The sequence below is a fragment of the Rissa tridactyla genome, chromosome 6, assembly GCF_028500815.1.
Source record: "Rissa tridactyla isolate bRisTri1 chromosome 6, bRisTri1.patW.cur.20221130, whole genome shotgun sequence".
Lineage (NCBI taxonomy): Eukaryota > Metazoa > Chordata > Aves > Charadriiformes > Laridae > Rissa > Rissa tridactyla.
Genome location: NC_071471.1, coordinates 51841434 through 51910846, shown reverse-complemented (window position 1 = coordinate 51910846; position 69413 = coordinate 51841434). Strand labels below are relative to the sequence as shown.

General features: G+C 47.1%; 4 protein-coding genes across 10 annotated transcripts in view; 2 read left to right on the top strand and 2 right to left on the bottom strand.

Moving 5' to 3' along the window:
- WNT8B (Wnt family member 8B) overlaps positions 1 to 7082 on the top strand; it is a 13011-nt gene extending 5929 nt beyond the window's left edge. The window contains exons 2-6 of the mRNA XM_054205467.1: positions 955 to 988; positions 2275 to 2413; positions 3803 to 3928; positions 5959 to 6101; positions 6525 to 7082. Of these exons, the coding sequence (XP_054061442.1) occupies positions 955 to 988; positions 2275 to 2413; positions 3803 to 3928; positions 5959 to 6101; positions 6525 to 7082 (1000 nt within the window). The remainder of the gene's footprint in view (positions 1 to 954; positions 989 to 2274; positions 2414 to 3802; positions 3929 to 5958; positions 6102 to 6524) is intronic.
- A 5062-nt stretch (positions 7083 to 12144) lies between these two features.
- On the bottom strand, positions 12145 to 48026 carry SEC31B (SEC31 homolog B, COPII coat complex component). 7 transcript variants are annotated; one of them, XM_054205704.1, is made up of 28 exons: positions 47911 to 47988; positions 46157 to 46218; positions 43226 to 43314; positions 41540 to 41663; positions 40556 to 40751; positions 39704 to 39799; positions 38481 to 38621; positions 37832 to 37974; positions 37503 to 37602; positions 35369 to 35530; positions 33268 to 33420; positions 32281 to 32511; positions 30761 to 30835; positions 30092 to 30175; positions 29034 to 29142; positions 28445 to 28623; positions 27658 to 27784; positions 26108 to 26253; positions 24659 to 24832; positions 23843 to 24031; positions 22962 to 23175; positions 22240 to 22566; positions 21045 to 21149; positions 18185 to 18237; positions 16796 to 16942; positions 16263 to 16379; positions 14777 to 14848; positions 12145 to 14038 (listed from the first exon to the last, which is right to left on the bottom strand). In XM_054205704.1, the coding sequence occupies exons 3-28, from the start codon at positions 43302 to 43304 to the stop codon at positions 13859 to 13861; spliced, it is 3723 nt and encodes a 1240-aa protein (XP_054061679.1). In that variant the 5' UTR covers positions 43305 to 43314; positions 46157 to 46218; positions 47911 to 47988; the 3' UTR covers positions 12145 to 13858. The 7 variants fall into 7 exon arrangements, with proteins under 7 accessions (XP_054061679.1, XP_054061677.1, XP_054061683.1 ...); XM_054205702.1 differs by lacking the exon at positions 46157 to 46218 and having other exon boundaries at positions 47911 to 48026; XM_054205708.1 differs by lacking the exon at positions 46157 to 46218 and having other exon boundaries at positions 21111 to 21149; positions 47911 to 48026.
- A 2278-nt stretch (positions 48027 to 50304) lies between these two features.
- On the bottom strand, positions 50305 to 54056 carry NDUFB8 (NADH:ubiquinone oxidoreductase subunit B8). The gene is made up of 5 exons (XM_054207023.1): positions 53900 to 54056; positions 53601 to 53727; positions 52890 to 52989; positions 51198 to 51353; positions 50305 to 50536 (listed from the first exon to the last, which is right to left on the bottom strand). Exons 1-5 carry the CDS (start codon positions 53997 to 53999, stop codon positions 50444 to 50446), a joined length of 576 nt encoding a protein of 191 aa, XP_054062998.1. The 5' UTR covers positions 54000 to 54056; the 3' UTR covers positions 50305 to 50443.
- A 3033-nt stretch (positions 54057 to 57089) lies between these two features.
- On the top strand, positions 57090 to 67584 carry HIF1AN (hypoxia inducible factor 1 subunit alpha inhibitor). The gene is made up of 8 exons (XM_054206374.1): positions 57090 to 57303; positions 58465 to 58715; positions 60510 to 60658; positions 62412 to 62557; positions 63053 to 63159; positions 63527 to 63590; positions 63829 to 63939; positions 65138 to 67584. The coding sequence occupies exons 1-8, from the start codon at positions 57127 to 57129 to the stop codon at positions 65180 to 65182; spliced, it is 1050 nt and encodes a 349-aa protein (XP_054062349.1). The 5' UTR covers positions 57090 to 57126; the 3' UTR covers positions 65183 to 67584.
- The last annotated feature ends 1829 nt before the right edge of the window (positions 67585 to 69413 follow it).

Here is a 69413-nt window from a genome sequence, read left to right as displayed (position 1 = left end):
AAACAAATGCTAGAGGTCCTTTCATTTTCCTTGCAATAGCCTTAGGAAGAAGACCCACATTTTGAGTTTTTCCCCTTCCATACAAGAAGTAGGAATTACTGACCTAGAGAACAAAGAGGGGGATCATGAGACTCCCAGAGCAGAAGGTTTCAGGATCCTGCTATTTAAGATTACTAAAGCAGACTCTGGCATTTTCAGTAGAACAATTCTCCATTAATAGCAGCACAATTAAGTGTTTCACAGGAATACTTACAAACGGGCACCTTTGGAAACAGTTCATCTCAATTTTTCATATTTCACTTGGGAAACACCGGAAAGTTTAATTTTGGCTAGGACAATTCACACATGCCCCCACTCCTCCCCACACAGCGCCCATCAGGATAGGGAGGATGAGCGTGTTTGAGTTCAGCCGTCACCCTAATGTGACCAAGGCAGGAGTGTGGGCAGCCAGAGCTGGCACCACAGGAAAACAAGGGACTGTGATCCAGGCTGATGCTGTCAGGACACACACTGTGAGGGAACAGGATGTGACCTCCTTCCCTCAGCACGGTCCAGTGGGGAGGGCGATGCTGGGACATGGCCCAGCTCCTGGGGCTGGGGGCAACACTACCCTAAACTAAGCTGAGCAGCAGCTGGGTAAGGCAAAAAGCAGGAAAGCACTACAAAAATGAGGGATTGGTATGAAGGGCAGCTGTGCGGGGAAAAGCAAAAGGAGGGGGCGTGATGGGGTTGCAGCCTAGTACAGCCTGGTTGGGGGAGTGGGGCTGGGGGAAGGAGAAGGCACCGTCCTGGCTCGCAGGGAGCAGCGAGGAGAGACGGGGGAGAGACCAAAGGTGCCTGCAGCCAGGAGACAGGCAGGCTGCGGGGGGTGAGAGGGGAGCCCGGGGATGCCTGGCATTCCCCAGGCCCCTCCGCCGTCACCCCCTCCCTGCTGACACTGTCTCTGTCTTCCAGGTCAGTGAATAATTTCCTGATGACGGGCCCCAAGGTAAGAGAAATCCCTTTGATCTCTGTCCCTTATTCCACTAAACCCGGGGAGGAGAGGGAGGGGCTCCTCCTTCCCACTACTCTCCATCCAGCCTTGGCCAGAGCTCCCCCCACCCCCAGGTTTCGTACAACAAGGTGGAGGAGGGCCAGGAACAACCTGCTATGCGCTGCAGCTCCTTGGGCTGTGTCAGCCCTAAGCAAAGCTGGCCTGGGGTCTTTTGAAGCTGGTTGGGGCCAGATTTTGGAGATTGTCTGCTGGCACCAGCTACGGCTCTCACCTGTCATCTGTTGCTTGCTGATGATCAGGTTAGCATCAGGACCCACTTTCATTGAGCTGGAAAGGTACTTTCTGTAAGCCCTGCAAAACATACTTCCCCGAGGAGCACAACTGGAATTGCCAGGACCTTGTTCAGTATTTTTGACCCCCTCTCCTCCTTGCAGCCCTTTTTTATTTCCTAGCCAGAACCAACTGTAAAATTCACCCGATTTTTGTTCCTGGCTATTCCCCAGGAACACCTCCAAGCCGATCTAGCTCTTGCTACAGCCCTCAGTGCTATGGTGGAGCGACCTTGCCCCAGATCACTGGCGGTCCCCCTGGGACTGCAGTGAGGGAGGCAGCAGGCTGAGGCACCTGCTGGCCTGGAGTTCCCTGTTCTCTGAGAAGGCGGCTCTGCCTCCTCTCATGCTGGAGAGATAAGGGGCGGGCTGGCACATCTCCTAACGTGGCTAACAGCCAACAGCTTAGCTTTCTTCCCCTGGGAGGCTCAGGCTCTGACCCAGCACAGCAGAAAATGCATTTGCTGCTGCTGGTGGCGAGCTCCACTCCCCAGGGGAGCCAAGCCTAAGAGACCTCCAGCTCTCTACAACTTGTCTCTGTAAAATGGCATGCAAGTCGTTTTCAGTTGAACGCCAGCCCCCTCGGGAGCCTGAGGCCATGTTCTTCCTGGTGTTTTGCACTGTGCTTCTCCATCCTTCTAGGGCCCAAAGCAGCAGGGCCCACAATATGCAGCTCAGGGCAGGAAAGCTACGCCTGCATCAGCCCCACCTCTGCATGGGGAGCGGCTGGGGCTACACCAGCTTTGCAAAACTGCTTGCGATGGAAACTAGAGCTGCTGAGTGACTCTCCTGAACCCTGGGAGTAGCCTGGGACATTCTCAGCCTGTTGCCCACGGGGCTGTCCCCGCATGCTGGCCAAAGCATCCTGACTTGGTTTTGCAAGTTAATGCTGGGGGGGGCTGAAATGGGGCACACATTGTCCCCCCTCCTGACCCGCTGCTCTGCTCCTAGGCCTATCTCATCTACTCCAGCAGCGTGGCGGCCGGGGCACAGAGCGGCATCGAGGAGTGCAAGTTCCAGTTCGCCTGGGACCGCTGGAACTGCCCTGAGAGGGCACTGCAGCTCTCCAGCCACGGCGGGCTGCGCAGTGGTAAGGAAAGCATTGGATACCACTACTGGGACCCCCTCACTACAGGTTAGAGCCCATGGGCTCCTCCTCTCTTCCCAGGTTCCTCCTTTTCCTCCCCATACCCACCTGGGATGTGCCTCTCCCAGGAATACCCCAGAGGGATCTTTCCAGGAAGCCCCCTTCACCCATCACGCTGGGATCTAGCTTCAAGACAAGGCAGCCTCGCAGTGCCAGCATGGTCTCCGGACCCATCGGGCCCCAGCTTGGGCAGGACAAGAATGTCCCACCGACCCTCACACCACTGCCTCCCCACAGAGATGCACCACCACGACCTGCAGCATGGGCTGCTGGACAATTCATGCCCAGGTGGTGTCTCTCTCCAGGGTGTCCCAGGGAGGCTGAGAACCAGCACAGAATGGTGGGGTGGCAAGCAGAGGGATATGGCTAAAGGGAGCAGGAAAGAGTTCATCAGTGGCTGTGCTGTGGCCAAGAGGCAGGAGAAAAGTCTTCCCACAGCTTCCAGATGTCACAGTCACCTTGGGCAGAAATCCAGCACCCATGACCTGTGCCACTGTAGGGCATGGGGCTGTGGTCATTGTCACCGTATCCCATTCCTTACCCATTTGCAGGTGCCAGGAAATGTTTCAGTGCATGCCTGGTCCTCTAGACCCGTATATGATGCTGGCCTGAGCTCATACCTGCCCTGTGCAGGCAGGACCTGGGTATGGAGGAGAACCTCAGGCCTCTGGTGGGACTGCAGCAGACGAGGGACCAGGGCCCCAGGCAGAGGTGCGCAGAGGTTTCAAACCAAGGCCTTGAGGAGGCAATTGCAGCACAAAGTAACACTCTGGGACCCTGGATCCCTGAACCATTCCCATCAAGGTTATCTGCTCAGATCCAGACCTTGCTAGTATTAAATGAAAGCCAAAAGCTCAGTGAAGTCAGCTGATGATCACCACACTGACCCTGGTCCATAGGTAAGGTCACTGCTCTGAGCTCCGGCAGTGTCCAGCAGAAGATAAGGCTTTGGGGGCTGTGGGAAAGGAGCTCTTTGATCCTTGGAGAAGGCCTCTTCCCCTCTGGGGTGTATTAGTGAGATGTGGGGGACATTTGTCTGTCCGCGCTGTATCCCCACGGCTGAGCTCCCACAAGGACAGCCAAGAGCTAAACTCATCCACATCTTTGGAAATGGCATGAGTCAGTCTGGATAAAATTTGGGAGCTTCTGTCTTCATGCAGTTCAAGCCAAAACTAATCTAATCTGACACGTAGGGCCTCCTCTCCATCCCACAAAGTCCTGCCCGTTGCAAATCTCTTCCTACGCAACCTCCTGCATGGTAGGAGTTGTTTCTCACACTGGTCTCAGTGAAATCTTTAGTACATCTGCTCTCCTTGTATTCCCACTTGACAGCAAACCGAGAAACCGCTTTTGTCCACGCCATCAGCTCTGCGGGCGTCATGTACACCCTGACCCGGAACTGCAGCCTGGGGGATTTTGACAACTGTGGCTGTGACGACTCCCGCAATGGACAGCTGGGTAAGGAGTGACGAGCTGCCGTCCCTCTCTCACATCCCAGGCAGCAGGTGACAGTTCTTCTCTTCTCCTTCACTGAAGCCTGCAGAAATAACTCCTCCTTCCAGTCCCCACACCTGCAAATAATGCCCAGAGCAGAGCTTTGCCTGGCTCAAACCAAAGTAGCTCTGCAGAAACTTATGGGGCCATCTCTAATTTACACCAGCTGAGACCAAGCCCTTGATGTTTTCCATTACTTTCTAAATGAGCAGGAAAGTAGAAGGGAGTTGCAGTTTCCCTGGTTCAAATAAAGAATGACTCTGTTTAAGCTGCTGGAGGGAATCACTATCATGCGTGCAGAGGAGAGGATCTGATGCCATGCATCTAAATGGCAGGTCTGGTTAGAGCAGCGCTCATCAGGGCCTCCTAGGGTCTGCAGGACCAGGGTGGCCCCAGAGCAGAACGACCAGGAGGGAAAGCAGGGTGGCATTCACAGACCCCTCCAGCGTTTGTCAGGGTGGCAGGGAGAGCACAAACAGGAGAACCGCAGTGGCAGCAACAGCCTTCACCCCGTTCCCGTCGCAGCGGTACCCAGCCCCGCAGGCGCTGAGCACCCGGGGGTGGGGAGCCCCAGGCTGCACCGCTCCAGCTCTCCGCTCAGCTCGCACAGAAAACATTGACATTTCCGTCTTTTGTTTTGCATGGGAAGAGGTCAAATTTCAAATTGTCAAAATCTTTTAAAAGCCATTCCCCGCCCAGCTGCACTGGGCAGTTGGTATGTGTTAGTTTATGACAAACTCCTCTGCAGTTTTCAGTATTTGGTAATTTTTTTTATTGGCTAATAGTTTTTAAAACAGCCACTGCTTAGGTGTCCGAGGTGTGGGATAACCCAAGCAAAGACTTTTGGGCAATGACGCACCAAATTTTATCTTCTCTGGAAAACTGAGTTAGTCATGCTACACTTCTTTTCTCCAAAACATATCTGGTTTTCATGAAAATTTTCCATTGTGAACTTAAAACCTTGGAAGGCAAAGGAAATTTTTGGGCTTGTCCAAAACAGCGTGATTCAATTCTAAATGCCGTTGTGCTGGATCCAAGTTGGTGAAAGGTTTCCATTCTCCCTTCACTCCCAGCTCTTGATTTGGACTTCATCATCCGCTGCAATTACCCACCTCCCATGAGACACCCCTGCCTTTCCCTGGGAGAGGGGACTGCAGTGCTCTGGGCGAGGGCTGGGCCTTTCAAGAGAGGCACGAGGCCGTTAAACCACAACTCCCAAGATGTACCGCCAAGGCACGTTGGGGTCAGAATGTTCCAGATTTCAAGTCTTCATATAGAATTTGGCATTGGTCTCTAGGAGGAAAAGAGGCAAACCGCATGACGTCTTTCTAGTCAGCCAAGCTCAGTTATCAAGCTCCCACGCGATTGGGAAGAGTACCCTCCACATCTTGCTGTGCAGTTTCCCAGTTCTGTGCCGAGTCCTTTGTTTCTTTATGATCATTGGAAAACCAGAGCCTTCTGAGATACCAAACTTCGTCCCAGGATTCTGGGCGCAACAAAAAAGAGGGTCTCCTGGATACATGTGTGCCAGGCTTGGGTTGTTTCCCGGCGGAGGGGAATCTGTTCCCCCTGACCAGGATGCTTCCACCAGTTCACTAATCCACATTAACTAGATGCTGGCTCTACAAGTTAGACTGAACCAGTTCAAGTCAGGGTTTGAAGGAAGGTGATTAAAGACCCAAAGCCTTACCTATATGGCTGATAATGCACGATAATTAACAGCTTCTGAATCCAGCTCTATAGAAAGGCTGGAAATCCCTGGGTTTGTCACACAGGACCTACCCTTCCTCTGCCTGCATGAGCCACTTCCTAGCCAGGCCTCAGTAGAAACAGCATGAGCCCAAGGGGAGGGAATTGGGGAGTATCATGAGGCAAAAGGCTGGATTTGCCCCACAGCCTCTGTTCCCTCCCGTCACTTCTGAGACCCTTTCTTGTTGCCAGAGCCACAAGCCAGGCTGGTTCCCTGACAGCACACATCTCATCTCCTTTCCTAGGGGGGCAAGGCTGGCTGTGGGGAGGCTGCAGCGACAATGTGGGCTTTGGGGAAGCCATTTCCAAGCAGTTTGTGGATGCCCTGGAGACCGGACAAGACGCCAGAGCTGCTATGAACCTGCACAACAATGAGGCGGGTAGAAAGGTGAGCCCCTCTCTCCCTCCAGCCCTGACAGAACATACCAGTACTCAGGCCATTCACTGTGGAGTCACAACTTGCTGTGGCTAAAAGCACGTGTCCAGAAGAAACAACTACCCCGCTGAGGAGAAGGGGATGGCAGCAGCACTGACATGATGGGTGGTGGTTGTTCTAAGGTAGCAAACCTTCTGTGATTACACCGTTAATGGCTTCCTGCTGTCCCCCTTCTCCCAGCTCGAGTAGGGGAGTACTGTGGAGAAGCAAATCTGCGAGCTTTAATCCAACAACCCTGGGCAGGACTACTGTGGAGGGGGAGTAGATGGCAAACCCCTCCACAGGCCTGGAGCCACATGTCTCCATGCACCGCAGCACAGAAATGACCCCTCTGGGCCTTTTCCTGAATCCCCCCTCTCTCTCCTCACCCTGTAGGCCGTGAAAGGGACCATGAAGCGGACTTGCAAATGCCACGGCGTGTCAGGGAGCTGCACCACCCAGACCTGCTGGCTGCAGCTGCCTGAGTTTCGGGAGGTGGGCACTTACCTCAAGGAGAGGTACCACAAAGCCCTGAAGGTGGACTTGCTGCAGGGGGCAGGGAACAGCGCTGCCAGCCGGGGCGCCATCGCCGAGACCTTCAGCTCCATCTCCAAGAAGGAGCTGGTGCATTTAGAAGACTCTCCTGACTACTGCCTGGAGAACAAGACGCTGGGGCTGCTGGGCACGGAGGGCAGGGAGTGCCTGAAGAGGGGCAAGGCGCTCAGCAAGTGGGAGAAGCGGAGCTGCCGGCGGCTGTGCGGGGACTGCGGGCTGGCGGTGGAGGAGAGGCGAGCCGAGATGGTGTCCAGCTGCAACTGCAAGTTCCACTGGTGCTGCGCCGTGCGCTGCGAGCAGTGCCGCAAAAGGGTCACCAAGTACTTCTGCGTCCGCAAGGAGAAGCGGGAGCGGAGCGGGGGTGGCGGGGCCAGCCACAAGCTCAAGAGAAAGCCCTAACTTGCCTCTGCTCCTCCACGGCCGTGTCTGCCCTCCCCCTCTCCTGCCCTCCCCATCATCCCCCGGCACCATTTCCCTTTGGCTTAATCTTGTCTCATTCCCAATGCCCCCTCACCGGGGCTTGGGCAAGGCAAAAGAGCTTGCATGAGCCCCTAGGCCTTGCCCATACAGGGCAGTGGGTGATGACTTCTGGGAAGACCCTCAAGTGTTGACAAAACAAGGAGAGATTTGGTCTCTTCAACCCAGAGTCACTCTATCCAGTGACTATGGTTTTTTATTGCTGAAAACACAGGTGGTGTGGGTGGCTCCTGCTCTTTTCAGCTTGTCTGTTCCCCAAACAAGCACCTGCTCTGGGCTTTTGAGTAGGTGAGATTAACACTTAGGAAAGCATGAGGAAGCTGAGATGGCACCACCAGAGTTGGGCAACTCAGAGTGGTAATCCCTAAACTAGAAGAGGCTTCTAGTACCCTAAAAAAAAAATAGAGGCACTAAAATAAAGTTGTTATTGCCTTTTATTAAGCCTACACTATGAGGGAATAAAAAAAGCGTGCAACTCCTTCCTGCAGCAAGCCAGCCTCCAGGAGGCCCACAGTCTCACTTCCCATCCTTTAACAGCTTTGCTAAGCTCTCCAGTGTTTTATTTTGCATTTGAGATGGCAGCAGCAAGACTGAAGCTGCTGCTTGACCTGACCATTAAACAGCTGTCCAAAAGAGGAGTCCCATCACTTGCTTTATACATGCTTTCTCTGTATCTTTTAAACCTCCAGGTCTGGTCTCCCTTGTCATGCCAGCATCCCTGCCAAAGCCCTTGACTGATGCCATAAAGATGTCCTCACACTTCTCCAGTCCCTCTTTCCTCCCAGATCTCTCCCAGAGAGGAGCTGTCAGCTGAGCCCATTCCCCACCTCCTGGTGTACTTGCCAAGCACTCTTACCCTGTCAGCTAACTAACTACTTCCTCCTAGTCTGAGAAAATAATGTCAGTTACTATTTAATGGTGTTGTAAATAGGAAAGTGAAGCACTTTGAAGTTTAATTTATTGCACAGTTACTGTGATGTATACATAACAGTTTTTCCTCTACCGCTTATTGTATATATTCTATAGGCTAAGTAAGCAGCAGGAAGATTTGGTCGATGCATCTGTTCCCTTGCTGCGGTTGGGGTAGGGAGGGAAGAAGCTGTCAGCTGCAGGACCTGGGGAAGCTCACTGCACCATCACGGTGACGTCCCCGGGGGCTGCGAGGTTATTGTCTGCTTTGCTGTTTGAAGTGTCCTTTAGCCAGATGAGAAGCCAGCAGAGCTACGTTGCTGGCCATTGGACCTGTCTTGTAGCCAATATTTGTAAACCAATAGCCAATGCAATAAATCAGTAGCCAAGTGCTTGCAAAATGCTGTTGTGTCTAAGTAGTTGGGTGGGGTTTTTTCATCCAGTTGTGTGTGTGTATGCATGTAGTTACAGTTCTGGAGGCTAAAACTCAGGCACTTACCTGTCTGTTGAGTATAAGAAGAACTGACCAGTTGTCTCCACGCAGCACAACCTTGGCCTCTACCAAGAGGGGAAAGCGCCTGCTTGTTCCTTGAGCTTGCTCGAGGTTGCATCCAACTGCAATGCAGCTGCCAGGAGGAAAGGGGGTGGGAAGGTGGAAGACAGGGGCCCTGTTGCCCTCTTCAGAGATGATACATTAAAGACACTCAGCAGTCTGTATGTGTGTATTTATGAAATACCCCCTCGATTCTAGGACTACTTCGTTGGGGGTGGGAATTTGGACCTAGGGGAAGCCGGGGTCTCACCAGAGCAAGAGTGTTCATGTCAAGCAAGAATCTGGCCCTTCAAAAATGGCAAGAAACATTGTCCCATTCTCAGGGAAAACTTAAACACTTCCACTTCACACACAAACCATCAGCTGTTTGCGCAAAGGTTCTTATTCATACAAGGACCCTGCCCTTGGTCTCCCTTGCATCTCTGTCAGCAGTTCCTCCATCTCCCTGTGGTTGGAATGCATCCTTGGGCAGGAAAGAATTGCAGGAAAGCATCTTGCCCAGCAGGGAAAGCTCCAGCATGGGCTGGCTTGAGGACCACTGCAAAGCAGAGAGGACAGCTTCTACCCCCTTGTCCTTCTGTGCCCCCCATTCCACAGCCAGCTGGAAATGTAAGAAAAGGAAAAGATGTGGAAGCTCTTTCCCATTTCCTCCCTCTCCTCAGCACATGGTAGGCTGTGCTACCCCCCTGCTGACATTATTGCCCCACACGGTCGAAGGCCGTGGCACAGCCCAGGACGTGCCTGCTGGGCACAGTGACGCCTGTGGGTGAAGCAGACACGCAGGGAGCATTACGAGCATGAGCCCCACCGTCGCACGCTTCTTTCTCTGAGAGAAAATGGCGACACCGCAGCTGCAAAATGTGCTGACCTCAGCAGCGGGTCGGGGCCGGAGGGGTCCCCCCTCCCCAGCGCAAGGAGCCCTGAGCTGTAAAGGCACTGCAGCCATTGTGCGGCGGGATTGGATGCTTCCATGTATTCATTTCGGTTTAATGAAGGCGCATTCCTCAGAGGAGAAATATTTACATTCAGCTTCCCAGGTGGTCACCTTCGCCCAGATGACACACAAACAGGCAGCCCCCCACTCCCTTTTCCAATCCAGACCTCTTTAGAGGGCTCGGGGAGGAGGGGAGCAAGGGGAGGGGGGCTGCTGGGGGAGCAGAATAGAGAAGGGAACAAAATGCTAATAAATCAGCCAGCCAGCCCTTTTCCCCTCCCCTCTGTGGAGTCAATGGAAAGTGTCATTTCACATGCTAATCCCCCTCCGCTCTCTTCACAACACCTTTTCCGAAAAGTGTTTGGGAAAAGTCCTTGTGGCCCGTTTACAGCTCCCTGCCGCTTCGGATTCCTTCTTGTCTAAGGCCGCGGCCCCCGTGTGGGTCTCTCCCTCCAGCAGGGCTCCTTACAAAAAACATCTCAACAAAGACTTTGGAGTTCATCAGCCTCCCACTGAAATTCACAGCTGCTGAACAAACTAATCCCCTCTCTTGGCCTTTCTTCCTTTCAATGGGTTCTTGGCTTCAAAGACACTTTGGGAAAGGACTTTGTGGGGACTCACACTGCTCCCTCAATAGAAGTTAGTGCAAGCATTATCTTCAGAGCAAGTGGCTTTACAAACAAATACTGCCTAACAATCTCTGCCCCTCCAGCTCCCCCAAACACACACAAGCCTAGCCTGCAGACATGATGTTATCTGCAACAGGATTAGAGCTCTGTTCTCTGTGCCCAGGGATCCTTTCCTACCGCCCCCCCCCCCCAATTCTTTGTCAACCCAAAGGCCTTCTCACCCAACAGAAAAGGCTTTCTCTGTGAGCAGGGCAGGGATGCAGTGGTAGCATGTGCCCACATGGGAGGGGGCAACGCCAAGAAGCTGCTGCCCATAGACCAGAAACTGTTACTAGCCAGCAGAGATAGTGCTATTAATGAAGGAGTGCTTTCCTGCTGGGCTTGCGAGGACACATACCACCCCAGGGCCACAGAGACTGGGCTTCTACCACAAGCCTCTCAAAGACCCTCGAGTACGTCACCTCACTTCCCCCTGCCCGATTTTCCTAGCAAGAGTTTTAGGGATGGCACTTGCTGGGGTAAACCTGAAGCAAAACTGGGCAACTATGGGACAAAGAGGCAAGCAAGGAAGGACTTGCCGCGAAGACAGGATAAATAGCCAGTCTCTGCATGAGTCCAGGGGTAGAGAGAGCAGCGTGTGCTGGAGGGAACTAAAGTCTAATGCATTGGAGAAATACATGGAAAATCCATACTTATTTTTCAGTGGTACAAGTGGCCTGAGGTAAAGAAAGAGAGTGGCTGGACTCCACAGGGTACTATAACTGGGTCCAGAGAGGCAGAATCTAAGAAATATGAGGTTAAATGATCTCAGAAAGCTAGGACTTTCCTGATATACTTGTTAAGCAAATGTATGCCTCCAGGGCTACCTGCTCACTTGTACAACATCAGAAGGCATCATAACACAAGTGCTGCCTTTGAAAATCAGCTTGCACCTCCCTGATGGGGGACAGCTGGGAGGCCAGACTTGTTGCTAACTGCTCCTAGACTGGGCTGCAAAAGCTGTGCAAGACTCCCTTACGCTTGGCGTTTGTCTCTCCCAGAAGCAGAACTAACAAAGGCTGGTTTTCTCTGAATGCATGTGCTGTGTCCATAACACCCCAAAACTCTAATAAACCCTGGTCCCTTCCCAGCAACAGCCCTTCAAATCTTCCCCATACAACAATCTTTGTCAACCTTAACTTCCTCCCAAGTCCTCCAACCACAAGCCAGGTAATATAGTCCTGCACATTTCAGTTTCAGGTGTGCTGACTGGCTGGCCTGTACATATATGCTAGTTATCCAGCTGACAGGAAAAAGAAAGCAAAAATTTTTGAGATTACATCAGCCTTTTTGCAGGAGCTAATTTGATTCCTGACTTTATCTCAGTACCGATGTTTCACTTCACCCTTCTTACCTCCTTAAAAGCTTAAATTAAATCAGCCAACCCATTCAGAAATTATTAACCAATGGTAAGAACTGACAATTCAATGGTATAAATCTGATTTCCACACAGGTCAGATCCTCATCCTAGTTTAAGTGGCTTGGCATGGCTTCAGCGGTGTAACGTTGATTTCCAATGGCAGAAGATCTCATCAAGGGTGCTCTGTTTACTTACTGGCATACTTCCAACTCCTGAAGTCTGGTGTAAAATCACCAACACTGCTGTGATTCCCCAAGAGAACCTCAGCCATCCTGGTGACCTTCTTGTGTCTGATGCAGATGAACAGTCACAACTGAGGCAGGTGATCCGGAGAAAATCAGTTCTCTCACCCTGCAGCCTTATGGAGTGAGTCTCACCACACCAGGATGGTTGCTGCCCACATCAGCAGAGCTCAGAATCTGGTTTGCCCCACAGAGTTCTCAATTGCCCCCCTCACCAAAGCTGAGAACTCAGCTCTCAGTGGGTCGCCCTGCAGACTGAGGGAAGTCCCATGTAGCCTGAGGTGACAAGCCTATGAAAAAAAAAACCCGCTAGCAGTATCACAAAACACAGCTTTTATTTCACTGTTCTGTAATCTCTCAGTGCATCAAACCGCAGCAATAGAAACAACACAGCAGCAACAAGGAGGCACTTTGACCTGGAAAGGAGAGAATGAGATGTGTCCTCTCCCTCGCTTCTCTGATTTTTCTCTCTCCTAAGTCTCCTGGCAGAGCAGGCTGATTTGCGTAAGTCACTGAACCACAGCCCCACAATGGCATTACCACTCAAGCAGCAAGCAGAGGAAGCACGGGCTGGCTGTAGCCAAATGTCAGGAAGAAGCCTTGCTCCCAGCTAGGGCCCAATGATTACGCTCCCTGGTTAGCATGAAAGAGGGTGAGAGAAAGGAAGGCAAGGAGGGAGGAAGAAAGGGAAAGATACACACATACACAGAGATGTGCCCTAAAATCTTATCTGCCTTCCCAGCCAGACTTCTTCTGCAGGACAGATATGTTTCATTCATCTATTTTACCCCAGAGGAAACGCCACAGTGATGAAAAGACTCAGCACAGCCATATCCTTAACAGCATCACCTCCTGCAGCATATTTCTGCCACCATAGTGTCAAGGGGCCTTTGAGAACCACCTTTGTATCTATCTGCTACTGTAGGCAAAATGAATGCACCACACTTGGAGCAGTGAGCTGTCTCCCCGTGCTCAAGTCTGGGCTGGTCAGAGTAGCTCGAGGGGATTCTTTATGGGACCTGAACAATCCCTGATGCTCTTAAAGCCCCTAGACTGTTTGAAAAGCCTAATGTGGGAAGCCTTTAGATAACACCAGTGGGCAAAAGGCCAGCTGTGCTAACATAAAGGAAGTGAAAAAGGCCAGGAGCCAGAGAGGGCAGCTTTCAGCCCAAACCCAGGATGTGACTAGCTCTGGGGAGGAGTGCATAGAGCAGTCCAACCTGCTAGCATTCCTGAATGGGAGAGTGCCAGGAGAGAGAAGGGAGATCCAGCCCTGGGCCTGAAACATAAAGGGCTCAAGCCTGCAGCTTATGGGGGAAAAGATATAAGAGAGGGGAGATAGAAGGTAAACAGGAGACTCAACTATGAAAAGAGGGGGATGGGTGAAGAAGAGAGAGAACCACAGCTAGCCCAGAGCAAGCTGGCAGTTAGCCCTAATTGTAGCAGGACATGGGTGCAGAGGGGTGAGAGGGTGAGTCAAGGATAAGAATGAAGAAAAAGGAGGAACCAGAGGAGAGATCCTCACTGCAGCCCAACAGAGCAGGGACACCCCAGCTTAAGTCCCAAGGGAGCCCAGCTATCACTCAGGCAGTTTAAACTGCAGCAGGGAATAGAGCCTGAGGCTCTTCTGTCTGGTGGCACTGCAGGTGCCAGCCCTGTTTGTCTCCTAAAAAAAAGGAACAAACAAGCAACGTCACCCTAGGCAGGAAGGAGTTTCCCCTTTGTGCCAGGGAAACAGGGAAGAGGGAGGATCTCTGTGTAACCTGGACAGCCTGAAATTGAGATCCCTGGGCTGGGAAGCAGCCTCAGACTAGTGAAAAAGAAGAGAGAGAAAGAACAGTCTCCAGGAGTCCCAGGCCCCAGTTGGTTTCTGGAGAGTGGATGGGGCCAGCCATGCTGTCCCAGCACAGTTCCAGGCACTGGCACAGACTTACTTCTCCAGAGTAAGGAGGAGAGTCCACAACCTGCAGCACAACAACAGGTGAGGGAGTCTACCAGTTCTCATTGTGCACTGTTCCAGCTGCTCCACACTTTACACATTCAGCTTGCCGGCAATGGTCATGAGGACTTTCAAGATGGGCATGAAACCAGACACCTCACTGAAACTGCTGCTGCTCACCACTTGGGTGTGAACCAGGAGACCCTGTTGGTAGTTTCTAGCCTCAATGCAGCGGGCAATTTCATGGAGCCCCATGAGGATGGTTGGAGAGAGCTGTGGGGAGGGAGCAGAAATGAGTCAGCATGCTCAGCGCTGTAACACAGGCCTCCCTCCCTCCACACCCTTCCTTCCCGTTCTCTACTTCATCCTCACCCAACAGCACCTACACAGTCAAGCACTGGCCGGAAGGACAGCCTGCTTTGTCCTTAGGTTTCCCAGGCCACAACAAACATTAATCTAATACCCAGTCTGGGTTACAGTGAATGCAGATCCTAAGTAATGACGTTTCAGCATTAATTTAATATCTGATGTATTTGAGGAGGTCAAAGGTCCATCTAGCACAGAATCCTGTCTCTGTTCAGGCTAATATGGACACTCAGGACAAGGGTGTATATTAGAAGGATTCTTCCCTTGATAGCTATCCTTCCAGCAATTGGCATCAGCAGTTTCAGAATTTCCTAAGCCAGAGGTTACACTAGGTTCACACTTAACAACTACTCTCTATTGTCCATTCCAGTCTGGAACCTGTCTATATGCCAGTATACTTCCTGGGGGCAAAATGAACCCCCAGATACCTCCCCAGCTTTTCCTTACACTATGTCTGGGCCAAACTCAAGGAAGACGAGATAAGGCTGGCTGGATTCAAGGTGGGTTATAAGGTCTGGCAATCCCCTAGCTTTCTCAAGCGGATATGTGTTAGTAACACTGGGACAGACACCAAGGCCCACAACCCAGTGCAAAGGTGGGATCAGGAACCTGGACAGACCACAGGGAATGGTGGCATCTACTTACCGCCTGCTCACGGAGCTTCTCATACAAACACTCCAGCCGCTGCAATGCATCCTCCAGCTTCCTTCGGGTTTTCTGAAGTGAAACAGGTATCACTAGCTCTGCCAGAGCTTCAAAGCCACCTCTCCCAGAACCATGTTGTTCTCACTTAGTCCCTCCCCTCCACTGTTCTCCCCGCAGCACCTTACAATTCAGTTGCATCTCAGCCTCTGCCAGCCAGGGACTGTGCTACAAGCCAGCCATGCCCTCACTGTGCAATATACATGCACGCCTTCTCTCCCAAGACAGGAAGCTGGATTTGCCCCTTTTCCCATCTCCCAGCCTAAGAGTTCCTCCCTTCTGCCAGTGCTTGCAGACCACAGGACAGAGTGCTGCTTCCAGAGCTTGAGAAACATCCACTAGTTGACCCATGGGGCATTCAGACAGCCCCACCCCACCTGACCTAAGCAACAGCTTCTTCCTGGTCTCCTTGAGGAAAAGAGGGAATATCCTTCCCACCCTAGGTAACCACCAAGGAAAGGGCCTGAGTACCGAAGCTCTGGTGGGACTGACCCCATTAAGCCTACCTCAGTTAATCCACTCACGGGTAAATTATACTGTGGCTAGAAATGCCTGGCTCTGGGCAATGCTGGGACAGGCCTGGCAGCCTTAGGAGCTTGGGTGCATTGCATTGCTGTACCAAACCAGCTAGTCAACCTCCACGTAAGCCGAGCGATTAAGCTCAAACCAACAGGCCCTTCTGTCCCTAGAAGGAACTTTTAGGTTATCTCCCAGAAATTGCTGCGCTGTACTGCACTCTCAGAAAGCACAGAGCGAACAAGCTGAAACTGCTGCTACACACAAATTGTCTGACTCTGGGACAGCAGTTTGGGCTCGGTGCTCATCCCAACACCCCTAAGCAGAGGTATTCCAGAAGGCTTCATGGTGCCCCCAAGCTCCAGGAAGACTTAGCAACGTAACGTGATGCTGAAAACACCGTTTTTCTGCTTCCAGACAGTCTGGCCTGATACATTCATGCAAAGCGGCATGTATGCCAACAGCCTTCCAGGAACCAGGGTGGAGGAGTTACAGTGACTCGGACACAAAGATTGTCTGGCTTTCTTTTCCACACAGGGTATCTCAGCCTTTCCCTCTGAGCTCTGAGGATAGCTGGTAATACCAGCTCAGCACAAACTATCTACAGATCAAGCCGGTGAAAAAGGAAGCTGAATTAGTTGGGTCATTTTTTCTACTTTTCTCAGAGCAAAAAGCCAGGAGGACAGAATCATTGGTCCAGAGAGGGAATGAGAAGCAGTGGATAAATGCTAGAGAATGCATCTCAGTTCCCAAGAGATGGACAAACATACAGCCTAAGGGAAGGAGGAAAGATGAAGATTAACTGGGTTCTTGGGACAAGACTCTTCCTCTCTTTTCCCAACCAAAAGAAGGAAGCACCAGTCAAACATCTATGAGGGCAAAAAAGCCAAAGATCAGAGAAGGGAGGACTTACTGGATCAGTGGCAACAGCAGAGCAGCGTTGCACCAACCCTTCAAATGTGGTCTTCAGAGCCTGGTGCTCAGGTGGCACCTCCTTCCTCTCAACCCTCTCCACAGGTAGCTGGTGATACTGACAGAGAGAGAAAAAGCTGAATGAATGCAACAAGAGCATGAAAGGCTGGAGCAGGTTGATTCCTCTCCTGCAACTATGAACAGAAAGAATTTCACCCCTTCACAAACCCAGAGAATACCTGGAAGCACAGAGTTAGATTATCATCTTCACACTGTGATATAGCTTCAGGCCTCTGTGGATTCCCAACTCTCAGCAGGCTGACAGCCTGCCTGGCCTCCCTCCCTCTCTCCCATCCATACCCAGGTGTCATTTTCCACCCCGGCAATTCCTCTAACACTCAGGCAGAGAGTGTTAAGGGCTAGGGAGCAACATAAGCCCTGCAGCTGCCAATTAATAAGAATCTCAGAAGTTTAGTTGTTTTTCTACTTGACAAAGAGCTGGTGGCTGTGGAATGCCCCGCTTTCTCTGGGTACCTGCAGGCTGCCTTCCTTGGGTGCTCCTGGGGGCGACTGGCCAGATTCTTGCAACCTGGACAGCTGAGAATGGATCCCCTGGGGCTCAGCAGGCAGGCTCATTACTGGAGCTGTGATAGGGGCTGGAGGAGTAAATTTGTCAGGCAGCTGTCAGCAAGAAGAAAGAAAAAAAAAATAATCAAGAAAACCAAGTCCAAGGAAAGAGAGTTGGTTACATTCCACACAGTCAAATTCAACTTCCTTTCTAACTTGCAAAGCGCCCAGTTCTCAAGATGATGTGTAACACACCCCTGTTCTTTCAGCCCCCTTACTCGGAGCACGGGGCCCTTCCTCTTGCATCCTAGATGAACAGTCAAAGAGACAGCAAGAAAACTCCTCTGGAATTGTTCAATCAAACAGATCCGTTGCCCCTGAAAGCACTGGTCCTCAGAAAGCCGCCTTGGCTCTGCGACGGCACGAGTCCTGAATGTAGAGATTAGCAGCAGTAAAGTGTCCAACAGAGCAAGTGCTGGGGAAAATCCCACGACATGGGGGGAGAATCCTCTTGCAAACACTTCATCGTGCCCCTGCTAAGCCAGAGAGTCAGGACAGATTCACTCCGACGGGGCTAGATCAAAAGGAGATGGCTTTAACAAGAGGCTAATCCTGTTGTAGTGAGCACAGCCTGAAGCAGGTTCCCAGCTATGCTGCCAGAAAAAGGGCGAGAAGTCTGTTCCAAGCTAAAGAAGAGGAGTGGGGGGTGGGAATGGTGCCAAACAAGCCTCTTGTCTCACCTGCCAGAAGGCAGCAGTGATAGAAATGGGGTACTGAGAGCATTTGTTGCATAAAAGCTCAGCTCACAGGTCCTCCTATGCAATCACTACAAGGGCGAGAGCAGCAGGGCCAACATGGCAGGCAGCTCACAGCTACACCTGTCCCAACTTCTTTCAGCAGAAGTGCCCTATCAGTTGGTATCAGCATCTGAGGCAAATCGCTGCGGGTCTCACTATGCTGAGGGGAAATGCTGCCCCCAGCTGTCAGGTGTGAAGTGAGCGTGATCCCCCCCAGCCACTGTCAGAAAAAGTGTGTGGGCAAGGGGATAAGATTAAATCCCTATTTCTAGCAACAAGTGACTGTAGTTGGCCTGGGAAGTACTGACAGAGGATGCAGTATCACAGACGATAACCATGTTACAAAACAGTCACCGTGGAGAATGGCATGTGAGTTTGGATGGCAAAGGGCCAAGAGGATTTAGACTCCGGTCCTAGCTACATAGGTAATGCAGAAGTAGACTGACCAACATGGAATGAGACCTGCTGAGTGTGACAGGGAGCGTTTATAAGAATGTATCTGTTGCACAGAGCTCCCTGGCTAAAAGACAACCAACGCATACTGCAACTGAAAGCTTACCTTTTTCTTTTGAGGGCCTCTTACAGCAGAGGGATCAGTCCAAGATTCCTGAGCTGCCACGAAAGAGAACAAGACACAAATGTCAGACTTTCAGAAGGTGGCAACAGCAACAATTCATGGTTGCTTGCGTGGTTTGGAACTTCCCTCAGCAAAAGGGCCCATGTCTCCAATTCCCCCATCATTGCACCTTCAGACCATTTCAACCAAGGAATTTCAGGCCCAGGTCACAGGCCCAAGAACTGCTCTTGCTTCCCTTTTTCTTTCTTAATGACATTCTTAACATCCAAGTATGTGCACAGGCTTCATGAGGTGATGTCTGATCAGATGGAACTGGCACACACCCACTCCCACACAGAAAGCTTTTTCACAACTACCTGAAGCTTTCTGCATTCTGCAGAGGCTGCAGAAGTCAGCCTCAGCGTCAGGCGTGAACCTTGGTCGGGACCTGCATGCGTGTGCACAGCAGGGTTCAGGGAGCTCCTGGGGTTCCCCAAATGGAGAACCTAGTGCTGTGGTACCACAGCAAGGGCTCTGTTACCGGTGAGAGAGGGCTTCTTGCCAACACTCGCAGGAGTGCCTCATGGTAGCAGTCCACAGCAATGCAGGTTGCTGTGACAAAAGGGGGGAAAGTTGGGCGTTCGTTGAAATTTTCCCCTTTCACGATAATCTTCAGAACCAAAGCTTAGTAAAATCTGCTGGCTTCCCACTAGAAGGAAATAGACTTAACCATTAAATGCCTTGGGAGCAGAGGGGTGTCTCAGTAGACACTTCTGTGGTACCTAGCTTCTAACCTCACTCCAGGTAATTAAAAATCCATCAGACAATATGACATCAAAAGACTTGTGACCACACTTCATTCTGTGAAGGTCAAATTCCAACTACCTTTTCTGCTGCTGCCCTGTAAGGGTACCTGCATCTTTAGACTGTGCTTTGTCACCCCAGTACTAATAACCTCAAGCCCGTGAGACAGGAATAATCTGTGAGAAAGTGACATAATTCTAAGGGGCAATATCAAAATTGCTGGAGCTCAGTGACACACTTAATGAGCCACTGATCCTGAACTGAGCTTTAAAAATCACAGGGGAAAGATGCAAAAGGTGCTTCATTACTTTAATTACCTTTATTATTAAAATTCTGGCAGCCTCTTTTTGCCCTCCCTTTTCCCATGATTTCAAGACTCACTCTCTGATGAGTTTGGATCAGTAGTTTAATTAAGTTGGCACTTATTTCTAGCTTGGGGATTCTGTGCCCTAGAACTCTGCTGGCCCCCACCGAGCCTGTGGCCTAGCAGTCCCTGGCACTATTCCAACCCAGTAGCAATTTGAATCCTCACAGGAAACAGCTATTTAAATTATAGTCTGCAAGCCAGGCACTTAATCATCAGACATGAGACAAGAGGACCCTGCTGCATTTTGCTGGGATGAAACTGACTGTCTTGCCTGTGCTATTTGTGAATTTCTCATCAACCCTGAAAGGAGTGCCCCATGGCAGCAGTCTCCGGCAATGCCCGTCCCAGAAAAAACGAGACCATCACAGGCTGGAGTCAGGGATTATCCCAGCCAGAAAGGAGATCAGCCAATAGGTTGCTGTCCTTCACCCTGTCCCTGACACTCCCCAGGAGCGTGGGATTTCTACAAGCAGAGATCTCTCTTCACTGCGCTAGCAAAAATGTGTTCATGGGCTGCTCAGATTATGTTCAGGAATTTCCAAAGCAAGCAAGTTTGGCCAGTCAGACTGAGTGATCTTACAGTCCCCTTCCAGGCTAAAGAAAAGTACCCATCAAAACTAGAACAATAATACCAGGCAAGAAAGCATTCCTAAGGAAGCCAGTTTGCACTGCTGATCTGGGAATGCCATATGCTGCTATTAAAACTGGGGGTAAATGCGGCCAGGAGACGGGAACTTCCCAGCAGTGAATTCCCATAGGGCATCTTCAGCCTGAGGAAGGGCTTGAAATCTTTGCTATGGGATCATCTTTCCTTTAACAGGGAAACATCAGGGTCTTTTGTTTCTCTGCTGAAGGGACGACTCCTTTTCACTCCACACAACAAAGTTTGCTTGGTGGTATAAGTGGATACCGAGTACCCAGATTTCCTAAACAAAGCTGAGACTCCCTAGATAATCTTTTGTGCCTGGCAGATGGTCTCTGGTGCAAGCAGCAGTCACTGTGCAGAGAGCCCACTAAGACATTGAGCCTTACCCCACTGACAACGTAGACTGGAAGATACCTACTCTCCATCATCAGTGAATTCCAAGGAGAGAAATCAGTACGAAGCATCAGTCAGAAAATCTCTACAGTCCAAATCCTCCCCAGCAGATGGACTGAGATTCAAAGCTAAACCTTGCCCTCTAACTGAAGCCAAAAGGGCTTTCCAGCCCCTAGAGTCTGCTTGGGAAGCTCTACTCCACCACTGCTCATGCTGGGACCCACCTCTTCCAAACCACCTGGGGAAAGCAAAAGCACAAGTAAAGCTGTGCAAAAAGCTGGGAGTGTACAAGGGAGAAAACGAGATGAATTACAACCACTGGCCTGTTCCTTGCCTAGAGAATGAAGAAAGGAAAAGGCGCTGCTTCCCTGTCCTGTTGGCCCAGCAACTGCCTGAAGGGACACAGAGACTGAGAATGCTTTAATTCCTCCAGGACTGGAGGAGAGTAGAGAAGGAAGAAGCTGGAACCTCTGCTTTCTGTACCCAAACTCATCAGTAAGAGTGCAATGCTTTCACTTCACTTCCAATATCCCCAGCTGTCAGGACAACTATGTCCACTACCCCAGCTGCATAGCTCCCCAGGCATGCAAGGAACAACAACAAATAGCAATGAGCATGCACGCATGCACACACAGTAAAGCGTGCACACACACCCCACATTTCACTGGAAGCAGCAACGTTGCCTCCCCCACAGGCCTGGAGGCTTCTCTGGGTACTACCTGCATGATCCATGTGGGGATCTAGCCAAGGGAAGAAACCTGAAAAATCAAGGCAGGGTGGGAAAGTCATCGTCACCAACAGCTTTTACTCAGTGAGTAATGTCCCTGGACTACTATCCCTGTTAGCTTTTCAGAAGGAATTTGTCCAGCCTTAGCTTAGAGCCTTTGCGTGTAGTCCCCACAGGCTTCACACAGTGGGATTTGCTATCCTTGGTTAAACACTGCTCAGCAAATGATGCCAGGTGGAGGCAAACCTCAAAGCCTCAGTTCCTTCACTCTCAGAATACATGTGGCTTGGAGAAGCATCTGCTCAAAAAAAATCTAAGGACTGTCAGCCTTGTTGTTAGGGATCTCCACAGCCTGGCTAAACCTGTCCCCTGAAACAGCAAACAAAAAATTAACAAGCACCAGATGTGATGATGTTGTGGGAAATAGAAAGAGGGAATGCCCATCCACTAGGAACTAGGTCCAACAACACTTTCTTCATTGTGCTAGCAAGGACTTCATAATACTTGCAGGCTGGGCTGGATTCAAACTACAGAGTTTCCCTCCCCCAGTGGGGAAAGGCTCCAGGTCTACAGCATTGCACAGGGGAATCCAGAAGTGATTCCCTGGCAAGCACTTTCTGGGAAGAAGAAAAAAGGGGGAGAACTAGAGCACAGCAGACAGAGGAATTTTATCCTGAAGCTAAGCAAGTATCCCATGGACAGAGAAGCAGGACCCTGCTCTCCCAGCATTTCAAATCCACTTCTTGTGTAAGTTACAATAAGCAGGGGCAAGATCAGCAAGCCTTCCACCAGGCATTCTCCCTGGGAACCACTACCCTTTCAGGCAGAGCAGATGCCTCTGGAGTGGTTGACTTCTCAGGGTGCACTGGGGACCTGAAGAGACAGCATCTTGTAACCACACCTGGGGGACAGAGCAGCTGAACAGGCTGAATGAAACTGTCGTCATTGCTGTGTTTCACCACCACAGCAAGACTCAGCACAATGTGCCTGTAAGGTTAGCCTCAGCGCTACATCCAGCCTTTATGGTGACAGACCAGACCTCAGAAGGTCCGTGTCCATCACGGACTGCAAACCCCACCCAGGAGTGTCCTGGACATAAAAGTCACACAAGCATGACTTACCTGTGGGAGGAGGAGGAATGCTCGCTGCTGGCAGGGGCTTAGTAGATGGAGCTCCAGGACCTCCCTGAGGGTAACCCATGTTCATGGGAGAGTTGAAAGGTGCTGATGAGAAACCTAGAGGAGATTGGCTTGCCACAGGGAGAGGACAAGCTGCAGGAAGCTGAGATGATGGGACTGAGGCTGGAGTGAAGAGGGCAGGTCCGGGTGGTGGAACACCAGGAGATGTCATGGGCATGGACTGTCCTGGCAGAGAAGGCTGGCTGGGGAAGGGAGCAGGACCAACAGGTCTGACTCCTGCTGGTCCAAATGGCTGAGACTGTGACACAGCTACAAATGAGAAAGAGGGTGTATCAGCATCACTTGTTTCATGTGCAAACTACTCCCGATGCCCTCCTTCATGCTAGTAAGTCTGCCGTTCTCCAAGTCATACCCTACAATATCCGTGCCAGGTGTATCCTCCATAACCCAGGCTACATCAGTCAAACTCTGCTGCAAAGTTAGCTATGGCTTCTCTACCCCTATATATCCTTAGTATCAGTGGACGTGCAGCAACAGTTGCTAGAACTAGATGTGTCAGAAGCACTGAGAAGGCTCTCAGACAGCTGACTTGTTCTTTGCAAGTACAATAGGCCCATGAGGAAGAAAGTAGAGCAGCCATCCACACTGAAGGCTTTAGTGTAAGAAAACCTGGAGAACAGACACAACTACCAGACAATGCTTACCTGGCCCTGAAACTGTTGCTGGAACCAAGCCCAGGTTGTACTGTGGGTAGGTGGGCCCTCTGGAATAGACACTTGTTTGTGGACCCGTGCTGGCCTGGGGAGGGGTAACATGGTGAGGTGTCACAGACATCGCTGGCACTGGCTGAGGCATGAAGAGGGAAGGCACTGAAGGCTGAGAAGGTGCTGAAGGGGCAAATGATGACTGATAGTTGTGCTGCAATTAAAAAACAAAGAACTTGCAAATGGTGGACAGAGTCATGTGCACACACATATAATCAGATCCTCTTTCTATCCCTGTCACTTCTCAGGCAAGAGAAGATGCTGCTGCTGTCAGTGCCCTGGATGGATTGGATCTAAGGTCTTTCCCACCACATAACTTGTTCAACAAGCTGGGAACCACACTTTTCAGAGTATTCTCCAGCTCTCACAAGGATTAGTCCTCAGGAGCCAGTGACTTCCTGGAACCACAACCAGAGGAATTAATGAAGGAACAATAATGAAGTAGTAGAGGCTGGAAGCAAAACTTCCTGAACAGTTTTCTTGTGCAAGAACTGAGATTAAGCCATACTACACTAATTTTACTGAGACATGAGTGTGAGATGGGCCCAGCAGAGTGAACCACAGCCCCCTTTTCCCCTCAGTACGTGAGATCTCAGTGGATCACCATACTTTTAACAATCTCATCCAGGGCTCTGTGAAAAGATGCTTGCCAGCATATTTTTGGATTATCAAAGAGCTTGCGTTTGCTCCAGTGAAGGACATCACTGATGTTTGCTTAATGCCCGCAATCTGTGCCATCTTATATTACTTCATATGCCTTCCACAACCCAGTAGCCTTTCTCCCTCTCCCCAAGTCATGAACACCTGAGTTTAGGGCCTACCTTCTCTGGATGTCTGGGACCTGTTTTGTGGGCTGCTCCTTCAGGGGTAGAACCACCCTTGGCCGCTGGAGATGTGTGTTTAATGACACTTACATTGACGCGAGTGTAGGGAAAAGGGGGTGGCTGCTGATCACCCACATTCTCTCCTTGAGCATGGAAAAGCCGGTCTCGGAGCTGTTCAATCAGGAGCTAAAACAAACGATGTTTTAGGATAAGTGCCTTGAGAGCCTCAGATGGAAGGTGCTGAGGCGGCATTCAAAGCAGACCCTGACCCAAAGCACTGCGCATCAACCTGCAAAACTAATCATTTCCCCAGAATCTCCAGGAAGAAACAAACCAACTGTAAGTGACAATCTGGGACATCACCTGCCATATTCCCAGGCAGATGAAGTCTCACCAATCCTTCCCACAACCTTTAGGCTTTTCCCTCCCCAACCCCTAACCACGTTTGGGCACTAGACAGATTTGTTTCAAACTACAAGGTGACCTCCCCATTCCCTCGCTCTACCAGCTAGTTTCAGGGATAGATGCAGCTTCCCTGGAAAGCTGCTTCCCAGAATTTTTCTCCAGGAACCATTTTACAATTCTATAGCTCCCTTCCTTTTCCCTGAATCAAAGGCAATACAAAGAAAAATCAAATTAAGACAAAAGCCGTGTCCTACAAAAAAAAACCCAACACACCTTTATTCTCAAGTTACCATAATTAAGGTAAAACCTTAAGTCCTGATGCATGTCAAAACCCAAACTCTCTCTCTACAAAGTATCATTTTTCCCCATATGCTACCTCTTTCCCACAACAACCTGTTTCTCACTCACCTCTTTAGAGCCGCTGGGTAGGTAATTCATTGCAGCTGCCAAGCACCCTTGCGATGCCAGGAAACTGGCATATTGGGTGATTCGTTCTGCCAAGACAGGGCCTGGTGCTGGTCCTGCTGTGCCTCGGAGCATCTCAATGGACCTGCTCAGCACCATCACCTTCTCTATGAGATCCTGAATAACCACGAGGAGGGAAGAAACAGACCTCAGAATCTGAATCACTTTACCGGTCCATCTCATGCCGAGACAACAGCAGATGGCTTTCCCCACTTTCAACTGACATCACGTCCAATGTGAACAGAAGTTACTCCACTCTGCACCAGATACTACCACTGATTACCATTTCCTCAGGTGTGCTTCATGGAGAAAAACAGGAACCAAGAAGCAAACCCTGATGCTGCTACTTTTATGGTAATTGAACAAAGAAAATCAGAAGCCACAAGGACATTCCAATTAACTGTGATCTTTTTACTAGCAAGTTACTAACTCTAGGAGTTACAGGCTATCAGCTCGGAAGAGGAAGGATTAAAACCATACCAGGAGAAATTCACTAGGGAAAAACTACTACTGCTGACAAACAGATCAGAATGTTTTTAGTTATTCAAAGCTCCTTCAACTCCTAGAAATCAAAGTAATGCTTATAGCTGTAGAATGATATATGCGTCATTGACTAATAGCTGATATCTGGGAGGAGGCCAGTTTCAAACATAGCCAGGAATGATGAAGATGCCTTTTTGTTGCTGTTATTCCTGTTGTTCACTAGCAGGGTTGGAAAAACATGGAACTCTAGCAGAGGGCATTATCTGCAGGTATCTGAGTGGAAGACTTGTCTAGTTCATTCTAGTGACTGGTGGACACAACAGGAGTTAGTGACTTAGTCGGGACTGGTTTAAGTGTAACAGGTAGGTAACAACACTGACTTAGAAGCCCTGATTCATCTGCAAGCTGTGACTTCCCATATGCGATCATTCTACTTGCAGTGGGAATAATACAGTCTAGATTTTATTTTATTTTGCCAGAGGATGTTCTGAAGGTACAGCCAGATAACTAGAGCATTACAGTTAGACATGATAAGCACAGCAGCAAATGTACTCCCAGGCAACTACCAGTAAGAAAACAGGTACAGTCTAAACTTCCCTGACTAAAAGGAAGCTCAGAGAGGACATCGGTATACAAAGACAGGCAGGAAGGCCATAACTCCTGTCCATGTCTGGACTTCTGTGCAATGTAATCAGTACTCTCTAAACACACAAACCCTTAGTGTTTAAGAGTGCAAGTCTCCTTTAGATGTAAGCCCGTAATTCAGGCTAGGAGATGACAGCTTGGTGACTACGAACAGGTCTCCACTGTCTGCTGGAAACCAGATACTCTGTTTGATGGGCTACTGCAAACAGATCGGGGCTACCAGACTGGCCTAAAGAGAAGTCAAACCAATATTAGCACCTGTACCTGCAGGGCAAGGGGTGATGAAGTCTCATGGTTTTTCACCCAGCATTCCACCAATCTCTCCACATTGCCTGATGAGATATAGCAGAGGCAGGCATCATTGGACAGGGCTGCATCTCCCTCTGACTCTAGGCGGGCACCCAGCACGTCTGGACAGGAAGAAATAAGCCAACATTTAACACACTCTCTTTTGAAGACCTCATTTACCCCAGTGCTCATCTATTAGCAATCCTACTCTGGCTTGGCATGAAAAGGTGTTGACAGCTTTGGATCTGCACCTAATTCTTGGATAACACAGAGAAACGGGCATCATTAAGGAATCCCAAAGCCAACTTGGTTGAAAAAAGAAGTAATTTTTTATATACCTGCCAATTTTTATGTGTCTGCCCAGACATATAAAAGAAAGAAAAAGCCTTAAAAGTTACAGATTAATTCAGTGAAAAAATCCAACCCTTTTTTTTTCTCCAAAGAGGTGTGGGAATCTCCAGGCAACAGTTAGTGTCCAGTACCAGGGACAGCTAGTAACTGGTAGTTGTCAATGTTTAGCAAATACTAGGAGATAAAGGTGAGCTGGAGCTACGACACTATCACCACTGCCACTGCCACTTTCTACCCTTACAATTTGGCCTGTAAAAGATGTCATGTTTTCTTGCATTTCAAGTTGTGTCATCTTACATGTATGAAGTGCTGGCATTTCTCCAACAGCACTTAGCTGTTCCCATCAGCCAGGAACCAGTTCCCAGCTAAGCAACATGAGTAACTTCATCAGATTCAGTCACTAGATTGTCCTCTAACTCTGACTCTCAGAACAACCAGTTGCTGAGCATGTTGGACTATTAAAAGGACCAATGAAATTACTGAAGCCATCAAACATTTATTAGCCCCCGTTTCTAAGCTTAAAAGGGAGAGGAATGTGCTGGAATGGTAAAATTCTTTCAGATGGAGTAAAGCCACCAGACCTTTTACTGTCAAGGAAATCCCTTTCTCCCCCAAATAAAATAATAAATATCACCCTCTTAGCGTCTCAGTCTAGTGCCTATCCTGGTTTTTTCCACGCTATTGGTAGAGGTCACAGGAAATATCAGCATATATAACTTTACACTATGACTCTCAGCTACAGTGTCCTCCTACAGCTATCATTGTCCTAACTCAACAGACCACACTTATTAAATAAGTTCCAGGTAGCTGTAATGAGTAAGGAGTGCTTTCCTTTCTCAACAGTATCCACTTCTTTCTGTAAGCAGTCCAGAGTCGCCCTCCTCTAAGGGAAATTGTATCAATCATAGAATCATAGAATAGTTTGGGTTGAAAGGGACCTTTAAAAGTCATCTAGTCCACCCCCCCTGCAATGAGCAGGAACATCTTCAACTAGATCAGGTTGCTCACAGTCCTGTCCAACCTGATCTTGAGTGTTTCCAGGGATGGGGCATCTACCACTTCTCTGTGCAAGTTGTTCCAGTGTTTCAGCACTCTCATTATAAAAAATTTCTTCCTTATATCTAGCCTAAATCTACCCTCAAATCATATGTATCAAAATGTAGTACACTGCATACCACAGAGCTGAGTATAGTCCTCATGCTTCGAGTATGTTAACAAGATGGCCAGTGCCTCCTTCCAGCTCTGTAGATCACAGGTGCAAACAATATCTTGCCAGTTCTGCTGCACAATGGAGGAAAGCAGCTGTAAGGAAAGCAGAAGGCCTGTCAGTCACTGAAGACAAAGATAAGCTCATTTCTTAAGCAAGTGCACCCAGAGTGATAGCTCACTTTTACACGCATCTCCCCCTGTGCAGCAGCTACCTCACTGTACATTAAGGTCCCCCAATCCCAGCATCCCAACGTTAACAGTAATTGGAACCTGATGCCTCTAAAGAAAGTAAAAAAGCACAACAAAGCATTTAAAAGAATACAGAAACAGCCACGTTAGGCAAGACTAAAGATTGGTCTAACACCTATCCTGTTTCAAAGCAGCTAGTACCAATGACTGGGAATATAGCGTTAGGATATAGTGTAACTCTTGTTACACTTCCTCATTTGTCAATGAATAAGACAGGACCTTCCTAGCTGAGCTGTAAAGAGGCAGTATGCTTCAAAGGTTACAAGCATGGAGAGCTGAGGCAGAAGATTAAAAGAAAGATACAGAGAACACAAACATCCGAGATGGGCAACATGAAGTTGTCATAATTAGAAAATAGAGTAAACGTCTAACCAAGAGGAGATGCATAGATTCTGCTAACATTCTATTTCCTGCCAAAGTATTTCCACATATATTCAGACAAACATCTGCCAAGATATTGCACACCTTCCCCTGCTCAGTGGATACAAGAAAACTGCCACTTACCAGGGAGAGTTTTGTCTTACGCTTGGCAAAGTAGCGCTTCTGGGTCTCCTTTAGGAGGTTCTCCCCACCAGCTATAGCTAAGATGATGGCATCAGCAAAGCGCTCTGCCCGCATGCACAGCTCCACTGCACTCTCAAAATTCCCCAACAAAAGGGCTTGGCTGATGAGTCCATCTGTATCTACAGAGGTGAGAAGCAGAATCAATCCACAGGGACATCATCCAGATGCATTGATGACACTCATTTTAAAAATTAGGCAGTAAAAAACAATAATGCATGGAAGCCCAGTTAAAAGAAGATTTAGAAAGCCAAATCAGGTTTTGCACTTTAAAAAAAAATAATCGACTAACTTGACATTAAGTCTTGCATCATCTCGAAGATTTGCCTATATTTTTAATGGGTCTCTTATCTGTAAAGAGTATTCCTTTACACAATGCTAAGAGATGCTGCGTGACACTGGGATAGGTCATGTCTTTTATAAGTATCCACCTGCCGGAGTGGACCACATTCATCCTGGTCTCTCTAATTTTCTGGTTTTCCCTCCTCTCTCCTTTTCCTAAGAGGGTAGAAACATGTTTCATGCAACATACCTTCTGTGACAGGAATCTCCATTGTGCTCATATTCTGTGGGATGAGGTTGTCGAAAAAGGCTGAAGAGGAGGAAACGGCAGCTACATCATCACTGGAATTTATCAAAAGCTGTGCAAAGAGTGCAAGAGGTTGGTTAATTAATTAATTGAACACACAGATCCTGCCCAAAACGGTTTAATGGACTACAGAGTGGGATGGGGCTGCTCTCCATTTCGCTGAGCATGCTCATATAAATCTGATTTCAACTTGGAAATCCATCATGCCTCCTGTCACTGCTCTATCAACCTGCACAGTTTCACCAGGGCAGCAACAACTGCAGTGCTGCTATTGACAAAGCTTAGGAGACTAACGGTGTAAGACATGCAATGCCAACAGTATTGGTGGCCAGCGTTTATCAACTCAACTGCCAGCCCTCGAGGAAGATGAAAAATTATGGATGGAATAGAGACAAGCCCAACAAGTCATATGTGTAATTAACAGGATCACAGCCATGCTTGAAATGCAGAACATAACTGCTATCCCTAGAACATCTCAGCAAGTGTTTAAGGTTTGTGAAGAAGATCAGTAATTTGAGCGTAGCAGTTTTAGATACCTTAGAGGAGCAAAATTTACAGTGCATGGTGAACCAGGCCTTGGAAGGCATCCGAAGATGGACATCCCAGAATTATGTGAGAATACATTCCAAAGGATAGAGGTGAAAAGGAAAGAAACGCAAAAGAAATACCACAGCAGAAGTTTCACAGAGGAAATCCAGAACCGTAGCATGAAGTTAAGCTGGGGTGAGGCTAATTCTATCATTGAAGAAGTCAGCACTGGGGAAGCAAGCCTTCTTGCAGTGTTAACAGCCAGGAGTTCGTCTTCATCATTCGCTGATTTGTTTTAAAGCCAGAAGGAACCGCTATGATTGTTTAGTCTGACCCTATGAGGGTCTGACAGGCCTGTGAACTGCCCTCTGCGATGCCTGTGTTGAGCCCAGCAACTTGTGGTTTGAATGAAACCTTCCTGTTCATTCTGCCCTCCACTGCTCTCCCAGATTGGCAAGATGAACAGGACATACCTGATCTGTCTGTGCAGCATTTGTCTCATCTGCCTCGGGAAGGGGCTGTTTATCTGGGATCCCATTACTCAAACATGAGGCAATCTGGAAAAGTAACAGACATTCAGAGTGAGGCCCCTATCAAAGTTAAACACCTGGGCAGCAAAGCCACCAAGTGACTGGCAAGTCCCAGACACAATTCCCCCAGCTCTTTCACCTGTTTGAAAAGTTCCTGTCCCTATTGCTGGCTGGCTGCCTATCAGAGGTTATTTATCCTTTTCAGAGCATTATCCATGCTGCTGCAAGAGTTTCCTCTCCTGCAGCTCCATCAGTGCTATGCCAGACTGTCTTCATCTGTCACCTTCTTCCTGGCTGAGGAATCCCCTGAGATGCAGAGAGCTGGATGCTAGAATAAGCTCTCACAACTTCCCAGAGCACCAACAACTGGAAGCAAGATAACTGGGCTCAAGACCCATTTGGTTTGATCCAGTACAGCTACAGTTATACCCTTAAAAACGCACACATTTGCTTTTTAATGGAGGATACTTGAAGTGCCTCTCAGCTGAAATTTCATAGTTTGGTCTTTTATGTGCTGTGAGATCACCCACTCATTTCCAGTAGGCACCCCACAACTCTCCTGCAGGAGCTTTCGTCCTGTAAAGGTTTCCCTCTATTGGAAAGACCCCTTACCTTTTTTTGCAAATCCTCTTTACTGTAGCCCAGCAGCTTGAGGAGTTTAGTCCTGGACTCCTGCTCCAGATTCACCTGAGTACCAAAGGATATTGAAAAAGACAAGAAAATATGTAAAATCCTAGACAACTACACATTGTCAATGCTTGGCTGCTTCTGGCAGCAACAAAGTTTAGAGCTCAGCTTATAGATAAGGAACTCAACTAAGACAAGTCCACCTAGTGACTACTGTGGGAAAATCTATGGAATTTAAGTTATGATAAAAGTCATGATAAAAGGGTGAAATTCAAGTTTGTCACATAGTTACAACTGAGGTACAAGTGCATATCAGGGCTATGACTGCGTGTGTACTTAGTGTACTTGGTCATTAGTCTCCTGGATGGTCTACGAATTGCCAAGCTAATCTCTCCATAGAGACAATGAACTGATTTGAGTCCAGATAAAACTGAGACAAGGTGGTTGCCTGAACTCCTTGCTGGCTTCACAAGAATTAGTTAACTAATTGTTACAGAAGCTCCCTGGGTAGGGATTTCAGAGAGTCACAGAGGTTCCCACAGGCTGCACGCAGCCTAATTGACAGGCGCTATTTGTACACTTTAATGCATGATTAACATTCTGCAAGGAAGATCTGTCTGTCTCAGCAAGTCCCAGGCTGTTCTTACTACAGAACTGACCCAACTGTACATGGATAAGATACTTGTAACAGTCAATAGAAACTGTTCTGGCAGGTGCGGAAATGGTCATGCAAGACGGTGTTTTGTACAAAAGCCTGGTTTGTAGTTTAAGACAATCAATAGCAACAGATCTTGTACATGCTGGAGTGGTCTCACAGGACGATGGGCCAGCTGGATTACAAGAATTCACTAGAACGACAGTTTGACCTATCTCATCCAATGCAGCTGAAGACATTGTTGCAATGACCCTTGCAACGGAGACTACTGTCACCACCTACACAACACCTGGCCATCCTATTCAAGAGATACGGTTCCCCATGCAAACGCAATACTATGAACACGATCCCAGTATTTCACTCCCCAGACAGTCTGCCTATGAGTGTCTGTAAAACACTACCAAGGCTAAGCCCAGCCCCTCCTCATTACTAAACTCCTTCATATTACCAAATTGTGAATGAAACCATCTTCCTACATAGGGCTACAGTCAGTCCTCATGCCACCACTTTACTGAGGAATCCCATTGTGCATTTGGACTTTGCTTTGAGAAATAATAACAGTAGAGCTCCACAGGTAGCTTGGCAGTGGGTTGAGATGAGAAAATCCTATTCAGCACCTTGACAGGAAGCCCAAATGAGTCCACTGAAAAGACCATTCCTACTGAAAAATAAGGCAACCTCCAAGACCTCAACTGCAAAAACTTTTCTTTAAACGAATAACTAACTAGGCTGTTCAGTTCCATTTTCTTAAAGAACGGGAATATAAAGGGCTATAGAGGAGCATAATAAACACATTCCAACCCAGGACCATAAAAGATCTAACCTCTGTGTTTCACCAGAGCCATCCTACCTTCAAGAAGTTCCAAAGATTCTCATCAAATGGCAGCTTGGCTGTCTGGATCTTGCCCTGGCAGTAATCAAGGAGGTTCCCTGACTGCAAGGCCATCTGCAGTTCTCTGGATCGGAGCAGGAATTCAGTTTCAGTAGTGACTTGACTGATGAATACCTGGTGCGGGTAAGTCTGCTGCATTTGCTGTCCAGGAGCTTTGGTAAGACCAAAGGAAATAAGTTTTCCTCCAAACTGAGAAAGACAGAGGGAAACATTAAGACAGTAAGCATTCCTGTAAACAAAAGTAAAAGCAACTCACTTAGCTCTTCATTCAGCAAGCTGGACACAAGATCCAGGTGTGATCACAAGGAACCCAAACAGTTTAATGTGTGCGGATGGTAGGGACAATGAAGGAGTTCACATCACAAGTCCTTCAGCTGAAGGCTGATAGCACATACACAGATATCATGGTTATCAGACCTAGCCAATTGCAAATGCCAGAGAGGCACAGAGGAATAAGTACCGTTTGGAACTCTTTGTTCTTTTCGGATACGGAGAGGCAGGCTGCAGTGATAAAAACTATCAAGTGAATGGCAGGCACTAGAAACACAGAGTACAAGTCAAGCCACAGGCTAAAAGAACAATTCAGCCTTTTGATTCAGGAGCAAAGATGTGAAGAAAATTAAATACCTGGATATAAAGGAGGGATAGAGGAGAACGGGAAAGCACGTGACAGCCTACAAGGACAGCTTTTTTAAGTCTTCCTTAGCTTTGTTAACTCTAACTTATAACCTCCCATTCTCTGCTACAGGACTCTTTCGTGTTGGAAATATATCTGAATGTTGAGCAAGAGAGCTTCCCTCCACGGGATACCATACTGCACCTTAAACAGGCATTAAAACAACTAGCAACAGGAAGATAAAAATGTTTCTCTAGTAAAAGAAAAGGACTGTGTCAAAAGATAACACATCTCTTGCATTTTAAGCTAAGGATGCTCCATTCACTTACTGCAAATGAAACCCCCACAGGTCTGCGAATCCATTTGGGTGGCTTTTTTAATGGTGGAATCAAGGTGGTCTGAGCTACTTGCTCTGGCACTTGCAGAGGAGGAAGGATCTGTCCTGTGCCAAAGGGATCCAGGTTGTTGAAGGAGGAAGAGATCTAGAATCAGATGGAGAAAGTAATAAGATATAACACAATTGCTCTCTGGACAGAGTAAGCACAAAAAAACTATTGCTTAGTAATTAGTTACTTTCCTTGCTGATGAAGAAAAAGGCTATCGCAGCACCCCTTCCTGGAATACCACCAAGCCTCTATGCGAGGGAAATTGCAAATCCAAACAGTTCCAGAAATTATTTCTCAAGAAAGCTTCACCTTGAGAGATTCTCAAGTAATTTTTCCTTACCAAGATGTAAATTCCCTAACAAACACTGCCTGGCCTAGCACCCAGCTCATAAACACAAGAGTTACAAAATAACTTGTTTTATGCAAGACAGTGACAACATATGGTCAGAAGTTGTACAACTTACTTCTTGGTTTGCTGACCCCCTTTCTGTTGCTGGGGTCTTTCAAATGGGTTAGTTTTAAGGACTGTTTCAAGTTTTTATAGCTTAGATGAGGCTGGTGAAATAATCTCTCCAGACTTTCTTGCCTAGACAAGAGTGTGTCAAAAGTGGCCTCTGATCTGGATTTCTGACATTTCGGAAGTCAGTGAGCATACATACAGTGCTGTTCACAAGCATTCTTTATTTTTAACATTGTTGGCATAGATTTGTTGTTTGCTAGCAATAACCCTGTTCAAGTTTGACTGGACCATAGGGCATAGCTCCAAAATACAGCTGACCAGCATACCTGAAAAGAAGCAGCACAAGGCTCATCAAGCTAAAGTTGCCAAACAAAGGATCACAGGCAAGACCTATGTGTTTTGTCTTTCCAGTCTTTCTTGAGGGGAATCCAATTCCAACGACAGACCATTTCCTGGAGGAACAGCTTATACCTAATAGATCAATCACCCTAAACCTCCAAAAAATAAATACACGCTCCCAGGGCATGAGTAACAACAGCCACCAGGTCTTCAGCAGAGTTTCTGTCCTTATACCATGGAATACATAGGAAAGAGACCTCTTGGTCATGAACTCCCCACCTCCATAATTGGCATTATCTCCTCCTATTTTTGTTCTTACTTGCTATTCTATTTATCTAGGAGTTATTCTGCCCTACTGTTCTCCAGTTTTGAAAAGTGAAAGCGTGGCGCATGCACATGAAGAATGCACATAAAGAAAATTCTCCATGGGTTAAATAAATCCTTAATCTCCTACAGCTGTTGCTTGATAAAGTATTTTCTTTCTCTTGCAAATCCTATGAAACTGAACTCAGTCAGCTGTAAATGACTATATAAATAACACTTAAGCCAGCTCATATGTATTCTCTTAAAACCTGTATTGTAAGGCATTTGTTGGCTGGGAGAGAGGGAGGGAATTAAAAGACTAGACATCAAATTAAAACTAAAATTTTAGACAGTTTAGACATTTAATCTGTTCAGAGTTTGCCCATTTATTCATTGGCTAAGTAATGGGTTTCAGTATCAAAATATTAATGTGCTCCAAGTTACAGTCAATTGACTTGAGGAAAATTGCTAATAGTGGCTTATAGGCTATTTTTAAAAATTCTCTTCTGAACTAATGATGAATAACGTATTGCATTAATCAGTATCAATGTATTTAATTTTAACTTAATGACAAGACAAGCTTGTTGCTCTAACAGGTGCGCTGCTTTATTTTTAGTCTAGCAGTAATAATCATAAAAGACATAACATCAAAACTACACTTGATCTTGGTTCTCTTTACACATTTTAATGAATTTTACAAGAAATACTGAGGAACCTTCGGCAAGAGGCAATGTAGTCCCTTCAGGACTTTGTGGATATTAAGTCCCCACACAGGTAACTTCTGGTTCTCACACTATACAGCTATACATCCTGGGGGGTGGGACAGACTGCATCACTTAAAAAAAAAAATCATACTGTTACACATGTGTGCTTCTAACGCTCTCAGAAGTCAGGTGAGAAACTGCCAATCTGTCAAGCTGTAATGTGTCCACAGGACTTTACCTTGTCAGCCTGTGTTTTCTGCTGAGCTTCCAAGTTCCCACCCATAACAGAATAAATGTTGATCCACCCATCGAAAGTGGCAGCAGAGAAGACTGAAGGATTCCTAGGACACCACTGGACATCAAAGCACCACTGACTCCGAATGGGCAACTCGTAAACCACCTATCATGGAAACAGAGAAGGCAGAAGCACAACATGAACAGTCCCCTGCTTTCCCTAAATTACTTGCCCACAGCAAGCGTGTCACTCTTTATTTACAATACAAGTCTCTTATTTTTGCTTCTTGAAGGATGCATTGCAACCGAGTTATAACACATTGAGCCCAAACAGCAGAAAACCACAGAGAGCTGCTATACCATAGGATTGTGATTGTAGAACAAAATGCAAAAGCAACAAGTCAGTACTGTCGCACCTGCTGTTAACCAGGGGAGACACAGCAGAACACAACACAAGAAAACCAGAAGCCAAAAGGCAAGGTGTTATGAGCAAGAACATGTAAACAGACAGAATAGTTTGGAATAACAAATTTGACAAGGAAAATAAAAGCCTAGGGGAAAAAGCAGAACAACAAAAGAGGACTGTAATAGCTGCAGATGAACTATAAAGGATATTGCAGCCAACAAGTTTCTGATCCAGCACTCAAAAATCCAAAGTTCAATTCATGGCCCAGTCACAGGCTTCCTGCCTGATGTTGGGCAACTCACTAACACAACCTTGACTTTGAACCTCAAGTTTGTAAAACGAAGAGATTTCCTTTATGCCTTGCAGGCACAAAGCACAGAGAATCAGAGCTTCCTCCTCTGTGGGAATATGATCTGGGTTTTCTGTTCCCAGGTATAAAACCTTGCCTTTGCTTATATTAAAATCTGGACTGCTAAATTAAAAACACAAACAAAAAAAAAAAATCACACCCAAACAAAACCCCCCAATGCCAATGACAAAAACAACCCCAAATATCCCCAAAAAACAAAGAAACCAACCGTTGCCCCAAACTCACCAGATCAGCCGTTCTGTATAACTGTACTGTCCTTACTATTGAAAACCTTCCCAATTTTTGTATCACGTGAAAATCTTCTGTTCATTGGTACCAAGTCAAGAGCAGCCCCCTAACAACAGTTTGTGCACAAATGCCTAAGTTGACTTTGGACTCTGCAAATCTACAGCAGCACGCATAAAGATGAGCCAGCTGCACTAAAATTGTCTTTTTAAAATTTTTCTGCTAAAACACTGTGAAAAGACTTTAGTAAAAATTAGACTTCAGGAATGTTTCAGAGTCTAATTCTCTTCTAACTGCTAGACATCTGTACAGATTGAGCATCAAATTCCATGAAACCACAACAGCAGCATTTAATACATTTTATGAAAATGGATTAATTTTTTTTCCATGCTTCCAAGGCAAAGGTGGTCAGCTAAGTGAAATTGTCCCATGAAATGAATCCAACCTGGGCTTCCCAGCTGGACTTTGTTCAGTATTGTTAGAGTACTTTCCCCATGCTATCATCAAGATCAACTGCATTAATGTTGTTGAAAGTTCAAAATTCAGTTTTATCCAGAAATTCAGCATTGAACAAGTAGGTATGTAGAAAAATTTTTTTACACAGTCCTATTTCAATTCAGGTGATACCAAAGTATATCAAAGATGGTAATTTTGAGATACATGACTAGATAAGCGCATACATGCGAAAGCACTGTCCTATGAATAAAGTTTACACACTTATTTAATTCATTGTTCCCCTCTCAATGACCCTAACAAACACTCCTCATTCTTCCGCAAGTTTCCCCCAAAAAAACTTACTACCCTAGGAGAAGGAAGAAGAAGAAACAAATGGGCACAGAGAACACTACATATGTGAACATTGCAAGAGTAATCATAATTAGATGAAACTAAGCTTTAGTAAAAGCTTTCTTCCCTCTACAATTTCTGGACACAGATACATCAGAGAAAATCTCTGCCTGTCTGTTGTTTTCAGCCTGGTTATGGACAACACTCTTATTCACTCCAGACAGGAAGAGAGCAGGAGACATACTGGAGGAAATTACACTGGCACTCCACAAGGAGAAGGGACACATACATAGCATAGCACACAACTCTGAATAAAGCAGACCATGTGTACTTATAGCTGTGGTTATGTACCTCCCCCGTACTTGGGTTCCAACACAAGATCCGGTTGTCTTTGGCGCTACTCAACAGCAGTTCAGGGTCAGCCTGGCACCAAGAGACAGAAAGAACTCCCCTAAAATAGATAAGGGAAAAAAAAAATTAAAAAAAAAAAAAAAAAATCACATTTCACACCCTGTCACCAAGAAAGCAGCAGAAATGCTAGTTCTCATCTCTACCCTCAACCAGATTCATCTGTGAAAGGTCTAGCAAAAAGTTATAGCTCTCCTAAGTCCAGTCTCCCAGATGTCTGCCTTTTAAAGATGGAGATCCTTGAAAAGGCAACACAGCAAGCAGGTCCTCACCTTGTGTGCCTTTCCAGCTGGCTCAAAGGAGAGGTAGCAAAACGCAAGTCCCATATTTGGATCACTGGCAAGCGGTCATCCTCAGAGGAAAGGACTAGCTGGGTTGCAACTTCTGGATGCCAGGCCATTCCTGAGCAATGCATCTAGGGACAAAAATAGCATAGCGAAAAATTCAGCAAAGCAAGCTGGCAATAGCACAAATGGCCCAGAGCCACATCATTCTGCACTTAACTTGCCTAGAATTTTTGACTTAAAGCAAGCCTAGCAATGTCTTGCTGTGGAAAGCAAGTATTTCTACCTTCCCCTACCCAGCAAAAAACCCACTAACCACACAGAAGTTGTAGGGCTAGTTCAAAGTTGATCCAGGAAGACAGCTGGGGTAAAAATGCAGGAGGATTCCCATAAACGAGCTGTGAACATGCAAACTGAAAGCAAAGGTGCCTTATTTTTATGAACAGCTAGGGGTCTTGTTTCTCCATTTCATTAGCGGGAAAATGAGAGAGGTGTTTTGATGCTACAACTCCGAGAGAACCAGCCCCAACAGCTCCCACAATAAAAAAAACTGGATTCCAAGAGCCCGTGCCACTGCTTTGCAGTCACATGTGGCACGTTGTAAGCTAGTCAGAATCAGAGTCTTTCCTCCACTCACTCTGTTGCTGTGGTCACTGACTTTGATGATAGGCTCATTCTTCCTGAGGTCCCAAACCACAGCCTTGCCGCTGGGGTGAGCGGAGGACAGGATATGCTGCACCTGACGATTCCAGGACACCACACTGATGTCTTCATGAGGCTGCCAAGATAGGAAAGGCCACACATCCATTATTCCCACGTTGAGGGAACACTAATCACAGGATTCTGACACGAGCTTAACTAAGGGATTCGAGGATATATAGATTCCTCTCTTCAATCACTGATCAACTACCTGGAAGTAACAGCACTGACCAGAAAGACTAGGGAGAATGGAAAGTCCCTTACTCAGGATGTACAGTGGACAGTCAAATTCTATGGAGGAATGCCACCTCGAAAAGCACCTTTGCATTCTGGGAGCAGGTACTGGATTCTGCATTGGCCAAATGTGTCATAAATCAGCCCAGAGAGAACTGCAGCTGAGAGAACAGAGATGCTTCTACCCTGGCTCCTGGGATGAACTTAAATGGAAAGATGACCTTGCACAACATTTCAGGAGTGCAATGAGATGGAAAATGGTGAAGCATTCAGGGATAATTGCTGTTACCGTATCTACCACAATGCAGGAGATATGCAAAGAGACAAATGGGAGGCTTATTGGAGGACAAACTTGGCCCGCTTTTAGGCAAGTTTACTATAATTTTTTTCACTTTCAGGAGCTGATTGCCCTGAATAACATAATCAGCACAGAAGATCAGAAGCTTCTTCCTCTTCAAACTCAGGAAACATTATCTGGGAGTAATAGCCAAGATGCATTAAATGGCTCACTGGCTCTGCTAGGGAAATTACTTTCAGGAGATATGAAAAGCTTCAGCTGAAGCCTGAAGTAAATTCATTCCTCAGAGAGGGTCCAATAAGCCTTCTTAATCCATGACACATGCCCCAGCTGGATCACAAGATAAACTGGTCAGTTACTTGATTCAAATCCACAAAGAGCTTACCCATCCATGCAAAGTGCATCCTTCCAGAGCTTGCCAGCCTACCTCTCCTCCCCTTATAACACTCTTTTCACCTCCCCAGAAGCAGCTAATCAGTAAGTTCTGATTCATCTTTCTCCTGACAGACACCAAGGTCATTCCCCCTTCACAGACTGACTAGACCAGGACAACTCCACGCACTCACACGGTTTTGCCTTGCCTACCAAGATATAAAACTGCAGTATTGCCCAGAGGAAAACTTGTTTACCTGTGATTTAGCCCCTGGAGTCATAGGCACACTGAAGTTATTCAAGTCCCAGATGAAAATTTCAGAATCATTGGCTCCAGAAGCCAAGAGGTTACTCTGTAGAAAGAAAAAAGGCTCAGCTGAGTTTCACAGATTTCTTCAAAATAAATGTAAGTAAAAAACCCAAAAGCTTCTCAAGTCAGATGAGAGCTGCCACTGGTAAGCAGAAAGATACTAACTGCATTATAAACCAAGCACATTTCTGGCCTCCACGCCTTCAGCTGTGCCATGCTACAGACCTGTTTAAAATTTGTCTAGCAAGCTACGTGTGCAGGTGTCTGGTGTTACTCATCATGAAACTCTGCCACAGGCCTGGAAGCCGTTGTGTCTGGCTGGCTAAGCCTTTGCCCTGCATCCCGGCACCAAGGACATTTCTTCTGAGAAGATGCAGGCTTCCCACAAGGGTCTGCCAACAACTTTCAATTTGCCTTTGTGCTACCATGAGAACTTGCATTCTGTTCCCTACTCCTTTATGTTGCAATCCCTTCAAATGTGATCAGAGTCCCACCGAACAAATAAAAAAAAGTTCTGATTTCAAATGGGTAATGGTCTAACATGTAACACTACTACAAGACATGTTTTTACAGAGAGGTAAGAGACTTGATCAAGGTTGCAAGGGAATTCAGTGGCAAAGCTGTGAACAGAACCCAAATCTGAGTCCCAAACCAGTCTTGTGTCACAACTACCACGCCTCTTGCAGGTTAAAACCTGACCCTTCAGTTTATACATCTCTATACAGAAAGGAAAAACATATTTTTTTGTAATATGGAAGTTAACTTTCATTTGGTTATTAAGTGTCTTAATGTCGCATACCTGGAAAGGGTTGAAGTCAAGAGCTCGAACAGGACCAGAATGCTTCTCTGTCTGCCCAATTACAGGTTCACTCTTTGAAGCCAAGATGCGGTGCACACTGTACATTGTCAGTACACCATTATCCCCTCCACCAATGATCACTCCAGAGGACTCCGGGGACCCGTTTCCAAAGTTACCCCAGATCAGCTTATGAAACCTAAAAAAGAAGACAATAAAGCTGGCGTAGGCCACAATATTTGGTGGAGGTCAAGACACCCTCTGTATAACCAAAAACCACATTCATGTCCTGACCTATCAAACATAACCACCAGTCTGCACCTTAAATAACCATTTCCCTTCGAAGATGACTGTGGCTTTTATATGGAAAAAAGGTAAATTAGTTTCCTTCCAAAGACTTTTACAGGGAACTTACAAAGGAAGAGCTAGTCTGTCTCTCTGTTTCTCCCCCACTTAAAACCTTTAGGACATCATATGGGATTTGGTGGGTGAACTCCTCTAACCTACACTATATAGAAAATTAGATTATAGGACTATATGCATTCTTTTCTAGAGCTATTATTTGAAAAATATGTTTACCCACTGTAAAAGTTGGTAGTTACAAATCAAGGCTATGTTTTACACTGGGTCCGAATGTCATCCACACTCATGAGCCTAAGAAATCACCTCGTCTTAAAAAGCTGTAAGACAAGTTTCACTCTGCCTCTAGTCTCTTTATTCAAAATCATTAGCCCCAGCAAATTTACATGATATAGAATGACTGTGCTGACTGACTACCGTGTAAGTTCTTCAGACTTCTCCAATGGTCCAACTTTAATACCCAACAACATTTGTGTCAACAAAAATGTTCAATTCTTGAAGACAGATGTCAACTGATCCAAAAGATCATTTTATATCCCAAAAACCTGATCTTCTCCTCTCCCTTCTTGTACCAGAAAAGCCCTTTTTAGTTCCAGTGATTGATATGTCAGTATGAGTCTCTAGTACCTGTTTGAGGCAGGAAGTGTTCCTTTCTGCTTCATGTCCAGGGAGGGATCCCTGAAGTTAACCTCGAATATTTCCAAGGTGGCATTTGTACTGAAGGATGCATCCAGTTGTTGGGCAGATGTTCCTAGCAGAAGTACAAGGGCAAAACAAGTAGGTACTTTTTTGCAAAAGCACAAGATACAAAACCAATAAGGCACTGGAAACCTATTCTTCATAGTCAACACAACCTTAGTTGTGACTGTTCAAGGAGAGGACATGTTTGAATACCTCATAAAAAGGAACCAACAATTATGACAAAAACTTTGAAAGAAGTTAGAACTTCTTCAAGAAATTCTGGGCACTAGGGTCACTGTTGCACAAATACTTTTCTTTCTTAGAATAAATATAATTCATATACTCTCTTCCAAGCAGCCACAGCTTGTGATATTAAGTCTTTATCTAAATTACAAATGCAGTAGCATCATGAAACCCTGCTACAAGTATGATCCCAAATACTTCTGTATACCGCTCCTCAACCATGACCATATGTCTTCATCAAAACCCCTAAACCTGGTCTACAGCAGAAGTTCTTCAACCTTAGCTAACTAAACACTCCCCAACGACCCATGGACAGCTAGCAGTCACACAGTGGTGGCCTCCTTCCTTCTCCCTAGCTTAGAGAATAAAAGCTAAAAATAGATTTAACATTGCCTAACGGCACACTGCCAGGCAAATAGTGAACCAGTTACCACAGAGGTGCTTTGTAACTGCTTATGGCATGGAAAGTGCCCAAGAGACTATTAAAAAGCAGTAAAAAATATGAAACTATGTGGTTTCTGATCTAAAACAGACTGAAGCCAAGACCTTTGGTCCAACCAAAAATCTGTCCTCATTAGAGAAACACAAAATAGACTATCTACCCCAAAAATGGTAATGTTGCTTTTAAGACAACAGCTGAACTTTTGTCACTTTCTTTTGACAGTCAGTCCTGGGGGGAAAAAAAAAAAAAAAGGCAAAACAATATGGCAGCGCTGCACAACCCAGGCAGGAGACAGAGCTGACGAGTTCTCCTGTGGGCAGACAACCCAAGCTGTTGGTTCTACACAGACACTAAACTCACCCACTGCCAACTCGGTGAACAGTCTGACTTTGTGCTTCAGGAAATGAAACTATTATAACAATAGGGAATAATGAATAATATCAACGCAATGCCAATTTAAGATTTTGCAGAAATATTGAAAATTGAATGATAACCAAAACATGCAACTTTAGGGAGATTTCTATTATTTGATTGTCAAACCACATAATATCTGAAAACCAACAAAGTTGAAGTGAGCTTAAATTAACATGATTAGAATGAACTTTTTTTCCCAGACATACCAAGTAAGTAACCTCATTTTAATTTTTATAGCAAGCAGGTGTTGGATTTCATACAGACTTAATTAGAAGTTAGAATAAAAAAGCCATGTATTCATCCTTTGAAAAAAAAAAATCACTGGCCTTTAAGGTGTCAAAGCTGGCTATACAAATAATCCTCTACAGGTCACTTGAAAAAACAATTAAGGCTGTAATGTTTTCAGTATATTGCTTGTAAGTTTTCCAGAGATTATTAAGGTGGGAATTGTTGACAGTTAAAGTCAATACAACTCTACATAAAATCTCTCTGTGACTCATACTTTAATTTTCACAAACTGTGAAGAACTTTACCTGTTGCTAGATAAATGGGGTGGTTGTTTGCTGGACTCCATGCCTGGACAGCTGTTCGCTCAATTTCCTTTAGCTTCATTTTCTAGGCTCTAGAAGAAATTTCACACAGTGATTAGAATAGCAGGACAAAGTCAAAATGAAAATAATCACACCAGTAACGAAATATCCCCCTTACAAACGTACCACAAGGACAAATTGCTCTAAACAGGCAGAAGTTACTTGTTACTTCCTAAGCTAGTGAATACAGTTTTCACATGAATGAATTAGTGTATTTTAGAATTAATGAAAAAAACCCTAAACAATCACAGCTGTCTGATCCCAGATTTTCTTTCATATATAGCTCTCTTTTTCATACACCTCCATTACATGAGAGTTTCAGTAAAAAGAAGGGGATCCAGATTAAACAACATACTCAAGTCTTCAGTCCAGGCTGGTTTAAATCAGCTGCAGAAATTAATTTAAAAAAATGTATTTGCAAAGCAGTAGTTGCTCCCCCTGAACAAGCTGATGTCAGTATACACATAGGCAAAAAGGGAGCAGAAGGAATCTCAGGGCAGGCTAAATTCCAAGCAGAAAAGTGACGTGGCAACAGAACACAAAGTGCAACGCTATCACACACTAATTCAGTTAATGTACTTTGTTCTCGTTACTCTGAGAAGCAAAAGGAAAAGATTCATTTGACCTTTTCCTCGAGTTTGCAAATGGTAGAAGGCAAGAAGAAGTGATCCAGAAATAATTACCAGGTTTCAATCTCAGCTCTGACAACAATTCTTTTTATTTACTCTGGATAGACCAACTGACACCTGCAAAAAGGGAACACAGCTTCCCTATGTCACTGGAGAGAGATTAGTTGGGCAATAATGTAGCGGGATAACTGAAAATCAAACAACAGCAGGCAGCCAGAAGGTTGCAAAACTGAAGATAAATACAAATTATGGTTCCATGTAGGATCCTGTTCTTGCTGAGGAGAAAGTACCCAGTACTTCTCCATCCCAGACTACGCCCAGGCCTTCTAGACAATGTCAGTAACATAAATGATGTGCAGACATAACACACAGGCTAGCGGGGTCACTCTCATGAGCAGTTCCTGAACATTTCGAGCCTGGCTGCAGTGCAGTCTTTTAATTCTTGCTAAACTGAGCTGCTAACTATGCACTCAGATGATATCATGCTGAATAAAGTAAAACTGTCAGCAGGCAGCACAGCAAAACACTCTGCACCTTGCCGGCTCACTGTGATCAACCTCTCCCGGTTACTTGACACGGTCTGTGTTAGCCAGGCTGATGCCTAAACCAGAGTCAGCATCACGTGGCCCTTTCTTCAGATGCAGGGCTACAAGGGCCAGTGCTTCAGAGCTTGGCCTTACTCAGGCCAGAGTACGGATGTTTACTTGTAATCAAGTTCATAAAGGTAGTTTGCTGTGGCCAGCCCACTGTCTGGTCAAACCATCAAAAAAAAAACCAAACAAAATGCACCCCGGTTTTGTAAAAGCTTTACATCATCTTGTGGCTCATGTGAAGCTATGGCCTCCTCAGGCCCACACGAAGGGGAATCTGCTCAGCATTGCTTCTTGGGCTTGGACCTCCTGGCTAATAATTCCACACTCCTTTTAGGGTTTCTTCTCCACCACCAGTCAGAAGATAAGGACTTCCTCTCTCCCCCCCATGCACTATCAGGATATGCTGTTTGTTTAGAATTTATTTAATGCTTTTTAGCGTTAGTCTGCAGTAGTATCTGCCAAAGCTCGAAGTGCCTATTGCTATTCTCACATTAAACTTATCCTAACTTAGCTGAGGCCCAGAACTCTTGTACAGTAAGACAAGTGCAACTATTTCCTCATGCAGACCAGGAATACAGGTGGAAAGGTCATCTCCTCCTCATCACCATAACAGATCTCTAAAGCTTACTTTCTTGTCTTCCAGCACACACTTTGTAGAGTACTCATTAGGGCTCCATCACATTTTCTCTGCCAAGAAGTTGCAGAGCCTACTCGTCTGTCTCACATACTAGCGCAGGAACACTGTGCGAGTGTCTTCTCTTCAATGAAAATATCTCCAGGAGGAGTCAGATGAACCTGCTAGTAACAGCCTACTGCACAAAGCACCACTTGACTCCACTGATGTGGGGGAGCAGGACAGCTGGTATGTTCCTTACCACTCCCTTTCTTGCCTCTTCCTCCTCCAGTTACAATCGCAGGAGCTGGCTGTACACACAGGCCTCACTGCTTCTTGGCTTCTGAGAGGGCAACTCCCCTGCAAATGTTATTAGACAATGGCCAAGAGACCTCTTCCCTCTAATACACAAACTGGCAAGGAAGCAGTGAAGAGCACAATCATCACAAATGTAGCCAGGTGAACAGTACAAGCTCCCACTCCTTACCCTCTGTGCTGGACTGACTGCAGGGCTGGGACAACTTGCGTTTAACACGCTAACAAAGGCAAAACACAAAAAAATGTGCAGAACAGTATTGATCAATCATTCTGCTTTTCTTGTCAATGGAGCATTTTGCATAAGAAAGTCAACATTAGTGTTCTCTTTTCACAAACTTAAGTCAGGACAGAACGTGAACTTAAAGTGTCTTGCCCATAAAAACTCACCCAGACATGGGAAAGCAAACAAGGCACCATTTAGAGTGGCTCGATATTGACAGAACAACTGAAGAAGTGCTGGATCATAGGTATTGAACAGGTACACTGTGTCCCTGGTCCTCAAGGCCAAGCAGCAGTAGTGCCACCAGACTTAAGAAGGCCCACAAGAGATGCAATAAGAAGCCAAGATACCACTATCGCACCATCTCTTAAGCACCCCCCATCAGCTCAGCTCCATTGCATCTGAGGTTCTGCAGGGATGCAGCTGCACCTCCTCCAGTGGGCTCTGAGTTTGGAAGGAAAAAAACCCAAAACCTGCTTTGAGTCTTACTTTCAGACTTACTTTCAGAAAAGCGATGCTTCTATACAATGTGCACGTCTGTATCCAGGATGGGACTCAATATCCTTAAAGCAAGAAAAAAATCCCCAACCCTTCTTTAGCAACCTCTTGTGGCTGTCTGAGGAAAAAATCACATGCATCGGACTCTTCCGTAGGAGAATTTTTTAGGGAGACATTGCCACCTGCTGTCATCCCCTAAAATAGCATCTAAGACTTATGAAAAAGCCCATGTTTTTCTCAGGACCTCTAATTAATTAATCATGACAATTCCTCCTCCTCCTCTAGACATACGATTACAGATCTAATGTATTAACGAACCTTAGCCCCAGCTGGAGACACAGGACAGAAGCAGCGTTTCCCCACAGCCTCCCCCAGCCGTGGTTTCCTGCACAGTGTCCTTAAAAGGTAACACTGTCTGTAAATCAAAACCCAGCCGGTCAGAGCACTCCCCACCGCTGGGAACTGGAGAGCACACAGCTGAACAGGGAAAAGTAACAGCACATGCTCTCAAATCCTGATGGACCTTGCAAACAATGCTGGCAGAGGAAAAAATTCCTCACCTATGCTAACCTGAAATACTTGTGGCTTTAGAGTACATTGTAAAAGGCTGTGGTTGCTGTTGATAATGATAATGAACGCTCGTATCACTCTAGTCAGGCCTTCTCTCTCTTGCACCACCCAAATACTGTCAATCAGAAATACCCTCCTACTGACTTTCCCAATCCTCCTCCTGCCACTGGGCATCCAATCGTTCCTCTTTGAACAGTTCCTGCTGATACTGGACTTCCAGCACAGCACACAAAGTTGCTGATAGCCTGATCCCCCTCAGCTAGAGGTGAAACTTGGGCAGAACAGAAAAGACTATCCAAGGTCACCCAAGTGACAAGCAGCCACCCTAAGAATTGAAAAAGGCGTCTCAGCCATGACACAATGGTTAAGGCAGAAACTGTCCTACAGTCTCCGCATCCCAGCATCAATTTGGAATCTTTGTACTGCCCCTTCCCTTTCCATTGCTCTGACGCTCTCCTTTTGCAGCTCCCCAACACCCTATAGCCAGGCTGTTCTCACAAGTGCTTATTATAAACCCCGATTACGGAAGGCAGAAGGCACTGAGACACTAATCTCAGCTAATCATTGCTGCTCGCAAGGTGGGGCTGATGCAGGGTAGGGCTCAGCACATTCCTCCATGGAAGCTCCCCTGGTATATAAAGAAACTACTTCTGCTCTGAGCGCTTTCAGAAGCTGTTGTAAAGTGCCACAGCGCTGTGTGGAGGGGAGTGCTCACACATGTATCTAGTCACCTTGCTCTCCACAGTAGCGTTTTGCTGCCCGACAGCAAAAAGGAGGGAAGCTCTAGGAAGAAAGCACTGACCTCGGCCACCGGCTGTCACAAAACAGGCTCTCGGCTATGCCGGAGGCCCAGCTCAAACGGCCCGGCTTCCCCCGGCGCCCGCTGCCCATAAGCTGTCCCCCGCCAGCAAAGAGGAAGGGAGCTCCGGGGCAGAGGGGTGGGGACGGAGCCACGGGACCTGGGGACGGAGCTGGCACAGCGGCACCGGGGTGGGCAGGGCAGCAAAGCCGGCCTGGCTTGCGGGGGGTGAAGAGCGGGGCGAGGGGCCCGTCCCCGGCGGGGCTGAGCCGGCCCGAGGGCGGCTCCCAGGCCCGTGCCCCCGGTGACGGGGCGGAGGGGCGCGATGGCCGGGGCCGGAGCAGCCGAGCGGAGGAGGAGGGAGGAGGGGGCGGGCAGCGGCCCTTACCGGCTCCCTGGCCGTCCCCGCCGCGCCGCCGACCCAAGCCCGAGCGCCTCCCGCAGCAGAGCCTTGCCGACGGTGGCCGCCGGGAGCCGAAAAGCCGCCGCCCGCGGAGCGCCGGCGTCACCCCGCCCCCGCCGCGTCTGCGCAGCTGCCAGCCCCGCGCCTCGCCGCCGCCTTACCGGCAGCGGACACCGCCGGCCAGGGTGCGGGAGCCCGTCACCGGTGGGGAAATTGGCCGCTGCTGCTTTGGGGGGTGTCCCGAAAGCGCAGAGGGGCTGGTTTCAGTCCCTCTTTAGCGGGTTGGGGGTGTCTTTTCCTCAGCCGCGGCACCGCGACCCTGGCAGCAGCCGGGGCTAAGCACAAGGCTCCCCAGCCAAGAGGCTCTTCGGCACCGATCCGCCTTTAAGATCCTTGGATTTGTTCCGTCCGTTAGTCCCAAACGGCTGACGCTGCCAGCCAAGGGACGCCTGAGCCAGAGCCGGGGTCTGCAGCCTCTGCTCACCCCCACAGAACTTTCCCTCAGATGCAGATTTAAGCCCTCTGGAGAGGACACAGCACACAGCCTAGGAATATGTTTGCCTAAAAGCATTTCAGTTGCCAGAGGAAAAAAAAAAAAAAACCACCAACAGAAAAACACAAAAAAACCCACCACAAATGGGCCCAGACCTTTTCCCCCTCACCTCTCCCCTGTTTTGAGAAAATTTGCCTACACTACAAACCCCATTTTTAAGGATTTCTGAGCCATGTTCTCTGCCCAACCCATTCTGCCTTCCCCATGAAGAAAAACACCAGTAAATTCCGGTTAGATACAGACCAGGTGTGAATGTCGCCTGAGAAGGGGGCAGCAGCAGACACCGCTGTGGTAACACTGTACAACGAGCCGGACAGGCCCCAGCCTGCCTCCCTGCAACCGCTGCTTTACTAGCGTACATACACCAGGATAAAGCTCCTGTTACTGCTCCGATCATTTTCGTCTTACTTCCAAGTCTCACAACACTGTATACAGTGCTGTCACATAACTGCTGCGGAATGGTAATTCCTACTCAAGTATCCCTAAGGAGTGTTTTCCCCTGCAAAACACTTTATAACAGAATTCAAGGTCCCCACAGCTCAAAAGATACTCTGAAAACCCTGCTGGGGTAAAACATCATTGTCTGTAATTTAAAAGTAAGCATTTCTGTAACTAGAAGAAGAGGTGACAGCTTACAAAAGCCAGGAGGAATGGTGATTGTTCAGCACCTCCAAAGAGGTTAGTTTTATTTACACATACATATTTTTATGTCCTAGCATTCAATCATGTAATTCCCTTGAACATACACCCTTATGGAAATGCCTACACGGAGATCAAGCTAACTGTCCTTTAAAATCTGGGGTTAAAAATCTTTACAGATTGAAAAATTGTGAATCACCATCTTCAAATACCTCCTTCTCTTAAAGCACAAAGCTATGAGTCATGGCAAGGTGTTGAGAGCAGAGCACAGCAGCCAGTTTATAGGACGCACCCAGAAAAGCCCAAGACCTTAACCTTCTGTGATCATCCACTCCTGCAGCCAAACAGCCGGGTCTAAGGCATTGCACAGGGGAGCTGAGAGAACTTCCACTGTAAATCAGTACTGAAGGTACCGTCTCCTCCAGTGATAAGGCGAAAAACTTACGTTAAGGGAAGAGCGGACTGGGAAAAACCTAGGAGCTTAATAAAATTGTATGTATAACTCCCCCAAGCAAACTGATGGTGAAGCCATAGGAGGTCCTAGACCAGTGGTTTGCAACAAGATGGGCAGACTCCATGGGTCAGACGCAATTCCAACCCTGGTGGATGAGCTCAGGCCATACAGGAGCACCTTGGGCATCTGTGCTCTTCGACCAAAGCCCAGGCACAGCAGAACAGGTCTGGCCAGAGCCGGACTTGCCCAATAGCCTTTTCGTACCACCGCTGTCCACAGCTCTGCTGTCAGCGTCAAGCTATACACTGCAAAGCTCTATGCCTCACCAGTGCTCCCTACTGGTTGTCCAAGCTCCACTTAAGAGGGCATCTAGATCAGGAAGAGATCTAAACCTAATCCCAGTAAGGGCGGACATTTATTCTCACGGTATGAGGCTCCCAAGCACTGTCACTTGTCAGTCTGGTTCTGCCTGTCATTTCACATTAAATGATGACACTAGTTCAACTCCAAGCAACGCCTGCAGTAAGCCACTTGGTAACAGGCAATATCTCCTACATAAACAGGGTTAGCTAAGGAATGTTTGTGCACAAGGTACATAAACTAGCCGCAGCCCGAGGACCGCACTCGGAACTTTGCCCCACAGATACTAGCCCATTTAGAAAAGTGGCAAAGGTCATGCAATTTCATTGGCCACTGTTCAGCCTTCTCAAACCAACACGAGACAACTAGCACAGTAGGTATCATTGATATATTTCACCGCAGTAAGTGGTTGAATGCTGAAGAACAAGCATTAACACATGCCACAGTGAACTCTAGAGAAGATGCCATCCCCAGCTGAGCTGACAGAGGAGAAACATAGCACTTCAACAGCTTCAGATTTCATAGTGCGTCACCACTGGTGGCTCTTTATTGGGGTCTCCTCCTTTCTCCAGATACAGGTCATTGAAGGGATATTGCTTCGGTCCCTACAAGGGGAGATAAAGAGTGGCAAATTCACCACTTACCAAGCACATTAAGGCGCAAGGGGAAAATGTCTCATCCAATCCCACCCTCACCCAAATCAATGCTTGTCATTTACGACTTAAATTTCTATTGCTTAAGTGCTTCAGCAGGAATATTACAGTACAAGGAAAGTAAATTTAGAGTTCTTTGTATAAAACCATGTCCTTTAACAGAAACATCAAGGTGGTCTTGCACTGAATCTTAACTAACAGTTCATCTCGCAGCATGAGAATAATATATTGCAAAAGCTGTTTCTGGATTCAGATGTATTTTTCAGAAGTACATTCCAAATGATCCAGATCATGAGGTATAATTAAAAACACAGGGCAAGAGAAGAGAAAGCATCTCCCTCGAGCAGATGTACACAGGGAAGGAGAATACCGAGACCAAAGAAGGGATACTGCAAGAAGCATAGATTAAAATTAGTTCCCTGAGAACAGGAACTGCTCACTATGAAACAGTGGCTTGATGAGGCCACAGGACACCCCTTGCCCCACCCCCTGCCAGCAGCAGGGTTTTGCACTCACACTCATCACTCAGCTTCGGCAAAACCACTCTTCTAGGCATCGGCAGTGACAAGAAACACTGCTACTTTTATTCCCTTTACCCAAGGGTGTGACTCACCACAGGCCTGTAAGATGGATAGATCTCTCCAACACCAAACATGATCAGCATGGTACTCAAAAAGATAAGGAAGTGTTTGCGCATGGTGTGCCAGGGAACTGGAGTGGGGGATGTATCAACACGGTTCCGAATATACATGTCAAAGTCCCAGTGCATCTAAAGAAGAAAGGAAAATGGCAGCACATTTACCAACAGTGCTCAAGCTAGTTTTATCAAGGGAATAAGTGCTTTACAGCATTCACAAAACTGCCAGAAGCTGTTTCATCTCAACCTCACAAGTGGAGATAAAGCCACAGAGGAGACAAGTGATTTACCTACAGTCACAGCAAGTTGTTGCTTACAGTAAAACTCAGGACTCCAAATTCCATCCTATGCTTATACCAGGCAATATGCTTAATTATAGGATAGCAGCAGTTTTTATTTATATAAATTATCACTCCACCTTAGATTTGTTGAAAAGAAATGATATAAATTGGTACCCTCATTTACAGCAGTTCAGTCACATACCCAAACAGAAGTAGCAGTGTTATTTCAAGCAAAGAAGCATCTACCTGCCACTTGGAAGGTGGTTCCTCAAAATAGGCAGAGCACCTCCCGCTGCTACTCCATGACAAGAGCAGAGCTGGTAGCAAACTAATGCCCTTCCTGATTGAAGCAGAAGGGCATTTAAGCTTCTGCCTTTAAGTACACATAGGGAAGTCCCAAGCATGTTCTGCCTATAGTCTCCTTTCACATTAATGAAAGCAGAGAACTCATTAATTTGCAGCTCAAGTACTGCCTCCAGCTCCCCAGCTTTCCCCTTTGCACCCAGAGCGCCAGACTGAGGAGAATTCAGTTGCCTAAACAGAGGCATCTGCTGACACCTGGAATACACCAGTATATTCCACTTGGTCCCCTGCTGCCAGCTCCACGTACAAGGGTACGTATAAAAGCCTTCCTGTACCAAGCACCACAACAACACAGAATCATTGCCGTTTTTTTAAGTGCCTTTTAAGTCATTACAGCGTGCACTTTACTGTGGTACTCATGCTATGATGCTCTGGCATGCTTATACTATGATAGTAAAATACTACGTTTACATAATCTCTACTTTGCATAAGGAGAGCTCAAGTCAGTTATCAAGTTCAGTGATCACCGTTAGTTTGCAGTCATTCACTAAAAGACCCTGCACTAACTGAAAAGTTACTCCTGACAAGGAGTTTTAGGAACTTAGGTTTTGAAAGTTAACACAGGTGCTCTAGTCATGCATTTCTCTTAAGGGTATCTTGCAAACTTTCTTCAGAGAAAACCTCTTCATATGTATTCTACCCCAAAACAACCGTGGAGTAATAAAGCAGAAATAGCCATTTCCATTGTACTAAAAACACTTTATTCAAACGATAGCTTCTTTGCCAAATGATTCTGAACTAATCTCTCACACTGAGTCAGATCAGGCAAGGAAAACGGCAAGTCTCCCTCCTCGTATGTAATAAGATGCTAACACTCCTCAGCACTTTCAAAATATTTACCATGGCAGCCATAGCGCAAGTTTCCCTCCAACTGACTGCCCCTGCTTGCACAGGCAACACACACCTGCGCTTGGAGATGCAATCACACAAAGAATTAAACAGAGAGCACTAGCAAGATGTGCATGTTAGTATTTAGTGACAGTAATATTGTAGTCATAAAGAAAAGTGCTACTAGCATTCCTACCGGCTGTCCCCAGTTATGCCTCATGTCTGGCTGGTCCCACTGGTACCAGGGATCTCTCTCATGAAGAGACTTATTAGGGAGCATGGGATAGTCACCATACCTGTGAGAAGCAGACAAAAAACCCCCAAAGACAGAAGAAACCCGTATTAATTTAGATACATTTCATAGGACATGCTATAGGATAGGGCTATAGAAATGGAAGACTTAACATTACTTTGTTTTTATAGCTCCTATGTATATAAATCTTTTAAATGCATACATACAACTAGCACAACAATCACCACCTTGCAACAAACAGCGTTCCTCAAAGTGTCCTTTTCTGGCAATACCAGCCAGAAAAAAATGCAAGCTTAACTGAAATGCAGAACCCCAGTTATCTAGCATTTTGCACGTGTCAAAGCATTCCCCAATATTTAAACACCTCCCAAAATCTTTACTTCAGAGATGTCTTTCAGTTCTTCCCTCTTAGCCTTGCACTACAACAGCACATGAAGTCTCTCACGCAGTATTTTATTCACACGTGTCTCCAACTCATTCTCCTTGTCCTTGTTTCAAAGCTCTGACGCGGGCCCTCAAAGCTCTAAGCTCCCAGCACAGCATCTCCAGGCATTCAACTGGGACTACCAGCCCTCAGCACCCCCCACTAGGCCGGGAGGTGCCGGCCCTGACCTGCTCCCCGCCTGCCGAGGGACGGGACCCCTCCCGGCTCACCCGAAGCCGTCGTCGGGGTAGGGCTGGTAGTCTTCCACCCGCATGTTGTACTTCTTTGCGGCGGCTGCCCGCTCCTCCGGCGTCCGGGGGTACGGCCCGGGCATCAGGTCCTTTGACATCTCCGAGGCTGGCGGGAGAGCAACAAATCCGGGTGGGCGCGGGCCCCGCCGGCCGCCGCAGCCGGGCCGGGGAGGTCGCGCCGCCCTCGCACCCCGGCCCCGCCGTCACCGGCCCACCGCCACAAGGACACCCACCCCGCCGCCGCCCGAAGCCCCCCCCACTTCCACCTCCCCGCTCACCCGCCCGCGCTCCCGAGGGCACCGCCGCGGCGGCCCGCGCCGCCCACAGCCGGGCAGCCGCCCGCTGCCAGAGGACACCGCGGAGCCCGGCCGCCGCCATCGCCTCCACCACGCAGGCGCGGCCGACGGTGGCCGGTAGAGACAGAAGGGCTCGGGGCGGGGCTAACGCGGGGGCGGGGTTGTGGGCGGAGCTAGCGAACGGGGGCGTGGTTTATGGAGGGCGTGGTTAACGCGGGGGTGGGGCCACGCCGGCCACCTCCTGCGCCTCGGGTAACAAATCCCCGTCCAGGGCGTTAATGAATCAGCCACTGTTATTGTAATATTGACATAAGAGCTAATGGGCAGCGAGGGCATCAGTGCGGTATTTCTGGTCTGAAGCCGGGTAATGGGAATTTACAGCAGGTGTCACCCCCGGGGGGCGGGGCAGCTGCCCACGCAGCAGCCAGGTCGATGCTCAGCCGGGTCGATGGCGTGGCTGGCCACCTTATGCAAATTGCCTTCTTTGTATCAGTATCAATATTATTAAAGTTAATACCCAAATGCAATCGTCTTATCTCCGTGGAGCCAGGGAAACGCGAACAGCTGAAACGGCCTGTTAATTTAGTGATGCTATCCCTCAAACATAAGCGATATATTATTGTAGATAAAATCGATACGAGCATTAAAGGATTTTGCAGTTTACTTCATTATGTAAACTCTGTGGTAGTTGAACTCATTTTCCTTCAGTTATTCACATCAGCCATAATGGGTTATGTCTCTATAACGATCTACATTATAAACCTTTGCAGCTCAAAAACTATCATGGAGAATTTGTCATTAAACTCATTCCTTCTAATAACAACATTAATTGTAAACCTACTAATTGAATGAAGATAGCGATGAACCATAACAATATATCTGAGCTGCAGCGTGCCTGAGGTGGGGGCATTGTCACAGGCCAGAATAGGATCCTTTCACTTATCCCAAAGAAAGGCCTCCTCGTGTCGTTTTAGGGACGATGTCTTAATTCAGCCAACTCCCTTACAACGGGGTGTGCAGTGAAGTTAGTATGTCAATTAGTTATTTAATAAGGTTACTAACTCAGAGCCCAGCCCTCCAGTGCCGAGGCTGTTTGGTGTTTGCCGTGGAGCAGCTCTGGGTGCCTGTCCCAGCCCTGTGGCACTTCAGGGACAGCAGTGTCACATTGGAAGTGGGGACCTTGGGCTCCCAGCTGTGCCATCAGTCTGGGCTGAGACCTTGCTGCAGGTTGGGATCGTGGTCGCGTGCTCCTCACGTCGGCTCTGCACCGCTGGGTGTTTACTTTCTGTCTTGATGCTTGAGTCTTCCACAGAGGTGGCTCAAGCTTCCTAAGCACCCAAGTATGTTTGTAAATATATTGTAAAAAATTTTCTTCACCTGTACAGGAGCAGTGCTGTAGATTTAAAGGGCGAGGGGGCACTCGTTTTCCTAGAAACTAAGCACATTAATACATTTTGGAAGAACAGGGGAAAATAGATTGTGTTATTCTCATGAAAGCAAAGATCTACGCAGCGAGAACAGCAAATCCATCAAGATGAAAACCACTTAATGCCAGAGACCTAAATTTTCTCAAGAGCTGATGCCTCAATGAGCCAGCCCTCACTCTTGGGAAAGAGCAAGCATCGTTCTTGATGCTTCCAGAGTAAAAGCAAAATGTATACTTTGTCTCATGTAATAAAAATACACTAAGAAATAAATTCAATAGCTCCAGCCTTAGGCACACATTTAATGAATATTGCTAAAACGATGTAGTCGCACAATGTCCATTCATGATCAAAAGGCAAAGGTTAGTTACACTGGGCAGCACTACGTATTTTTTCTTGTAGCAAGTGTTAATTAAAATTTCCAGGCCCGGAACAGGGCGGTACGTTGGGATGGAGTGAGGATGGTGGGCAGGGGGCTGGTTTCCTGAGCGGCCCAGCAGTGAAGCCAGCCCCGAGGAGCAGCACCAGCCACTGGCAGGGGAAGGGCCCTCAGCTGACAAGAGGCAGGGAGGCACAGGACCCAGCTCCAAGGGCCCGCGCATGGACGTCACACATGCTCCTGTGCCGCCATACAACCGATTTCATGGAGGAATTGAGGCCTCGTGGGCACGTGGTTGCCATCTTGGGGCACAGGGGCCTGCCTGCCATGGCGGCAGCGGTGGCCTGTCCTCCCACAGCCACGCCATGCTGTGCGGTGGTGTCCCCACCTTCACAGATGACGCTGTCTGGTTCCTGGGGTGGGTTTTTCCCCACATGATGTCCCAGCTCCCACAAGCGTCACCACAACCCCAGGCAGTGCTAGGGGCCTGGGGCAGAGTGGCTGGAGAGCTGCCCAGCAGAAAAGGACCTGGGGGTGCTGGTCGACAGCTGGCTGAATATGAGCCAGCAGTGTGCCCAGGTGGCCAAGAAGGCCAAAAGTGTCATGGCTTGTACCAGGAACAGTGTGGTGAGTGGGATCAGGGAAGTGATCGTCCCCCTGTACTGGGCACTGGTGAGGCCCCACGTTGAGTACTGTGTTCAGTTTTGGGCCTCTCAGCACAAAAAAGACATTGAGGTGCTGGAGCGTGTCCAGAGAAGGGCAACGAAGCTGGTGAGGGGTCTGGAGAACAAGTCGCGTGAGGAGCGGCTGAGGGAGCTGGGGTTGTTCAGCCTGGAGAAAAGGAGGCTGAGGGGAGACCTTATCGCTCTCCACAACTGCCTGAAAGGAGGGTGTAGTGAGGTGGGGGTTGGTCTCACAAGTTGCAAGTGATAACACAACAGGAAATATCCTCAAGTTGTGCCAGGGGAGGTTTAAATTGGATATCGGGAAAAATATCTTCACCGAAAGGGTTATCAAGGGTTGGAACAGGCTGCGTCGGGAAGTGGTGGAGTCACAATCCCTGGAGGTATTTAAAAGTTGTGGAGATGTGGCACTTCGGGACATGATCTAGTTGGACTTGGCAGTGTTAGGTTTAGTGTTGGACTCGACGATCTTAAGGGTCTTTTCCAACCAAAACGATTCTATCGCTCTGTGATTCTAAAAACTTTGGAAAGGGCCAAAACGCAGAGGCCGCCCCCAACCTCCTCCCGCCAAGGGGCGCTTCTCGCCGCCGCCGCCGCCGCTCCCTCCTCCCCTCTCCATGGTGCCCCTCCCCTCCCGCCTTCTCCCTTCGCTTCCGGCGTTGCCATGGGCGGGCAACTTCCGCTTCCGCCTTTCTAGTTCCGGGTTCTCCGGTGGAGGCGGCGATGGCGGCGGCCTCCTCCTCGGCGGCGGCCGCGGGCTGCCGGGAGGGCCCGGCGGTAGCGGCAGGGGCAGGGCCCGGCTGGAGCGACTCCCAGTTCCGTCGTTACTCTTTCGAGACGCGGCCCATCCCGCGGCTCAGCCACAGCGACCCCCGCGCCGAAGAGCTCATCGAGAACGAGGTGCGGTGGGCAGCGGCGGCCCGGCCCGCTTCGGCTCGGCCCGGTGGCTGCGGTGGGGCCGGGGGGCTTGTGATTCGTGGCGCGGGAGCTGCCAGCCCTGCTCGTCAGGCCGGGTAGAGCCGGGCACGCAGAGCGGCTCGCAGGGTGCGGGGCTTTCCCGGGTCCCGCTACCGTCACGGTGCACTCACTGGCCCGTCCCGGCTCTGTACCTTTGCCCTGGCTACCGCCCTGTCTGCCGCGGAGCGCCCGCCGTGCCCCCTCCCCGCGCGGGCTTGGTGGTTGCCGCTGTCCCGTTCCTCTCAGTTGTGGTGGACAGTTCTTTACGGTACCGCAGCGTGGAGTTGTGACATTTGCAGGAAACGTTTGTTTTGAGTGCTTTGTTGTGCGGATGGAAATCGTGGAAATGTTGTGTGAAGCCATGGCCACAAGTTTGTTATTTTTTAAGTGAGAGCAGTCACAGATGTGATGGTTGCCTTGCAGTAGCAGCTCTTGTATTGGTTCTGGACAAGCTTAATCTAGTCTTGGTAAGATTGCTAGTTGTTTGGGGTTTTTTTAATTAAAGAAAGCCTGCAAGAAGAGAAGTTGTGCATCCACAGCTTGGAAACACAACAGCTGTAATTCTTGTTTGAGTTGCTTACTGTTTATAGCTGAGGAGATGGGTGATGTCCTTTGTCTTCTTTTTGTAGAGATGGGGTAATCTCAGTTTTTCAATGGCTGAAGGTTATCTGCATCCCTCAGAAAAGAGGAGTGCTGTCTCTGGATTCAGAGTTGTCTTTCTGCCAGCATTTACCCCTTCCTAGCTGGGGCTGGAAGTGACCAGACAGAATACTATGTCTCTTTGCTACGTGGCAGGACCAAGTAGGCCTAAAACTGTTCCCAGCTAGTGTTTGTCTAACCTCACATGTTAGAGATTAGCTAAGCAGATAGTGGAATCTGTGCCATTGCTACCAGCAGCTTGCTGTAGGAGCAAGCCACCGCTTTCTTAAAACTTTCTATTATGTTATGCTTGTTTTTCTCCCCAAATCAAGGTATCTGATTACTGTAAATGCCTTTTCCAATTCCCTATTTTCAAAGAGAGCTTGTGTGTGGTTGCAATAATGAATGTGACGGTTCTTGAGTTCAAGAGGTCCTTGAATCAATAAACTTCCTGTTTTTCTCCAGGAGCCGGTGGTGCTGACAGATACGAATCTGGTTTATCCTGCTCTGAAATGGGACCTGGACTACCTCCAGGAAAACATCGGCAATGGGGACTTCTCAGTGTATAGTGCCAGCACACACAAGTTTTTGTACTATGATGAGAAAAAGATGGCCAATTTTAAGAATTTCAAACCCAAGTCGAGCAGGGAAGAGATGAAGTTTGCTGAGTTTGTGGACAGACTCAAAGAAATACAACAAAAAGGGAGTGCTGAGAGGTATGTGATATGTGGAGGTTTCTCTGTTTCTGCAGGTTAAGTAGGGGGTAGGTTTCTCTTCAGTGAGTGTTGGTGATTAAAGCCTCTCAAACTTTTCATTTTTTTTTAAAGCCCTGCTTTTTCTGCCGGGCTGCTACTTGACTGCAGTCTTGTTACCTGATGAAAAAAGTCCTATCAGTAACTAATCAAACTGTTCACATTGTCTGCAGAGAGTTTTTTCTTTTCTTCTCTGTCTGAGGCAGGGTTTGGACAGAGAAAGCCTTAAGATTCACTTTCTTTTGGCAGACTATGGTATTGGTAGAGGAGTTTAGTTATCTAATTAAAAGGTTGTTGTGGTTAAACCCCAGTGGACAGCTAAGCACCACAGAACCACTCACTGACTCCCCCAGGTGGGACGGGGGAGAGAAACAGAAGAGTAAAAGCATGAAAACTTGTGGGCTGAGATAAAAACAGTTTAATAGGTAAAGCAAAAGCCACGTATGCAAGCAAAGCGAAACAAGGAATTCATTTACTGCTTCCTATTGGCAGGCAGGTGTTCAGCCATCTCCAGGAAAGTAGGGCTCCCTTATGCATTATGGTTACTTGGGAAGACAAACGCCATAACTCCAAATGTTCCACCCCCTTCCTCCTTCCCCCAACTTTTTATTGCTGAGCATGATGTCATATGGTATAGAATAGCCCTTTGGTTATTTGGGGTCAGCTGTCCCATCTGTGACCCATCCCAACTCTTTGTGCACCCCCAGCCTACACACTGGTAGGGTGGTGTGAGAAGCAGAAAGCGCCTTGACTCTGTGTAAGAACTGCTCAGCAATAACCAAAACATCCCTGTATTATCAACGCTGTTCCCAGCACAGATCCAAAACATCGCCCCATACTAGCGATTATGAAGAAAATTAACTCTACCCCAGCCAAGACCAGCACAAAAGTACAGGCTATAGCACTCAGCCTTTTTTATAGAATATCAAGGTAGCTAACCTTCTTTTGGAAAGATGAGATAAGTTCGCATACGTGCAGTTTATATGTTGGTGGTGACGGACCATAACTGTTATCAACTGTACTTAAACCTTCAGTTAATGTTATTGGTCACCAGCCCTCTGAAAGGACTTATGGATGCTTAATTCTGTCTTAATTGGAAGCAACTCTGTGTCTGTGTCCACTTGTCATCTGTGCATTTTTCTTCTTTGTCAAGCTTTGGATGTGCTTTTTCCAAGAGAGTAGGCAGTCCTTGAACTTAAAAATGCGTTTTTCTTCCAGCATTGCAGACAGTAGCCTGTAATACTGCAGTTGTTAATACGGATGTTTGATTCCTCTGGTCCTCTATGTCTAAATGTAACATGGCTTTAAAGTAAGTTGATACTGAAACACTCTGTGTTTCCTGAGCCCTTTTTTGCCCTTGTGCACTTCTAGTAAAAGAGGTGTCTCTTATCACAGATGGGTTAGAGTGTTGGCATTTATCTGGGGATTATTTGTGTGTTTGATATTTGATAGTGGCCAGTCTGTTCACTGTTTCTTCCCCCTGCACTGTGAGGGGGTGGTTCTTGCTCTGAAATTCTCTTTTCCACTTGTGATGGCTCAAGTAGAACTGAGTTCTGTACCATGAAATCTTTCATCAAAGTTTGGGGACTTTTTGAATTTGTTTCCTTCCACAGGTGTTTATGGTGTGTGGTGATAGAACAGAATCTCTAGGAGTTACGTCTTTAGTTTTAAAAGCTTTCTGAAGAGATGCAGAGATATGTCTTTATGTTCATAACAAAGCTTAATACTTGGTTTCTGCTTGTCTCTGGGAAAATACAGGCTATATCTGCAGCAAACCCTGAATGACACAGTTGGAAGGAAGATTGTGGTGGATTTCCTTGGCTTCAACTGGAACTGGATTAACAAGCAGCAAGGGAAACGTGGCTGGGGTCAACTGACTTCTAACTTGCTTCTTATTGGCATGGAAGGTAAGCAGTTTCCTCTGACTGGAGAAGGGGAGAAGAATCAATCAGCAGTTCTGTATTTCAGTTCCAGAAGGTCTTTCAAATGGATTTTCTACTGGTTTCTCAGTGTTCCTTCAGAGGAGGCAGTTTAAAGCTTTGTGTTGGGAGGGGACTGTTGTCACAACCTCACTTGGGTTATAGAGAGGAAACCAAAGCAATAGCCTGTATTTCCCCAGGGACATACTGTGAATGCCTGGATGTAATCTGCTCATGGAAAGGCTCTGTATGGTGCTGGTAGGGCTGTGTTTTCAATAATTGCTAATCATATTCTGAGACCTGTTTATTGTTTGAATGGTTCAGATGCTGTAGATTGAAAATTCTCAGAGTCTATAGATCTAAAATGCAAAAAGGTTTGCAAGTTGAGCAAAGTTAGTCTTCTGGACTTCACTTTGCATGTCCAGTGTCTACCCAGGAGGAAAAACTGATTGTTATGTGAAGCATTTATTCTTATTTGAGGTGGTACATTGTGGGGATGAATTCTCTTTGCATTAAGAGCTGAATTCCTTTTTGGAAGGTTAGAGGGCACTGGAGAACTTGAAATGGATAAATCCTAAAAATATCTGTATAGAGTGGAATTCCAAATCCATGTGGAGACTGACTCATAGTCAGGTGCCTTTAGAAGACAGAGGTACCACTACTCTGTTGAAAAGGAGAGCATTCTAATAGGAAGTAATCTCAATAATTGGGCAAGAAACATACACGTTTTTGTGAAGTGGGATGGCCTATAATCACTGTGGACGTCACATCCAATTACAATTGTCCAATTATAATTACTTGGCCATTCGTGGCTGTTCAGTTCTGACAGCAGATGTTTTTTCCCCTTTGCAGCAAGTCATACTCAGCTTACGGTAGTTTGCCACTTGTTTTACTAGCAGAGAAAAGAGAACTTAATGTAAAAGCACTGCACCAACACTTCCCTACAGGTTGTAATATGGTCACTAAAATCCTAGTATCAACAGGTTATGCACAAGAACCAAGGAATTGTCTCGAACCAGTGTATGCTAGAAAAAGAGTGTCTTTACATGAGCATGTGATTGATCTATTTAATGAAGTTATGGCGTTAACTGTTATCTTAATTCTCTTTAGTGAAAATACATATAAAAAGCAAGATAAAAGATTAATATCTGGATTGACAAACAGCCTGAAAATCATAGTTGTGAGGGATACAAAATGGCCCACTGTATTTAAATATCTGATTAAGTTTAAGATCTGGTGGTGACAGTCAAGCTTCATAACTGTTAATCAGACTGAGGAGATGCTATTGGGAGCCCCAGTGACAAAGAGATTTGTTTACTTATTTTCATGCAAAACAACTAGGACTTTTTTCAAAATCAGACTGTTAGTCTTCTTTTTCTACAGGCTAATAATTTTTGAAAGTCCATTCCACAACTCGTGTTCTAAAACAGTGTTTTATGAAAAAGCTTCCCGTCGACATTCACCATCTGCTGTTCATGGATACAAGCTGGAAATCCTAATCCTGTAGAGCATAAGTTGCTGAATATGGATTTAGAATGGAAATTAAGTGGGATAGCAACTGCTCAATAAAGGGTGACTGATACAGTGATCAGTTTGTAACATTTCAGCGGTCATTTTCCTTGTTTAGTTTTCTGAATATGTGGGAGAGTATTTACTCTCTTTAGGAAGGAATATAACTTGCTTCCATCTTTCATACCTGTATGCGAGTGTGTCTTGATTGTTGCTTTTTCTCTCTGTATAGGGAATGTGACACCAGCTCATTATGATGAGCAGCAGAACTTCTTTGCTCAGATTAAGGGTTACAAGAGGTGTATCCTGTTCCCTCCTGATCAGTTTGAATGCCTCTACCCTTATCCCGTGCACCATCCATGTGACAGACAGAGCCAGGTGAGAGTAGCAGATCTGTTTTCTGCTCCATGTCAGTAAAGGGCATTTGTGAAGATGCTAGGTGGGAGGAGGCTGCACTAGTTGCATGCCACTTGTTGAGCCTTTGCAAAACCTGTGTTCGGATCTGTTACCTGGTGAATACGTTGAGAATAGATTGAAGGTGTGTTTCTGTTTGTGTCTGGTCCTGACTTGCAAGTGCTAGGGCTATAAGCATCTCCTTACTGGTGGTACAACTGGGCTGCAGTTACTGCCCCTTCTGTTCTGTTTCATTGATCACTTGGTCAAACACAGACTTGCTCAGAGACAAATTGCAGGACTCTTGTCTAAGATGGTGGTACTTTGAGGGTACTGCAGGACATTGCAGTGGAGTTAAGACATGAATGGGAATGTAAGAGCCATATGGGGAACATCAGGAGGATTTGATACTGAGAGCCAATGAGGAGGACTGTCACTGCAGGATGTGCTTCTGAGTTTCTTAATGTTTTCTTCCATTAGGTGGACTTTGACAATCCTGACTATGAGAAGTTTCCAAACTTCCGGAGTGTGGTTGGCTACGAGACGGTGGTGGGTCCAGGGGATGTGCTATACATACCTATGTACTGGTAAGAAGGATGTCGGGGACTGCACAGTGACCAGCAAACAGAGGTCTAAAAGGTCTTCTGCTTAAAGTGTGGGGTTGGCTCTTAAGAGAATTTTGTTTTGGCTTCTCCAGCAAGAATGATATTTTCTGTGATATCTTGGGCCAATCTGCTTCTACTTCCTATCTGTTGGATGGGAGTGGTAATTCTCCCAAACGCTATGTTATTGTGCGAGTACTCCACTAACGTGTGCAAGAAAAGATCTGTATTTAAATAAGGAGAGCTTTCCAGAAGTTCTGAGATCTTGATAGTGAAGTCTGAACTCATCCATCCAAGGTATTTCACTATACACTACAGCAATAGTTTCTTTTTTTGTGTGGTTTCCATGCAGGTGGCACCACATTGAGTCTCTCCTGAATGGGGGGATTACCATCACTGTGAACTTCTGGTACAAGGTGAGTACAAGCACCCTCCTGCACAGCTTGGATAGCTCTATCCCAGAGGATTTTTTTAGGTAGATGTGTATTAGCATGTGTTTTAAATATGAGAACTTTGTTGCACCAAATCCTTTGCATTAAAGCTGAAAGCTACTTTCTCCCTTTCAAGTGGTCTGTGAAGAACTGGGTGGCTGAGAGAAGGTGGAATAATGTGCCAATTCAGGAAGCATGCAATGAGCTATTTTTGATATTTCAGGGTGCCCCAACCCCAAAGAGAATTGAATATCCATTAAAGGCTCATCAGAAAGTCGCAATAATGAGGAACATTGAGAAGATGTTGGGAGAAGCCTTAGGAAATCCACAAGAGGTATAAAAAAGAACCATATAGTCACTGCTGTTGAACCTGTTATGGCTTAATGCAAAACTCGAGATGCCAACTGTTTGGCTCCGCAGGTGTTACGGTGAGGGTAGGAGAAAGCAGGGTTGCTCTGTTACTGTGAATAGTTCTTCCTGCTGTCTTCAGAAGGTCCTTTGGCTACAAAAAGGCAAGTTCTTTAAATTACAATTCTGGAGAGGACCACTACAAACAATGGAGTACTTGTTCTTGTACATTGGGGAAGGTGTACTTTGTCTTTTGGCACTGCCAGGAAAGCGTTGCTCCCAAACTCTCCTTAGTCTTCTCTGCAGCAGCAATACCCAGTATTTGCCAAAAAAATGAAACTGTTTTACCTGTTGAATTCAAATCTCTTAAATAAGAGAAATCTTTTGTATTAAGTCATGTGCTTCCCCCTTAATGCATGTCTTGGTCATCTCTGAATTCTTTGCAATTTTACCCAACTGGTATTTCAAAAAATCAGATTGAAGTACTAAGAGTATGCTTTTGAAGATCTCCTGCTGATCTGAAAGTGGAAACACTGGGTGTGAATAGAAATGTTTTTGTGGTCTGTAACCTTTACTGTGTGCAGGAGCTCCTCTTCAGTGCACTCATGTGAGATTATGCCTCTCCCCTGAGAATATTTTACTGCCACAGTTCATATTGAACTGCCCTCAGTGACCAGGCAATGCTGAGAAATGGGAGTGGTCTTGACTGAAAACAAAACCTTAGCAAAATCGTCAGCCCTAACCTTCCTTTCAAGTGACCCCAAGGACCAAAGAGGATTCAATGAGTAAGAATGTTCATTCTCTGCCCTGCAAAAAGCAACCCCTGGTGACTGTTGGCTCCTTTTAATAGCACCTACTGAGAAATCACAAATGTAGGGCGGGAAGTGGAAAAAGTTTCAAACAGATACCATGGATGCAATGTTTTGGTGACAGCTAAAGTTGTGTATTGGCAGAGAAGCTTGCAATTTTGGTAGTGTATTTGAGGATGTGCTGAAGTGCTGCAGTGTTTTATCTAGAAAATACCTTGAAACTGATTCGGTGCATCTTAGGCTCAGTTTGCATGCTGAGATCCTCTGCCCTGGGCTGCTAAGCTCATAAGGTGATGTGATGCAGAGGGAGCCAGCCCTGCAGCTGCCATTCTTGTGTAACTATCTCAGCTAACAATCTGTTTTTGCTTTGAACAGGTGGGTCCCTTGTTGAATATGATGATTAAGGGACGGTATGACTAATGCCTGGCTGCCCGGGTGACTGATGTTGGAGCTGCTTTCTTCACAAGCAACGGAAGATACTGAGCGCTAGTATTGCACGCAGCACTTAACAGACTGATGGGTTTCCTGGCCCATCCCTGCCCCACTACAATAGAGGGGGCTACTGGAACTGCAAAACCGTTAGTACCCCATTCATCCTCCACTCTCACCTAACCGAACCTCCCAAGAAAGAGTCTGCACTTACTGGAAGCTGGATTCATGCTCACTAACTTGTTTTTTCTCCCTCTGCCCTGTTTGCCACAACAAGGAGCATTGCTTCTGGCACTTGGATTTGTTGCTTCAGGATTTTCAGGCATTTGAAGAAGAGCTTGGAGGAGAACCAGGAGTGATCTTGTTTCCTCAGCCTCGTGGAGTTTGGGCCTCCTAGCTGGGTTTGTGTGTTGGTGCCTGCAGTGGATATAAGATGGGAAATGATAGATTTCACAGTCCTCTGTTGTTAGAGGACCTGTCCATGCTCAACTCTGACATCTTTTTATATAATGGAAATGAACATGTGAGATGGCCTGTGTGTAATGAGCAACTGGACAAATGATTCAACTTCTTCAACTTAAGACATCTATGCTTTGGACTTAGGACAGGGTAGAGATCAGAGTGAACTCATCTAGTGTGTGAGCACCAAATCCTATGCTCTCCAAGTGACATCTGTGTTGTAGAAGTCTAGATAAACCTCCTTTCTGAGAGCTTTCTATGGGGAGTGAAGGCTTCTCTCCAGCTCTTCTGAAGCTGCAGTGTGGTTGAAAGGGGATGTAGCGTTATGAAGGGAGATGGATAAATGCCAGGGCACTCACCAAGTCTTGAATGATTAAGACACGTTTTTAAGTGAAATTCCCCATGGGTGCCGAGCTAGACTGTCAAAACACAGTGTCAGATTGGTACAGAGCCTCCCTTCTCCCCACCAGGGGTGCTGGTTTGTCAGACTAACATGGGGAAAGTGCCCTTTTTACTGAAACTGCAAGAACTCAAGTGTGTGTGGCTGCGCACCAGTGCGCATGTTTGTGTGATGTTGTGTGGCTCCTGTCCATCAGTTAAATCCATGCCAGTGTGTGGTTCCCTTCCTTGTACAGTCATATGAGAGAGGTCAGGGCTTTCTGTTTAAATGTGGTTAAGTTTATCTTGATCCTTTTTGTGTTCCGGGACTTGACATGGCAGGCCAGGAAGTGACAAGACCAAGGCATAGAAACCAGACAAGCCTCTGTTTAAGATTCCTCAGCAATCGCCCTGAAAATTCATTTTGCTTTCCTCCTCCTCTTCTTCCATGCAGAAGCCTTAAGGCTCATACGGAGGCTGGCTTTTTATTCCCTGAGGTGTGCTGCACTGCTCTCCCGGTTTGGGGGTGGTGCAAAGGTCTTGTACATTTGATGCGGTTGTAATGGGTCCCAAGAGCTAGAGGTGGGAGAAGCTGTTTCATAGCCCATATATCTCATCCCAGAGAATAGTGGGGAATTTGTTCTGTTGAGACTTCCCAGTGTTTTCCCCCTTGTTCTTTAGGGCTTGTTCTGATGTGGGATTCTGATAAAAGTGTTGAGAACGTGCTGCTCAGGAAGTGCTCCATCTTTGGCCTTGGCTCCCATCTTTTGCTGGGACAGCTGATGCACCACTTGCAGTGAGCTTGTCTTGCACAGAAGTGAAAAGCCTCTCAAACAGGAGGTCCCAGGGGCTAGTTTTCTGGCTGCTTTATAGGTCAGAAGAAATTAAGTGTAATTGGCAGCTGCAAGGTCCTTGTTTAAAAAAGATGTCTGTGTCACTGAGTAGTCTGACTGCCATGTTACTTGTCACAGACTCTCCAGAGCTGTGGTTAGATTCAGTTGAAGGTCACTCAGCTGGATACTTATGCATGCTTGGCCTTTGGGCAGGTGGGGAAGAAGGCTAAGCTTAAGCTGCTGACTCTGGCCAAAAGCAAGGCCTTCCCAGGAATCCTGGGCACATGCCCATGGTTGAAAGATGCTCAAATGAAATCCCATCTCTGTGCTATTTATTCAGCACATTGTAGTCTCCAGTACTACTTGTTAGACACCATCAGCTCTTGAAAGCTCAGGGTGGGAGTTCATTTCCCATGTGGAGAGAGAATGGTACTTACAGAACTTTAGGATCCTATTTTTTTCTTTATTTGCCAAAGGTCTAACTTTTAAAGTGTCTGAACAGGTTTTGCTGCACTTGACTTCATGAAAGCTCATTTACAATGCACTGATGGACTGACTCCCCCCCTTCCCTTTTCACCTTGTGCTTTCAATGCCCCTTGCCATGGTATTGGGAAGCTGTGTGTGTTCTCTGCTAGGGGTGTGTGTGCAGGGGGTGGGGTGTGACAAACACACGGTACCTTCTGAAGTGTAGTTCTTAAATACAACCAATGTTGAACAACAGAACTGTGTGGCTTTTATTTTTGTGAGTGGCTGTACAGGAGAGCTGCATAAGGAAATATGTGTATAAAGATACCTTTCAGTCTTTCTAATAACTCCACTTGTGTTCTTTACTGGGGAAAGCTGCTGGTCTCCAGAACTGCCTTTAAAACAGTAATACCAGCTGCATTATTGTGTGTCTTCACAACTTGCCTCATACTACTTCTGTAAGCCTGAAAGGAAAGCTGGGAATAAGATGGTACCCTTGAACCCTGTCAACAACAAGTGTTGGTGAGGAGGGAACAAATTCCCCTCCCTGCTGACCTGGATGCTATCACCATGCTCTGGTCACTGATGGGATGACAGAGCAAACTACATTATCATGTCTAATGAGTTCTATCAGTTGCTTATCCTTTGGGATATCTTGTGCTCCATTTGGTCCTTTATCCAATTCATGTTTTGGTCAAGGAGATTTTGGGGGGAGGCTTCCTCTGTGTACCTCTGCTGTATGTTGGCAGCCTTGGGTTGTGGAGTCCTCTCTACCTAATAAAGACACAGGTTATTTTATGGTACTATTAACTCTACAGCAATCTTGGCATCTGACCATCGGTGAAATATTGGTTAAATCCAAACAAATTTCTAATGTGTAGTAAAGTGGGGAAGAGTTGAACAGAGATTAGGGATGGTGGGGGTGGCAGGGGGAGAGAGAGAGAGAGACAGCAGTCTGAGCCTGGCGTACTATGATTGGCATTCTCTCCTCACGCCCTTGGGGGACAGGGTAGATGTGGAGGGAGTAGAAACATAGGTAAAGTCTTCCGTGACCGTGGGTGTTCACCCTTCTGTGCTGTGCTTGCTGGGCTCATCATCTCTGAACACACACTTGCTTCTGTTCCACTGAACTTAGTGGTCCGTTATGTCTGATCCTGTAGTTTCTGTTGTGCACGTGCCTCTTGGGTAACATGCGCGGCTGGCACCACAAAGCTCAGAAATGTCTCAGGTTGTGCACAGAAGCAAAGGAAGCTGAGGTATGAGAACTTTGTCGTTTGAAAACCAGATCAGACTCCAAGATTTAAACTTGTACTTCTAGTCTTTTTCTTATTTGCTTCTATTACCTTAGGTTCCTTAATACCTTTCTTCTCTTTTGTTTCCCCCATTTCCCTGTTCCTTGAAAAGTGAGATTTTTCTAAGGAGAAGTGAGCTTTCTCTTAATCCTTGTAGATCATGGCTGCAGGATCTTTCCCGTAGAAAGAGAAGAGCGTGGGTTTTCAGACTGATGCATTGTTTTACCCCCTTGATGATCAGGGCCAGGCTCAGCTCAGTGATCACCCAGGAAATTTGGAGTGATAAAGCAAGTCCAAGGTGGAGCCAGCAGGTCGGGATCAGGGCCAGAGCTGAGGAGGTATGAGACATAGCTGCGATGCAGGGCCAGTCTAACACAGATAGGGGTGAAGGGCATCACAGCAGCTCTTGAGGGAAAGAGGGACAGGCCTGGGCCAAGACTGCTGCTGCTTTTCTTTACAGCAATTCTTACCAATGAGCAAGCTGACCTTGAATGCAGCCAACTGCTCTTTAAAGTCCTAGAATGGGGATGGTGCATTCAGGGTCTTGACAGTCTCTTATCAGGCCTCTGTGTTGATGCGTGGTCAACCCATGCTGCTGTCCCACCATGGGAACCAGAGCAGCAACTGCAACAGGGAGTGCACGTGTTCTCCAAAATGCTTTTCTCCAAGTCTTCTTTCTGCCACATGTGTGTGGGGAGCTTCCTCACGCTCTGGTTTATGCTCTTCATCTTCCATTCCTGTTGCGGAGACGGCACCTCCTGTCAATGTCCTGGGAAGTCCTGGCGGGAGTCACCA

Excerpts from the sequence above, each read along its gene's own strand:
- SEC31B (XM_054205702.1), bottom strand. The coding sequence starts at position 43,304 with ATGAAGCTAAAGGAAATTGAGCGAACAGCTGTCCAGGCATGGAGTCCA. Across the intron at positions 33,421-35,368 it reads AGAAAACACAGGCTGACAAG|ATCTCTTCCTCCTTCAACAA; the intron begins GTAAAGTCCTGT and ends ATCTGATTCTAG. Across the intron at positions 21,150-22,239 it reads CATTCCTCCTCCTCCCACAG|GTTTCTTCCCTTGGCTAGAT; the intron begins GTAAGTCATGCT and ends TTGATTTTTCAG.
- NDUFB8 (XM_054207023.1), bottom strand. The coding sequence starts at position 53,999 with ATGGCGGCGGCCGGGCTCCGCGGTGTCCTCTGGCAGCGGGCGGCTGCC. Across the intron at positions 52,990-53,600 it reads TACCCCGACGACGGCTTCGG|GTATGGTGACTATCCCATGC; the intron begins GTGAGCCGGGAG and ends TGCTTCTCACAG. Across the intron at positions 51,354-52,889 it reads GGCATAACTGGGGACAGCCG|ATGCACTGGGACTTTGACAT; the intron begins GTAGGAATGCTA and ends TTTCTTCTTTAG.
- HIF1AN (XM_054206374.1), top strand. The coding sequence starts at position 57,127 with ATGGCGGCGGCCTCCTCCTCGGCGGCGGCCGCGGGCTGCCGGGAGGGC. Across the intron at positions 62,558-63,052 it reads CATGTGACAGACAGAGCCAG|GTGGACTTTGACAATCCTGA; the intron begins GTGAGAGTAGCA and ends TTCTTCCATTAG. Across the intron at positions 63,591-63,828 it reads CTGTGAACTTCTGGTACAAG|GGTGCCCCAACCCCAAAGAG; the intron begins GTGAGTACAAGC and ends TTGATATTTCAG.